Here is a 58945-nt window from a genome sequence, read left to right on the forward strand (position 1 = left end):
ACATTACAGCTGGTTATGGGAACACAGAGAAAAACAAAAAAACTGGGTCCTGGACCTAAACACCTCTGCCAGGACAACAGGCCTTTGCTGAATTCATGCAGGTGGGACCAGAGGACACCAAGGGAAGGTCAAGACATTTTCCTCCTTCTCCCAGATTTCCAGAACACTTCTCTAGATGGGCCCTTACACACGCACCTCACGAACACATGGGAAACACAGTGAGGCAGAGCCTGAACCCCAACATCACAAAGCAAAGTTCAGAAGGGTGGGTTTTGGACCTGACAGATAGCAACACTAACTGGCACCGACAGCTAATTTATTCATAGCTTTTCCAAACCATGCCCTTATTTTAACTTTTGTCTGATTTTTCACCACAGGAGTGAGCAAAGAAAGTATTTCATTTGCTTGTGAAGTAGGTCAAAAAGGCCTGAGTCTCTCTGAGGACACTCATGATGAATTTTCTGCACTACCAGACTACAAATGCCATGGTTCTGCAGACCAATGGCTATTTAAGTGCACTGTATTGAGCAGTACTTCGATAATAATATATTCCTCCTGTTTGATATAAGAATACAGGCAATCATATAAAACTTCCTACGGATTTATGACGTTATGAAATATATTTGACTCCAGGGAAAATGTCAATGGAGAAGTATATTTACAATGAGTTAACCTTAGAAGTATCTATTTATACTAAAATATGATTGAAATCAATCTTTCCTAAATCTGAAATATTTATGTTTTATCAACATTTTACAATTCTTTGGAGAAAAAACTATTTCTAGCAGACATTACTGTAATACCTGGCACAAGTACTTATATTTGTAAAACTTCTTTCAGAGTTGCCATTGGCATAAGGGCCTCAGAACAAATTTGAACGACATAGTTTGGGAAAGAGATGCCAACAAGTTAACAGTAATTCACTCTTTGAAAGCTCATTTGTCACAATACTTTTAAGAGAAAGTGGTCCAAAAGAAAATCTCCATTTAATATTACCCATGGAAAATAAATTAGCTTTAAGGCTAACTACTCGCCACAATAAGCACTGGCCAACATTAGAACGCTAACAAATAGTCTTTTGGATGTGTTGCTTGTATTGTTAAAGTTATCTTCCCATCTAACATTTCCTGCAACCATGGTCTGTCCCTTGTAATAGTTAAAACTATTTTCTGTTTGACCAGTTATAATGTATATAAAGCTCTTGGATAATCTATGTATAATTTTTACAAGTGGCCTAGCACATAAGGAACATTCAGTAGATATTATGTATGTTGTTATTGTTGCATTGGAACGTCCATAGGAATAGACGGTATTCTCAGTGTTTCATGGCACCAGATTCTTCCTAAGAGAAACTGCATCCCAAGAGGGTCTGAGTGCAAACTCTCAGGTTACTGGTTTCTATTTTGCAAATAATTCATGCTAAACAATTCACTTCACAGAATTCATTTCTCCAATAATTTAGATACCAACAATAAATTTATGATAATTCAGGTAACAATTGTAAATATATGAGTTAATATCAATGCAACATCATTATATTTTTTCTTATTATAGAAAGATATATACCTCATTGGTTTCAATTGAACCTAAACATAAACTATAGGCTTCAATGTTTTCTAAACTGCAATATATAAAAGGATGATATTTGTTTAAGAACTATTTATGAGCATTTACTATGGTTGTTTGATTCTGATTGTGTCTGTATATGCATGTGCAATTTTGGTAACTAACTTGTTGCCCCAGACATCTAGTAAGTGATGAAACCTCGGCTTCTTTCTGCCTCTTTCACCCAATTTTGACTTCCACTATTCATAGTCCTGAGGTGACCTCATCTTGATTCTTGCCTTTAAACTACCTCTTCTGTCCCAAGCTTAATCTGATAATTATCTCGTCATTTAAATGTCATTTAAATGATGACATTTAAATATGGTAAAGCAGATATTATTCCCCATTTTCACACTTAATCAAAAGGAAAATGAGTTGTAAGATCTTATTTATAAAATCACTTCAGAAATTAAAAAAACAAATTAATATAATTATTCTTAAAATATACGTCCTATATCAGAGATCTGCAAACTTCTTTTTATTTATTTATTTATTTATTTTTGGCTGTGTTGGGTCTTCGTTTCTGCGCGAGGGCTTTCTCTAGTTGCGGAGAGCGGGGGCCACTCTTCATCGCGGTGCGCGGGCCTCTCATTATCGCGGCCTCTCTTGTTGCGGAGCACAGGCTCCAGACGCGCAGGCTCAGTAATTGTGGCTCACGGGCCTAGTTGCTCCGCGGCACGTGGGATCTTCCCAGACCAGGGCTCGAACCCGTGTCCCCTGCATTGGCAGGCAGATTCTCAACCACTGTGCCACCAGGGAAGCCCCTGCAAACTTTTTTGTAAAGAATTGGTTGTGAATATTTTAGGCTTTAGAGACTGTATATGGTCTCTCTTGCTGCTGCTCCTGCTTCTGCTTTGCTTATTCTTATTACTTTTTTTGCAACCATTTAAAAATATCCTGTAATTCAGCCCTTGATCTGTGTAATTCAAGAATCCTTACCCGTGTATTATTGCTCCTCTTGCTGATTATTACATTTTGGAAGTTAATTTTGAAAAAAAAAAAGAAACTTTAAATGTAATAAATTGTTCTTCTTTATTTAATAATAATAATTCTAAACCTCTATTAACATATATTCTGATAAATTATGTTATGAGAGATAACTTCTTTCTTGCCCTATTTCTGGCCTCCAATCCATCCATTTCTCAACATTAGGGAATGTGTCCTGGGGGACATGGGATCTCTTCACTGACAGTGAAGTTGATTTTCTGTCTTTTATACTCTATTTAATATAAATGACAGCAATACAATATTTTTTAATTCATATAATTCAAGGTATTTTTATAAGCATAATTATTACAAGGGCTTTCTTTCTGAAAACATAGTAAATTTCTTATCTATCAAATTCCTTTTCTTTGTCCTTAGGCAATTTAGTCATTAACTCCTCATTTTTAATCATGAATTGTTCATATTTAAACTTTCCCATCAGGCTAAGGTGAAAGGCAACATTAACATGCTTTCTTCCAGGAGTTCACATCTCATATTGTACACTTTGACTTTTAAGAAAATATCCTCTATGGATCACAAATGTAGAGGAGCAGCTATAAATCTAAAATTTTAAGAGACGTAAAAGGGAAACTAATTTAAAAAGAGGAAGTAAGGTGGACATAAGTTTTACAAAAATCAAGGCATAGTAAGTAAAAAATCAAAAGAGACTGGGATTGGAACAACCATAATAAGCACAAAATGAAGAAAAAGAACTGTCAGGCATGACCTGTCAGATATGAGCGACATCGTCATGATGCTAGATCTTTTAAATGTATTATTCCATATAATCATACATACAATATAAAGAAGGAATTTTTATTCCAGTTTTATAGGTAAAGACAAACTCACAGATCTTATTAAGGACAATAGGAATTAAACCCAAAGTCTACTTGAGTCCAAAGTTCACAGAGTGTCCATATTTCTACATTATCTCTCAATTATACAAAAACCAGGAAAATAAATTTTTTTAATTTACATATTTTAGTTAATATGAATTAATTCAATATGAGTTTATTTTATCAATTGCCTGAAAATAATTCCAAGTTAGTTCTACATTATCAGAAGTATAATGAAGAGAATGAAAATTGGAAATGGTGCAGCCAATCCTCTAATTTTATGGTCAGGAACAAGCGACCAGCATGCTCGGTACAACTGATATTACTGGATGCCACCTCAAACACCCATTCACACAGCATGTCCTTGATAAGTCCTTCTGACAACAATCCTTGTGCTAGGTACATAGTAGGTACTCTGATTGACTCATTTAAATCTTTGGTGCGGACAGAGCAACAGCAACTCTAGTCCCATTTGGTTACTCCCCTCCCTCTTTCTTCCTTCTTCATCTTCAAAGATCCCCTGATATTCAGTGAAAGATCATTTTAGGGGGACGTAAACTGTAATAGATCAATTATAACACTGATAAATTATCATAACTCCAGTAGAGCATGCTGATAGACAATGATTTGATTAAACTTCAGTACCTTCAGATATTCCTCTTTTTTATTTTATAGTTTGGGAAATACATCTGTAATATGTATTTGCACAATTGCATTCAGTATTGTAAAATGATTAATGCCTACTTAAATATGTAATTGACCTAGAATGGACATTGGCAAATATTTTATGGCTAAGATATAGAAATGGGATAATACATAGGTACAGAGACATACCTTGGACATGTTGGGACTTTGGCTCCAGACCACAATGAAGAGAATATCTCAATAAAACAGATCACACAAGTTTTTTGGTTTCCCAGTGCATATAAAAGTTATGTTTACACTATACTGTAGTCTATGAAGTCTGCAATAGCATTGTCTAAAAAAAAATGTACATACTTTAATTAAAAATACTTTAAAAAAAAACTTTATTGCTGAAAAATGCTAACCATCATCTGAGATTTCAGCAAGTCATAATCTTTTTGCTGGTGGAGAGTCTTGTCTTGATGTTGATGGCTGCTGACTGATCAGGTGGTTGCTAAAGGTTGGGGTGTCTGTGGCAATTTCTTAAAATAAGACAACAAACTTTCATGGAAGAAATATCTCTGTAGAATGCAATGCCATTTGATAGCATTTATCCACAGTAGAACTTCTTTCAAAATTGAAGTCAATCCTCTCAAACCCTGCCTCTGCTTTGAGCAACTAAGTTTATGGAATAATCTAAATCCTTTGTTGCCATTTCAACAATCTTCACAGCACCTTCATCAGGAGTAGTTTCCATCTCAAGAAATCACTTTCTTTGCTCATCCATAAGAAGCAACTCCTCATCCATTCAAGTGTTACCATGAGATTGCAGCAATTCAGTCACATCTTCAGGGTCCACTTCTAATTCTAGTTCTCTTGCTATTTCTACCACATCTGCAGTTACTTCTTCCACTGAAGTCTTGAACCCTCAAAGTCACCCATGAGGGTTGGGATCAACTTCTTTCAAACTGTGTTAATGTTGATATTTTGACCTCTTCCCATGAATCATGATGGCAGCTAGAATGGTGAATCCTCTCCAGAAGGTTTTCAATTTACTTTGCTCAGATCCATCATAGGAATCACTGTCTGTGGCAGCTATGGCCTTACAAAATATATTTCTTAAATAATAAGACTTGAAAGTCAAAATTTCTCTTTGATCCATGGGCTGAAGAACAGATGTTGTGTTAGCAGGCATGAAAACAACATTAATCTCATTGTACATCTCCATCAGAGCTCTTGGGTGACCAGATGCCTTGTCACTGAGCAGTAATATTTTGAAAGCAATCTTTTCTTCTGAGCAGTAGGTCTCAACAAGGGACTTAAAATATTCAGTAAACCATGTTGTATAAACAGATGTGCTGTCATTCAGGTTTTGCTGTTCCACTTATACTCTGTCTGTACACAGAGTAGATTTAGCATAATTCTTAAGGGCCCTAGGATTTTCAGAATGGTAAATGAGCACTGGCTTTAACTTAAAGTCACCAGCTGCATTAGCCCCTAACAAGAGAGTCAGCCTGTCCTTTGAAGCTTTGAAGCTAGGCACTGACTTCTCTCTAGCTATGAAAGTTCTTGATGGCATCTTCTTCCAATATAAGGGTATTTTGTCTACATTGAAAATCTGTTGTTTAGTGTAGCCACCTTCATTGATTATCTTAGCCTGATGTTCTGGATAACTTGCAGCAGTTTCTACATCAGCATTTGCTGTTTCACCTTAGTACTTTATGGTATGGAGAGGACTTCTTTCGTTAAACCTCATGAACCAACCTCTGCTAGCCTCAAACTTCTCTTCTGAAACTTCCTTGCCTCTCTCAGTCTTCATAGAATTAAAGAGAGTTAGGGCCTTCTTCTGGATTAGGCTTTGCTTAAGGGAAAGTTGTGGCTGGTCTGATCTTCTATCCAGACCACTGAACCTTTCTTCATATCAGCAATAAGCCTGTTTCACTTCCCTATCATTCCTGTGTTCACTGGAGGAGCACTTTTAATTTCCTTCAAGAACTTTTCCTTTGCATTCACAAATTGGCTAACTGTTTGACACAAGAGGCCTAGCTTTCAGCCTTTCTCTGTTTTAACATGCTTTCCTCACTAAGCTTAATCATTTCTAGCTTTTGATTTAACGTGAGAGTGGTACGACTCTTCATTTCACTTGAACACTTAGAGGCCATTGTAGGGTTATTGATTGGCCTACTTTCAATGTTTTTGTGTCTCAGGAAATAGGGAGGCCTGAAAAGAGGGGGAGAGACCGGCAAAGGACTGGTCAGTGGTGCAGTCAGAACACACACGTTTATTAAGTTCACTGTCTTATATGGGTGTGGTTCATGGTGCCCCAAAACAATTACAATAGTAACATCAGAGATCACTGATCACAGATGACCATAAGAAATATAATAATAATAAAAACTTTAAAATATTGTGAGAATTACCAAACCGTGATGCAGAGACACAAAGTGAGCAAATACTGTTGGATAAATGGTGCCTGTAGACTTATTTGATGCAATATTGCTGCACATGAAGAATTTGAAATTGAACTGAGAAATTGAAGAATTTCTAAAAAATGCAATGTCTGCGAAATGCAATATGACAAAACACACTAAAATGAGGTCTGTCTGTACTTATATGAACAGGTTTCCACAATTTCTTATTAATGAAATTAAAAAATAATAATTATTATTTTTTGAAACACAGATCCACTGAAGATAAAGAGATTTTTTTTTTAAGGAATATTTTACTTGGTTCAAAGTTAGTATTCCTTATCTTCAAGATTGATTGTGAGTGCTGTTAATGCTGATCTGTAATGATAGTTTACACATTTCATCTTTGAAAATGCCTATTGCCCCAGATTGATACTGCCAAGTATTGATATCCATCTATAAGCATATGCTATCAATAAATCATATTCATTGCATGGTAGGCATTGATAGAATTCTATGAGAGTCTTCTCTTGAGAGTCTTGACAAGTGAGTTACAATTTCTTACTATTATTAATTATTCGATTCTCCAGTTGTCTCAGAGTTGCCCAGTGGGAACACCCTTCTCTTGACCCATCACTTTTTGAGCACTTCCTTGTTTCTGGTAAGAGATATATACATACCATGAATTACTTGTTCTTTCCATGCCTCATGCCCTGGAATCAAATCAGCCCTGTCTATAAGAAACTCTAATTTCTTTTGTTGGAGAATGTTATTTAGAAGATAAAAGTGGATATTAGCCAAGCTCATTGCTATTGGTGTGCATCTGCTACCAGGCCCTCTCTGCAAACAGAGCTAGAGAATGTGGATAGACACACACATTTTATATATATATATATATATATATACATATATATATATATATTATATATATATATATATACACACATATGTATATATATATACACACACATAAATATGTGTACATATAGGTATATGTGTATATCTATATATAGATATATATAGGTATATGTGTATATCTGTATATAGATATATATAGTTATACAAAAAATATACACATTTACAGCTGAGGTATTTTCAACCATTTCTTTATATTGAAGACAAGCATTAACAATACTTCCAATTCCCATCCAAATCCACAGTGTTCATTTTAACTTGCTTCTTTAAAAAAAATATTTATATTCCTTTCTCTGACAGTGAGAAGTGTGGCTCTCATGAATTCTTTAAATTGAAGTATAATTGACATACAACATTCTATTAGTTTCATGTGTACATCATAAAGACAACATTTGTATGCATTGCGCAATGATCACCACAATAAGTTACCATCTGTCACCATACGAAGCTACAAGAATTTTTTTTCTCGTGATAATTTTTAAATTTTACTTGTTTAGCAACTTTCTTAGCAAATTTTCAATACAATGGTATTCATTATTCTTGCATTTATTTATTTTATAAATTGAATTATTAGTACATTTAATTATTAATATTTTTTCAAATCACCATCTACGTATGATTAATCCTCCATCAGCACAGCCAGTTCCTCCTCCCCACGGACGTCTCGCCTGGCTCCAGCTGCAGGACGCCAGGCTCTGCTGCCCCATTTAGCTGCCTCCCCAGCCCTCAGGTTCTGACCCTCCTCGCTAGGCAGTCTCTGCTCCCAGACCCCCTTCCCTACAGGCAGGGCGTGAGAAGCAGGGTCAGGCTGCCCTCGTGTGGTCGACCTCCCCACACACCCTTGCCTTCTGACATCCTCTAATGGGTGTGTGTCCCACCTCACTCACATCTTCTCTGAAATGTCACTCCAATACCCTCCCCTCCAGGAATGTTCTCTTCAACCCACCTGAACTCTTGACATCGGTGCTGGGCTGCTTCACGCCATCCCCCAGATCCTAACGAACAAGGGCACCCATCGTGGAGATGCCCTTCTTCATGCTGCTTGGATCTAAACTCCCTAACAGGACATCCCCACCACCGCCCGGACAGCCGCCCTTCTACACACACTCACCACGGCTCTGGCTCTGGGACCCCAGGCCAGGCTAGGTCTCACTCACCTTGCTCAGGCCGCCAGCTCCCCTCCTCCTCCCCACTCCTTCCCTCCTCCCCAAGATGCCTACATGCTTTTCCCTATTTAAAAGATTGAATGTTTCAGGCAGAGGAGAGAAGGGAAAGCTTAGCACAGTTTTAAAAGTATGAGTTCCCTAAAAGTTCTTTTTCAATCTATTGAATTTTTCCCTTTGCCTTTACATGTTTTCTTGGGAGAAGGAGGTGGAACGATTCTTATCTATTTTCAGGATTTCAACGATCTCTTAATGTACTAAATTTTCTCCTAACTAGCTTGTTCTGTAAGACTCCATCCCTTAACCCTCAGATGTTAAATCTGAATGTCAGTTTCATATATATTCTGTGGCTATCCCAGGCAAATTTCAACACTTTAAAACCTGTGATTCTGTGAGTCACCACTGACATGTGTGGCATCATCTACTCCCACCCCTAGAGCATAAAGTGCTTCTTGTTTTACATGCATTCTATCCACATTTTTTCTCTTTTCCTACATGGAGTCTTCAATGGCTGGAAAATTGCCCCAAATGGCAAAATTATGATTTATATCCAGATGTTAATGAGTTCTTAAAAAATACATATATTGTTGCTAATTTGCTTTGAACATAGTAGATTCTCTCCTTATCTCTTGATGCTTCCTCCATCACATTTTAGGATTAGAGGTATTTAATTGCTGATAGCAACATGGACCCACGCACTTGACCCTTTACTCATGGTGTCCTGATATGTTTTCTTTATCTTCCTCTCTCCCATTTATTTCTGCTAATTTTAAAGTCTCAACTCAGCGATCACTTTCTCCAGAAGTTACCCTTGTAATTTGAGAATAATGCCATTTCTATCTTTATATTTATGGCATTGTTTTAAAATGATTGTTCAGGTTTCTTTTTCTAAGACTGTATTGTGAATTCCTTGAAACCGGGACCTTACCTAGTCTGACCAGAGTAAAATCTTGGTTTGCAGTAGGTTCTGGATGAATACCTTGTAAATAAACTGTTTTCTACTGTCCTTGACAAGCAGTATTTCTGTATTTTGTCATACTTGCCACTTGGCCTGACTGACAGTTCAGTACTTAACGATGAATTTAATCTTGGCTCAGGTTGGTCTGTTTTGCTACAGTGTATTTTCAAACTATCTCTTAGTGCTCCAAGTTCTGACTTGCAATTTTGTAAGCTCTGTACGTGACCTCCTCACTTCCTTTTTAAGTGACAGACATACCTCGTGTATAAACAAATGAATGAATGGTCTTATATCCTGTGAATCTGAAATAAATGGGTGTATTTTTAAGAGAGAGAGAAGGTATGTATTCTAGCATTTTGGTGGAATTTTAAACACTTTCATTTAATTTCATTTTTGAAATAAGCATCTTACAAACAAGAACTACCTTTGCCACTTACTTTACATATAATACCATTTAATTTTTGTTAACAAGTTTCTGAAGCTTTTACTATTATTACTGTTGTATTTTAAATGAGAAAAACAAGCCTGGAGAGGTGAAGTGATTCGATCAGAATCGCACAATTAGGATTCAAACTCAGAACTATCTGGATTTAAAGCTCATGTTCTTAATTTACACTATTCCAGAAAACTCAGATGTATGAGGACAAAAAGCATGTGACTGGATTTGTGGATTTTTACTATTATTATTATTTCACATGACATTTAATTTATTTATTAAGTAAATTAGGGTTGCCAGATTAGCAGATAAAAATAAAGAATGCCAAATTATATTACATGAAATATATTTCTACTAAAAATTGATTTGTTTTGTATATAAAATTCAAAATTAACTGTCATGCTGTATTTTATCTAGCAGCCCTAAGATGAATAACAATAAATAAGCATGCTGAGAATTTGAGGAATATCCATTGTTGAATGTTGTCAGTGTATGAGAACTGGGCATTAGTTGGGCAGACACTTTTACACTGGTAAAAATTACTGAATCTTCTCAAATAGGGGCGTACGAAAGAAAGAAGGATAAGAAGAAAAAAAAGAAATGATGGCAGTTATACATGGAAGGAAGAAGGAAGGAAGGAAGGAAGAAGGGAGGAAGGAAGGAAGGAAAGAAGGAAGGAAGGAAGGAGGGAAGGGCGGGAGGGAGGGAGGAAGAAAGGAAGGAAGGAAGGAAGGGAGATAGGGAGGGAAGAAGAGTGAAAATCAAAGAGAATAAAAAGAGACAAAAGAGTGATAAATGAAAGAGTATCATTGAAAATAAACATTAAAAATGCAGCCAGTGTTGACACTTAGAAATAATACTGTTTCTAAGTCCTCTGATCCCTCAAATGTTTAATAAATCATAAACTTGAAAAGATTTGGCCCATCTACAAACTGAAAATGAATCAAAACTCACACTTATGTTCCTTCCATCTCTCTCACCATTGTTGCTTATTTCAATTAATGTCTTTCCTTGTTACACCATGTTACTTCTGCATCATTATTTGGATCACATCAATTCCCATCTTTGGCAGGAACTGGGGGTATGTGTATATGTCTTTTGTGTCCTCGGATCTCATCTTGAGGTCTTAAATGATTACTTGCAGAGTGCTTTTCTGCTTAGAGCACAAGACATGTTGAGCAATTTTCTATATAATCATATCAAGATCATCTCCTTTACATCTTGTGAAAATTGCTAATAGTACTTTTCTTGCCATGTTAAAATCACAAATAACTTATTCTAAAACGCACTAACTGCTTCATACCCTGCTAACACAGACCACAGAACAAATTTTTTAAGTTAATAACTTAATCATTGAAAATATTTTTAAAGTTAATATTTACTTTATTAGAATTCATTGGTACCTTTCCCAATTTTTTGTTTGAAAAAGAGCCTTATAAAGAATGTTTAGGGGCTTCCCTAGTGGCGCAGTGGTTGAGAATCTGCCTGCCAATGCCGGGGACATGGGTTCGAGCCCTGGTCTGGGAAGATCCCACATGCCGCAGAGTGACTGGGCCTGTGAGCCACAACTACTGAGCCTGCGCGTCTGGAGCCTGTGCTCCACAATGGGAGAGGCCGCGGCAGTGAGAGGCCCGTGCACCGCGATGAAGAGTGGCCCCCGCTCGCCAGAACTGGAGAAAGCCCTCGCACAGAAACGAAGACCCAACAGAGCCAAAAATAAATAAATAAAAAAAGAATGTTTAACATTTCTTATTATAATCAAAATATAGGTTATCTTTTTTCTTTCTAAAAAAATAGATTTGTAATGGAATAATAGGTTATTTTTGCTTTATACTTAGATATATAATTATGACAGAGAGGCTACTAGAAAAATTTAGAGATTCAAGACATTGAATTAAAAATTCCTGTTATGCCTAAACTTATGTGAATGTATTAAAATTATAATTCCAGAATTTCCACCAGCTGTGTGATGCCAGATCACTCACTTAATACCTCTGGGGCTCTGTTTTTAGATCTAAGAATTAAGATTTTTAAGTAATTTTTTCTACATTGTCTTCCCATGTCAATTAATTTTGGGATTTTTAAAGATATAATTTTTATATGTTTACACATTTTTTGTTTAATATAGTCAATGTAGATAATTTGGGGGTCTTACCTATATTAATTTTAGTTGTGAATTTATCCAGTGTGTCTTGGAGTAAAGCAAGCCACATTTAACAGAGAGCGAAGAGATCTTGGAGAAACTCTTTAAATTCCCTGGCTTTCAGTTCCTTCTCTTTAAGTAACTTTGGTTGTGGTGGAGTTAGGCATTCAAGATTCCTTCTTGAGCCATAAATGAAATAGACAAAATATGTAGTTGCCAACTCACCACTGTATTTGGTGATGCACGGACTCAGTCATTAAACAGAAGCACAGCATGAAAGAAATGATCCACACTGAGGTGATGCAGGCCACCTTAAATCTGAGGAAACTGCATTCTCAACAGTGAAATCTAATAAGCCTGAGGTTCATAAAATAACTGGAGGAAAGCCACGTAAACAAGCAGACTAGCAATTTAGACATGGAAAACTATGGATGCCGAAGCGTTCGTACACTGGCCAAGCAAAGAAAATCATTAGGTAGTATCATAAAACTTCCCCAACCCATAAAATGCTACTATTTTATTCCTACAGACAGCAATTTCACCCTTTTTTTTCCTGTGTATTTTACGGCATGGGATTCTTATATGGTGCCATCTACATTTAAATCTCATTTCTTTAAAGATTTTTTTCTCATCTTTTATCTTTTGAAAATACTACAGCTCACAATGGAATAATCAGTGTTTCTGAAGCAAAAAATTCTCCGTTATATAAAGTGAAGCATTTCAGAGCAAAAGTAAATGCCTGTTCAATATAAGATATCATTGTGATATTTGGAATATAATAATGAAATCAATGTTTTAATATCTACTTATTTATTCAATAATTGCCATATTTGTCTGGTGTTTTTCAGGTATATTTTCCTCATTTGCTTTTGAGAGGGTTTGCAAAAGGTCCTCTTCACTGACGTTTATACATCAGGTGGAAAATTACATATAAGATAGAAACAAGCATGCTCTTTTTTCTTAAACAAATATTGAAAATATGTAGCATTTGATCAATTAATTTGTGAATCAAAAATAATGGTCCATGCTTTTGGATTATAATTCTGTACATTTTGAACAAGTATGTCAAGTAAATGATAGATTAACAATAAAATAAAAAGAAGATTTGAACTAAGTTTCTAATTATCAGCATATTCATTACCATTGTTAAATAACAAATCACCACAACATTCAGCAGCTTAAAAAATGAACATTTTTGTCTCACAGATTTTTGTGGGTCAGGAATCCAGGAGCAATTTATCTGGGTGGTTCAGGCCCAGGGGCTCTCAGCAGGTTGCTGTTAAGCTTTCAGCTGGGGCTGGCTTTATATGAACCGTCACTGGGACTGAATAATCCACTTCCAAGCTCATGAGTGTGGCTATTGGCAGGCCTTAGTTCTTCATCACTTAGGTGATTCCATAGACTGAGTAAACTGAGTAAACCTACAGTGTGGCATTTGGCTTCTCCCAGTGTCCTCCTGGGATGCCAATGTTAGTTCATTATATTTTTTGGATTAAGGTAGAAGTCTTAGAAACGATGGTGGCAGAAAAAACATCTGAGTGACTTGTGTAGCTTATTTTCAGTGTCTTGGTAGCTATTCCACACATAACTTCATTGAAACTTTAACTCTTTGAGTCAAGATCTCCTATCATGTCAGCTTAAAAAAAACAAACAAGAAAAACTTTACAAATACTCAACATCTACCTTGACACACTTGCTCAAAAGATTGATGATTTCTTTTAGAAATATCCTCTTAGGTGAATATTTTTATTGCTATTAATTTCCTGCATAATTTCTTTGATATTTATTTATTTCATCCTATTCAATTTTTCATCTCTACTAGATTCAAAAGAAGTAGGATTCATATTTTTAAAACTCACTAATTAAAAGATAATTTTCTCCAGATATTTATTCTGAAGATTTTTTATTGTCAACATATAAACAATAGTCTCTACAACAAATGGTGCTGGAATCACTGGATATCTGCATATAGAACAATTAACCCAGACACAGGCCTTACATTTTTTATAAAAATTAACTCAAAATTTCTCTTTTGTCATTTTACATTTATCAAAACCCATAGAATATACAAAACCAAGAGTAAACCCTGATGAAAACTATGGGCTTTGGGTAATAATGAAGTGTCCATGTAGGTTCATTGATAATAACACATACACCACTTGGTGCTGCAGGATGTTGACAGTGGAGAGGCTGCATATGTGGGAGCTGGGGACACACGGGAACTCTCTCTGCTTTCTGCTCAATTTTGCTAAGACCCTAAAACAGCTCTAAAAATTAAGGTCTGTTTTAGAAAAGAAGCCCTCAATACTCAGTAGTGTATAACAATAAGCATTTATTTTCAAGTATTTGAGGATTTTGTGGAGGGGGTGCCCTGCTGATCACAGACATGCTTGCTTGAGCTGAGGCTGGGATGAGGGAGCTTAGCTGAGGCCGTGCTGCTTCTCTCACCTTCCTCCTAAGACCACCTGGCTAGTCTGGGCATGCGCTTCTCTTGGAGGTGACCAAACGATGAGAAGGAAAACAGAAACAATGCCATTTTGGGCCCAGGCACAGGACAGATAAGCTGTCATTTCCATCTTATTCTGTAGGTTAAATCAAATCAAATCACATTACTCAAATATCAAAATGGGGAGACACTGAAAAAGCATAGCAAAGTGCTGAAGAAATGGGGTCATGAATGCCATCTACCACTCAGCATGAGAGACAGATTAAAGAAATTCACTGCACAAAATAAAATGGATTTGATCTAAATCTTCCTAGAATGGGTTATCTTAGTTCTGTTAAGTGAAAAATAGTTATCTTTAATAAAATTGCATATGAATAGCAAAAGATTACAATTTTAAATAACAAAGCCATAATCTAAAATATTAGAAGCAAAACTCACTGAATTGAGGATGTTAAATTATAATTTAAATATAAATCCTTAGAGACATCCCATGGTTATGCTTTTCTACATTTTTAAGAGAAAAATCTGTTAATATGTAGCCAAGAAAGGTAGAAATCTCTCAGGTATGTCTATAGGATATAAAGAATGAATTATATTTTCTAATGACATGTTATGAGACCATGAAATGTAATGCTCAAGAATTCTTTGTAAAGAAATATTTCTGTTAAAGGTCAGAGGGTACATTAAAAGAGCTATAAGCAAAATATATAATATTTACATGAATGTTAATAAAAAAGAAGCAAATCTTCACTATGTAGATTTGCATATTAGACAAGGAATATTCTCAAGTGGTTACTTTTTATGAATACATGCAAAAATGAAAATATTTTTATTAGTCACCAAGTAGTTTAATAAAAATATTTTCAGTGTAATCATGAATTGGTGTGTTATTATAGCAAATGCATGCAGAAAAAAATTGTCTCTTAAATTTATAAAATAATTGACCAATTTCTTTAACAGGTGTTATCATAATTGTCAACGTTTAATAAAAATTGTAAATTTTGCCAAGTAATATAGTTAACATATTTTTTCTACAATAATCATGTAATCACCTATTAATTTATTTAGATTTATTTTATTACTGTTTTACTTTGATTTTTTTAATACAAGAGAGTGATAAAAATAAAAAATATGCAAGAATATTCAGTGAAAAATAAACCTCTCCTTGAAACTTGATGCCCTTGTCTACAAGGCAACTATTGGGTTGGCCAAAAAGTTCATTTGGGTTTTTTTGTAACATCTTACGGAAAAACCCGACCAAACTTTTTGGCCAACCCAAGACTTCCATATTATTTTTAGATTTATACATATAAAAATATTTACATATATAAGTATTTGTATACATGAAATTATAAAATGCTTAAAAAGCTCTGCACCTTAGTTATCTTCTGTGAAAAAATATATATCTGGGAAACCATTTCAAGTCAGTACACAGACATTCACCTACATTCCTACAAACCATGCACTGATATGTCTGTTCTCCTACCTATAACTTTTAAACTATATTCTGTAAATCTTCAAAGATGAAATACATAAAGAAAATAATATCATGACACATTAAATTCAATAATAAAGACATTTAAATGCCAGAGCATTTAGACTGCTTGTCTTAGAGAAAGTGCAAGAGACTAATTCTATAATATTCATGTCTCAGAATTTGGCAAATCTGTGATCTGAGTGGTTAGGAAAGTTCATGTATTAGGATTATGAAGCAGAATTCTGTCACTAGTCTGGTAAATTAACCCATTGTTCTTGATATTACTACACTTTGTCCAACCAACATTTTTAGATTTAGAACATTTCTCACCATTTCTCTTAATCATCAAGATTCTAGATAATGGGGGCTTCCCTGGTGGCGCAGTGGTTGAGAATCTGCCTGCCAATGCAGGGGACGCGGGTTCGAGCCCTGGTCTGGGAAGATCCCACATGCCGCGGAGCAACTCGGCCCGTGAGCCACAACTACTGATCCTGCGTGTCTGGAGCCTGTGCTCCGCAACAAGAGAGGCCGCAATAGTGAGAGGCCCGCGCACCGCGATGAAGAGTGGCCCCCGCTTCCCGCAGCTAGAGAAAAGCCCTCGCAGAAACAAAGACCCAACACAGCCAAAAATAAAATAAATAAATAAATAATTAAAAAAAAAAAGAATAACTCAGCTCTTTAAAAAAAAAAAAAAGATTCTAGATAATAAACAACCTTTTTCTTGAGATGGATGTAAAAATTTGGCAAAAAAAAAAAAAAATCAGCTAATGGCTGAAGACCTAAAACCCAACCTATTTCTCATCAATAATAACAGACACTCTTCACAGGGAAGAGCATGGCACCTGAAGACTTCTTAACTTTACATTACTTAGTTTCTTTACTGTGTGTTAAGCTATTCCTGTTGTTGGCCAGTAGATTTAGGTATAAGGTGTTGATGCTTAAAATTCATCTATGTGTACAATGTTGGTTCACATAATTCTTTAAAAAGTACACATTTGTTGTTGTTGTTGTTATCATGTTGTGATGGACAACCTGTAAAATCGCTCACAATGACCCCGCCTCCTGTTATTCATGAACTTGTGTGATTGTCTCTTCTTGATTGTGGACTGGACCTGGTTACTTGCTTCTAATCAAGAGAATATGGCAAAAGTAATGAAATGTCATTTTAAATTAAATTTTAAAAGACTACTGCTTTCCTTTTGCTTCACTCACCTTCCACCCTTCCTCTTTCCCTTTCTCTTTATCCCTCTCTCCCTCCCCTCACTCTGGAGGAAGCAAACTGCCATGTTGTGGGTAGCATTATACAATTATAGAAAAACAAGGATGGCAAAGAGCTGAATCTCATCAAAAAGCAAGAATTGACCTGAGGTCTGTCAACTGCCTCTTCAGTGAAACTAGATCCTTCCCTGTTCGAGTCTGCAGCCTGGTGTGAGCCCTGAACCAGAGACACTCAGCTAACTGTCACCTGACCCACAGAAACTATGAGATAATAAAGGCACCTTGTTTTAAGCCACTAACTTTTGAGGTAATCTTTACACAGCAATAGACAACTAGTATACATGATAACAGGTGTTCTGACATTCTTTGGAAACAGTATATGAAAACCTGCAAAGTGACCATTTGATCATGAGAAAAAAGTAAAATATAAAACAAATAAAATGATGTGTGACAAATCCAAATTAAAAATGCATGCTAATTTGAAAAAAAAAAAGCAGGCATACATTACAACACTTTTCAGGTAATTTAACTATTAGGGGGTGAAGTGAAGCAATTATTGAAGTCAACAGAGCTAGTAGGTCTTGCTGAAGCTTGTTTAATATCTTCTTAGTTTATTATCTATGAAAACCTAGAGAAATCCAAAACCAACAGCTAAAAATGCACAAATAGTTGTATTAAAAATATGCCAGTTAGGATTCAATTTATAATACAGAAGAGTTCTTAAAAAAAAAAACAAAAAGAAAACTGAGAGAGTACTTCTCATTTACCAACTAAACTTAAAAATGTCCTAAAAAGATAGACTCCAATAACATCAGAATGTTCTGCTCTAAAAAAGTGCAGTTTTTCATTAGTGACACCAAGTAATCTTTTTTTTTTTGCTTATTAAAAACTCCTTTACTCCTTTATAGGTTCTTAGAAGGCAATGAAAAATAAACATAACTATTACACAATATACAACATCCTTAAATTTTTTTTGTAAGTTACACACAGAGAGGGATAAACCTGAGTATTTTCTTCTATGTGGAGCATTCGAAGCCATTTTCATTCATCTTGCATTTACCCATCACACTAGCAACAGTTTGGAAGAAAATTATAAATGACCAAATATATTTGTTGAATATTTGTTGATTGAATTAATAAGCATACATACTCCCATTAAAGTTTATCTTTTCTTTTTCTGGTTCTTTTTTTTTTAAGTGGGACTGGAAAGCTCATATTTCCTAAAAATATTTTTTTAAATACTGATTATACATATTGGTTCATCATTAATTGTTTTTCAGAATTGTTTTTGTCTTTTTATTGTGCTGATTTTTAAATGAGTCTACAGTAGGTAATATATTTAAAAGTTTTCACTTGATTTCCAAATCGGCACAATTTATCTATAATACATTTTGATTCTGGAAGGCAGCACCCTAACTTTTACATTTCCCTTACCTCACACTTCTTAACACAGATCATTTAGCAGTGTGTTTCAACATAGTAAATGTTCCATAAAAGAGAATATATACACTGTTATCAGTAGACAATATAATCCAAAAAATTTCTTTTTGTGGTGTCATTCATAAATATTCTATCAAATAAACTTTTAGGTGACAGTGAAATAAAAGTGGATGTGAGCAAACTAATACTTCTGGCTGGAAACAATCTAATATCTAATCTCTAATTATAATGAAACTGTTACTACATCTATTTTTATTTTTATTTTTTTGCATCTTCCCTTGCTGGAACACCCTCTCCAAGGACCTAATGCATTGCTCTCCACACAATGAACAGTAAGTGCTTGTAAACCAGTCCACTCTAAGATGCTTCATCAAAAACCTAATTGCATTTTTGCCACCATACTGTTGCCATTAAATTGAGTCCCAAGAAAAAAATGAGTGTAGCCTTAAGTGAAAGAAACGTTCTATAATTATCTGATAAACATGAACAAAATAGATTTCCAATTCTATTTTTTCAGTTCTAAATTAGGTTTTGGTTCCTAATCTAATTTAGTATTCTATTTCAGTAGAAATTTTCAGGATAACATTTCAACTCTCTACTTTGCTGAGTCTATCAAGTCCCAATCTTATCTGTATAACGAAGACCAGACCTATTCGAGCACATCAAAATTGGATAGGGCAGAATAATCTTTTCTTTTTGCTACTTGTCTACATGACAGCACCACTCAGTAGGGACCTAGTAATTCTAGTCATGCAGTTCATCCTCTTGTAATATGAAATTCAAATTCAAATTCAGGCAATGCTTTGATATAGCTAATCTGGCTGCAGTTGTAGAGACAGCTCCAGAATTAACCTACCAAGAATATTGTAACTTTACTTCTCTTCCAAATATTGTTATTCATTTTTTCCATTTTATTGATGAAAACTATCCATTTGAGTGATACCTGAACTCAAATTTAATGTTTACACATGGACTGCCTTGAATAATATCTATTGACACCTCTTAAAGATATTTATTCAGTTTTCTAAAAACGCTGAATATTTGCAAATGTGATTGAATTTTATTCAACTATTTGAATTTCTAACTGTGGCATATTTAGGTTGTGTATTATGCATTTGCCAGGTTCCTTTTGGGGGATGTTCTCTGCTCTATTGTGTACAGTATTGGTAGGAAAATAGCTCTGGCTTACAGGATCCATTTTTTCTCTCTCCAGCATCCCCAGTACAGGTGAGCTGTATTGACCCATACTTGCTTGACCAAGCAGACTTTCTTTCTCCCGGGACTTCATAACTTGTGAAAGTAGCAAAAGGACATGAATGAGATATGTAGGCCATTCATCACAGTAGAAGTGAAATGACCAGATTGTATCATTACAAACTTACCTGTACTATTTCCTGTTTCTTACACATTAGGAAAGTCCTGCCTAATTCTAAAACTAAAACTCCAAATCCTCATCTAGTTTTACTTCCTTGATATATTGCTAATAATATCCACTTTCAGAGACACTAACTATTGAACTTAACCAAGAAACATAATTGATCTAGAATATGGTTGTGATTAGTATATTTTAATGCAACAAATTTTCTATTTTTCTTCACTGTGAAGCAAATTTGAAATTGTGTGTCACATCTTGATAAGACAATGACACCAGCAAAAGGACACCTAAAATTTTGAGAATTTTACTGACATAATTTGAAATATATGATTAGGAGAAGATTTATCATGATGGTAAATGAAGGGGAATAATTGTATATGAAAAAGGCCTAAAATGATATAAAATAGAATAAATTTTAAAAATTCAACTTGACATATATATAATAAAATAGGCTTGACATTATAATGTATATTAAAAATAAAGAGAAGTATGCTTGCAATTGGGATAATAAAAACAGGAAGATAGGGAGTTCAAAAATTAGATAAAGGTATTAATATTTAAAAAACAAACTCAGCTTAATGAAGAACTTCCATTACCTTTTTTTTTCATTTATTTAATCAGAGTATAGTTTATTTACCATGTTGTGATAGTTTCAGGTGTATAGCAAAGTGAATCAGTTATATGTATGTCCACTCTTTTTTAGATTCTTTTCCCATATAGGCCATTACGGAGTATTGAGTAGAGTTCCCTGTGCTATACAGTAGGTTCTTATTTTATATATAGGTTCATCTATTTTATATATAGTAGTGTATATATGTCAATTCCAGTCTCCCAATTTACCCCCCCTTACCCCCTGGTAACCATACAGTTGTTTTCTACATCTGTAACTATTTCTGTTTTGTAGATAAGTTTTAGATTCCACAAATAAGCAATATTTTTTTAGATTCCACAAATAAGCAATATCATATGATATTTTTCTTTCTCTGTCCGACTTACTTCACTTAGTATGATCATCTCTAGTTCCATCCATGTTTCTGCAAATGGCATTATTTTGTTCTTTTTTATGGCTGAGTAATATTCCACTGTATATAGGTACCACACTTTCTTTATCCATTCCTCTGTTGATGGACATTTAGGTTGCTTCCATGTCCTGGCTATTGTAAATAGTGTTGCAATGAACACTGGCATGCATGTATCTTTTCGAATTATGGTTTTCTCCAGATATAAGCCCAGAAGTGGGATTGCTAGATCTTATGGTAGCTATATTTTTAGTTTCTAAGGAACCTGCATACTATTTTCCACAGTGACTATACCAATTTACATTCTCACCAACAGTGTAGGAGGGTTCCCTTTTCTCCACACCCTCTCCAGCAATTATTGTTTGTAGATTTTTTGATGATGGACATTCTGACCTGTGTGAGGTGGTACCTCATTGTAGTTTTGATTCGCATTTCTCTAATAATTAGTGATGTTGAGCACCGTTTCATGTGCTTTTTGGCCATCTGTATGTCTTGTTTGGAGAAATGTCTCTTGAGATCTTCTGTCCGTTTTTTGATTGGGTTGTTCGTTTATTGATATACCTTTCTTCTTTTTACTCAGTTTTTGCTCCCTGACCTTAACAGAAATGTGTGTGTGTGTGTATAAATATACATATAGAGTGTATATATCCACAATTCATATAAAATTATTTAAATTAAGGTTTATGTTTTATTTACAATAAATGAATAGAACTATTTACAATATATTTGCATTTGCCCATGTTCGTGACATATGCTTTTTAAAAATCTTTGCAAAGTCTAGTTTCGTTTACATCTACTGTGGTTGTTCATGATTGTCTTCCTATTTCACTGTATAGAGAAAATACTTAAATATGCCCTATTAACAATTCAACATATAAATACTGTTACACACATTATGGATCAATTTTCTATGATACTGATATTTTAAAATTTGCTTAAACCTCAAATATTATTTCCTCATATGATGTTCTATGCAATTGCTCTAAACAATAAGGATAATTAAAAAGATTAATTACCTAAGAATATAATTATGTCAAATCATTTTTTCCAATTCATTGTGCCAAACGCAAAGGATGTTTGACTGAGTTTTTTTTTTTAACAAGATTTTCTGGAATCAGGGAGAAATTTGTTAAGAAACAAGCTTTTAATAGAGTGATTTACAAATTATTTGTATATCACATCACTCCATATGATTAGTCAATGCTGCAGAAAATGTGGTTTCACTTCAATTTATTATTCAACTTAGTAATTATTTAGATTTACATCTAGAATGTTTTAAACATCACAACCCTTTTCTTGCTTAAAAAAATGAATGTAAAAACTAGAATTGCCCTAGCAGTGGGAAATACATGTATTGCAAAGTGGATTGAAATGGAGAACAGTGTTCAAACTGTTCCATTATATCAAAGTTGGCTTACTCAGCTGTAAACGTCTTCCACAAAAATCAACTGTGTGATAGAAGCTGGTTATGAATTAGAAAAAAGGAAAACAAGTGTTTCTTCATACCAATAACTAATGGTTTATTTTTAAAACATTTCTAAGCAGTTTGAAGAATCATAGTGGTGTAAAAACAAACAAATGAGACCAGAGTATTTCTGTCTTTGAAATGCAACAGACTCTGTAGCACCCACCGAAAAATGATTTTCTGTTGTTCACTGTGACAAATAAATAAAAAGAAAATGTCTTTTCCTATTGAAATAACTTTTTAGAGAATTAAGTATATCAAACACCTTATATTCATATTAAAAAAGCATCTTTTTTCATTCTGTGCTCCTCAATATATAGGCATCTATTTAGGCTTATACAGATTTAGGTATATTTGAAAGTCTTTATCCTTGTGACTTATATGTAGTTAACTATTTTCAATTATAATATGATTACTTATAAAAGCTCTTTATATATTTTGAATACAAACTCCTTATCAGAAATATAGTTTGCAAATATTTTCTTCCATTCCGTATGTTGTGTTTTCATTCTGTTGATGGTTTACTTTGTGATACAGAAGTGTTTTAGTTTAATGTAGTTTCATTTGTATATTTTTGCTTTTGTTGTCTGTGCTTTTTGTGTCATATCCAAAAAATCATTGCCAAGATCAGTTTCAAGGAGCTTTTTCCTCACTGCCAAGATCAGTTTCAAGGAGCTTTTTCCCTATGTTTTCCTCTAGGTGTTTTATGGTTTCAGGTCTTACGTTTAAGTCTTTAATACATTTGAGTTGATTTGTGTGCATAAAATAAAGATGTAATGTAAGGGTCCAATTTCATTCTTTTATTGTGGATCCAGTTTTCCCAACACAATCTCTTGAAGAGATTATCCTTTCCCTATTATGTATTCTTGGTGCCTTCATCAAAAAGTAGTTGATTGGAGGTGTGTGTGTTCATTTTTGGTCTATTTTGTTCCATTGATCTATGTGTCTGTTTTTATGCCGGTACCATACATTACTTCACTATAGCTTTGTAAGATAATTTGTAACTAGGAAGTGTGATGCCTCTAGCTTTATTCTTCTTGCCCAAGATTACCTTAGGTATTCAGGATCTTTTGTGATTCCATGCAAATTTTAGGATTTTTTTTTTATTTTGGTGAAAAATGCATTTGGAATTTTGATAGAAATTGCATTTAATATATAGATCACTTTGAGTAGTATGACTATTTCAATAATGTTAATTCTGCACCTCATAGCGTATACAAAACTTAGTGTGGAATTTATCATAGAAGTAAGGATAAAACTAAAACTATAAAACTGTTAGAAGAAAATTTAGGGAAAATGTTTGCAATCTCAGGGTAAGCAAAGATTTTATATGGAGCACAAGAACTAGTAATCACAAAGAAATAATAATTTGGACATCATTTAAAAAACAAACATCAGCCCTTTAAAAGAAAATAACAGACAAGCTGGCTAAAACACTATGTATATATATATCATATAATATATATCACTGATATATCTAGATATATATCTATATATCTCATATATGTGTGTGTGGGACAAAGCATTTGCATGCACAAATTATAAAACAATTCTTGCACCTCAATAAAAAGCAGACAAACAACCCAATGAAGAAAATGGTAAAAGGCTTAAATAAACCATTCATTAAAGAAGTTAACAAGCATGGCTAATAAACATTTGAAAAGATTTTTAACATCATTAGTCATCATGGAAATACAAATAAATTCACAACGAGAAGCCATTTTACACCAAATAGAATAGTTAAGTGTTTTTAAGACAATACAAAATACTGACAGTAGGCAAATTTTGAAGAATCATTTAAGAGGCCATAGGATCTCAGGATGGCAAGCAGACAATAACAAGAGATTTTAACTCATTATGAATGTTTGAAACAGTCTCACTGAAGAGGGTGAGGGAAAAGTTGTTGACCTAAGTAACTTTAGAGTTGAGAGGACTCTATAAAACTAAAGGTAAATTCTTTACATAAGCACTGAACACTCATTGACAGAGTTGTATCCTACAAAGGGTATGGATTAAAAATTCCAATATAGCTATATTTGCATACCGGAATTGAATAATTAAGTAAATGGATGTCAGATGCTAGCAACCAATAGTCCTACTCTTAGTGGGGGATGTTACAGACAAGCAAGGAAGGAAGACTACAATGAGTCATATGACACTTAATTAGAGTTGGAGGCATCAGTGCGAACTCATGTTTATTTTAACATAGACACAAATGTTTATAGATATGTGAATATACAGAGGTTGGTATACACACATATATTCCTCTGCTCTGTTAGCAGAGAAGTTCTAGAAGCACTAACATCCAAGTGAGTACACTTGCACCCAGATTCTGGTTTCCAATACCATCTGCCAATAAAAGGAACCAAATCTCCTTGGGAAAATAGCTGATTCCAGGACTGGAGCAGAAAATACACAAGATTAGCCTGAAGCAACTAGTGGCATCAGAAAGTGATGAAGTACTTAAAAACACCAACAAAAAAAGACCTTGCAATGGTTTTCAGGGTCCAACTGCAAGAGGATCCAATGGCCAAAGTTGGAATGATTTGAACAACAAAATAAATAAAGTGACATTGGTTCATAACTCAATTTTAAAATTAACATCTATGGATCCATACTGATATGCACTTTTTATAAATAAATAAATAAATACATGACAGAGAATAGACAAATCTCACATTCAGTAGAATTCCAAATAATTTGGGTAGATACTCTGCCCTCAAGAAATGGAGTGTAACTCCCACTCTCTACGTGTGGGCTGAACAGAGCAATTTCCTTCCAAAGTTTACAGTATGGGTAGGGGGAAACATGGCAACTTTAAAAACCTGACAAACACCGCCTCAGCTAGGTAATCAAGATGAACGTCAACAATGATAAATCAGGTTGGTAATATGTACCTTGGATAGGATGTGATGAGAATAACATTTTACCTCTGTGAGCTTATTCCCCCAAAACTCAACCCCAGTTTAATGATGAAAAAAATTAGACAAATCCCAAATGAGGGACATTAACAAGTAACTGATGAGTACTACTCAAAACCATCCAGGTTATCAAAAACAATGAAAGCCAGAGAAACTGTCACAGTCAAGAGAGGCCTAAGGAGACATTACAACTTAATGCAATGTCGTGTCCTAGATGGGATCCTAAGAGAAAAAAAATTAGATGAAAACTAATGGGGGCTTCCCTGGTGGCACAGTGGTTGAGAATCTGCCTGCCAATGCAGGGGACACAGGTTCGAGCCCTGGTCTGGGAAGATCCCACATGACGCGGAGCAACTAGGCCCGTGAGCCACAACTACTGAGCCTGCGCGTCTGGAGCCTGTGCTCCGCAACGAGAGAGGCCACGACAGTGAGAGGCCCGCGCAACGCGATGAAGAGTGGCCCCCGCTCGCCGCCACTAGAGAAAGCCCTCGCACAGAAACGAAGACCCAACACAGCCAAAAACAAATAAATAAATAAATAAATTTAAAAAGTGTTTCTTCTAGTCTTTAAAAAAAAAAAAAACTATTGGGAAAATTTTAGTAACAATATATAGTCTTTTCTTCAGTAAATCAGTAAAGAAGAAAAGTACAATCTGGAGGATAAATAACAAAAGTATGAAATAGTGAAAGGGACAATCACTGTTTCCAGGTATCCAGAGAAAAATCATTTTCTGATGTCCTTAAATGAAAGTTACTTACTTTATTAAGCCATTTGCTTTTCCACGGTTGTTGGAACTTTCATGTGATAGCTGCTTCTGGAGGTTTTCTAATCAAGATGCTTAATGATGGTATCTTATTAATTCTTGCTGTTTGAAGATGGCTGATGTCATTTCACTTGCTAAGAGTACATCTAAAAATAAATGTTGTTTAATTTAACTGTTAATTAAGAGATCCCATGAAGTAATTTATATTGAAGATCAAGAACAATCCACCTTTGATCAAGGATACATCATAGTCATGCAGGGGATGATTAGATAGTTGGAGAGTAAAGGTAACCTGTACCTATTAATGATTATAAGAATGATAGGAATGATTATACTTCATATGTTTTCCACAATATTTTAGATAGATAAAAATGTACAAGATTGAAATCAGTTATGAGTACAGATACCGGTTCTGAGAGAGGCAAGTTATGACTTCATCAGAGGTAAGAATGCAGGTCCATGACAGGTAAGGAAAGTACTTTCAAACATGAGATTTCAAAGTTGTTTGGTAGTTCAACTTATTTATGTTTTAATACTTCATTCCCTCCTCTTTTCCATATTCTTGGGCATAATCAATAGATTCCTGTGTAAGGGGAAATGCCTTATGTCACTTACACCTAACTTGCCTGGAAAAATGTATTTCTTCAATACTGAATAAGTAAACTAGAATGGTCCAACCATTTCTATAGTTATTTTTAAAGGCACTGTGAGTGTTGTGGCTTTTTAAATAGACAATTGTTTCTACGTATAAGGAAAATAAATGTATATTCATTGATGCATTTTCATAACCCATAGTGAGAGATAATAGTATTAAATTCATTTAGAGATGCTCAAATCTTCCCTTAGGATGTACTTTCCGTCCATGTGCCACTTTTACAGCTTTTCCAGTATCATGTAGGTTGCAGGTGAGTCATGAATCGCTATTTTAGAAACCCACCAGTGTTCGATTCGATTTTAAAAGCTTGCCTCATGGAGTATGTTAGCCTCACTTGAGGTCATCCGGTCCCAGTACACAGTCACCTAGCTTTCTCAGATTATTTCCTCTTGATCTGACAGCTTGATTTTTCCAACTCTTTTCTTCAGACTCAGGAACCGGAGACCACACATCTGTGGTGAAATTGTAAATATCTCCATGAATGTGTCTTTGGAAAAACTTTAGGCAGAACAATTTATTTAACCTAATGTTTTGCTAAAGCATTTTCTCCAACTCCTATGTTGCCTCTTTTTTAGTGGGCAAGAGCCATTATTTTTGTGTATGCAAAATTTTTGTGAGTATCATCAAGACATGAAGTGATTTATATATTTTGTTGTCTGTTTTTTTAACACAGAACTTGACGAGGTTAACTAACAATTTTGTTTCTAAAGCATTCCAAAATCATGAACTACATCAAAAGCATAATGAATACCACATTTATTTTAGCCTTGCATTTTTAGCGATTTGTCATGACCCAGGGAAGGCCACAAATTTGGTCACTTGGGTCGATTTGGATTTATACTAGATTAGATTCAAAGAAGTCTGGATTGGTTATTGCTAAACCAGACTAAAACTGTCCATCATTTTTAAGATAAGCCCATCAGGAAATGAGACTAAGTCAGGATTTACTTAATGACATACCCAAAAGATCTATTCTTTATATTATTGTGAGTTTTTTCCTCATTAGGTAAGCATAGTAGTGTTCCTGGAATGAGAGTGTTACACTGGTGGATAGAAATATGAGAAAAACATATAATAGTGATCAGTTAACTTATTGTTAGGAAGATATTAGTGACTGTCCATTGACAATAGGGATTGCACTTCATTTGATAACATCAGACTTAAAGGTATTCCCAGTTTGAAACCTGAAGATGCTTTGATTGATTTAGCTGAGACTACAGTTGTTAGGAGGCAAGGATAAGTTCTGGCTATGGGATCAAGGGATAGACAATAGCTCCTTGATATATGAAACACTGCTGAGATGACACCCATAGGACATGGCTTAAATTTTCATGCACATGAAAATAAGTTGTTGAAGGCATATTTTGAGTTCATTTGAGGGCATTCTTGGTTTCCATAATCCATGGGGTTGGTTTCAAGATCTCAGTGGAGTCAAACATTTAGAAGCATTGCTGTTTCTGAAAAATTTCCTGCTAATTGCCTAAAAAAATGTTAATATCAGAAACCCTCTTATGATTCTTTCAGTGGTTGGCCTTGAGTAATTTTGAATTATTTGTAATCTATTCTTAGATGGATTCTTTTTCACATAACAGATCATGACAAAGATAATACAATCATTGCTTTACATAGAAGCTCTGAGTCAATTTTTCAGACTGAGTAGAAAATATACGTACGAAATTTCAGTAGACAGAATAATCTCGCCCAAAGATGTACACATCTTTATCTCCAGAATCTACAAATGTGTTATCTTACATAACAAAAGAGATTTTGCAAATGTAATTAAGTTAAGGACCTTGACAAGGGAAGATCACTGTGGACTATCTTGGTGCTTTTAATAAAATCCACAAAGGTTCTTGTAAGAGGGAAACAAGAGTTTCACAGTCACAGGGAAGAGAAGTGATGATAGAAGCAAAGGTTGGAGTGATGCACTTTAAAGACAGAGGAAGTAATTATAAGCCAAGGAATGCAAGTGGATCTAGTTGCTGAAAAAGGCAAGGAAATGGATCCACCCTAAGAGTCTTTGAAAGGAAACAGCCCTGCTGACACCTTGACTGTAGCCCATTGAGACTGATTTTGGACTCCTAAATCTCCCAAACACTTTGACACTAAATGTGTGTTTTTATAAACCATTAAGATTGCGGTCATTGTTACAGCAGCAACAGGAAACTAATACAAGAATCAGTCTTAAATTTATCCATATTAATACAACATTTAAAAAGGTCTTCTGTTTTTATCTGAGTGTTCCCACAAGGGAGCTGCATATTCTGGTTTTAGGCTTGTGATAAGTATCACTGAGTTTCAGTAAATCTTTGGAGCACGTTTGCATGTATTTATTACTTTTCTTCTGCTCTGAAGGTTATTTTTAAAAATTGGGCATGGCTGGGTTATATTAATCTTCTCCTAGTATCCCCCTCCTTATTTTATTTAAATAGTTTTCCTATCTGAGGTAATAATAATAAATTCAACTATCTGGTACAGATCTTGTAATCAAAGACAAAAAGACCTTATCAAAATTCTGAATTCTGAAGTAAAATTTTCACGTCTTTTTTTTTTTTTTCTTTTTCGCTTTAGGAAAACTTTAAGTATAAGATTCAACTTTGTTCCAGATTGGAGTTTAAATACAACTTCTGTAGATCTGTAGATCTTCTTTCTGGACTAGTATTTCTAAGAGATTATTGTGCCATGATGTGCTTTTTCTTTTTTCTAAGAAAAACCTCAAGGTGTATTTTGCTCATTTGGTTTTTATTTTTTTAGGGGAAAAGATCAAAAGAAATAGAATCTTTGTAAGTAGATGAGTAGATGGTGAACTTAAGATGGAGAAAAATATATATAACTGGAGAATTATATACAGTGGGCCTTGGGTTGCACACTCACAGATTCAACCAATAGCAGATCAAAACAATGAGATTTTAAATTAAAGAGCCTATAGGCTTGCTCAATATGTTAAAAAAAAAAAGCTATAGCAATAACTTCAGTGGGTGCATTAGAAAGAGTGAAAGAAGATGCTCTTGTTCATGTACATTAGTTTTTTTTTCTGACTGTAAGCACAGAAATACTAAGTATGAATGAAGCAGGATGTGTTTCCCTGGCTTTAATGTCAATTTCACTTTGCTTAATATGTGAGACGAATTGAGGCTGGAACCTTAGGGGGAAGATGAAGTAGAATTGAGGTGTTCAAAAGCATAGGAAGTGAAGATCAAAAAGTATTTTAGTGCAGGCTCATATTTAATAAAATATGAAAGAAAAAATGCATTAGAAAGGAACTGTAATAAAAGGGAAGATATTCTTCCAAGCTTATCCTCAATGATATCTACTTTTTAAAGATTCAAGTTAATGCAATTCAACCTGAAAAGAAATCTTTGCAGTATCCCAGGTGCCATTTTAAAGCATTACAGAGAAAAATATATTTTCTAAGGCATCTGACATACTCTACCTCTGAAAGCTCTTCTGTGCTGCCACTTGAGGCTTTATCAGGTAACCCGGGGTCAGTCCAACCCCTAGGCTCTGGAAGGCTGTCTTGACTTAAGGCTGACTTCAGTCAGAAGGAATTAAGAAGCCTTAGGTTGCTACCTCAGGTGAAATACTAAGTCATCCTTGCAGACGTTCAGGATATCTTTGTACCCTGATTCTGGTAATTGTTCTTAGGCTTTGTTTTCTTGTTAGCCATTTAATTGTGTGAGAGAAGACCTCATTTAAGTTATTACTCTTAAAATTTGCTCAGGCACCCATTCTAACTTGAATTGTGTTCCTGACTATCTCTTGGAAAACTCTGAACTCTGAACTAATGACATGTGACTTAAGCCCTCCCACCTAGTGGACAAATGCCCGTGATGTTAAGTCTGAACCTATCTGTCTGGCTGTCCCTGAACTGTCTGTTGTGTTATATCAAATAACATCCTACCTGTCTCCAATGACACCCATGTATTTAACTCTTCTAGAACCGTCCTGATGCTATCTCTGTAGAGTAAAACCTTTCTTCCCTCATCACGTACTCTTGAAACTATGATTTACTCTCAGGCAAGAGGATATCTGTGCCTGCTTCAATTTTCTATTTGCCATGTCTGCTCCTTTCTTGTTCTGAAATTTATAATTATGACCTAACTCCCAAGGGCACTTTTCAGAGTTACTGACCCAAGGGAACTAATTATGTTTCAAGTATGTATGTTAAAGAGGTGGAAATATTATGATGTGCCAAGAATGTGAACGATGAAAGAAATTTAAAAAGTAAAATATCAAGTGTTACAAGAGAGAGAAAATTTTTATGTGTTCAAAGGAAGAAGAAGCTACATGTAATTAGGGGAAGACAGGATGACAAAAGTTCTGAGGTAGAAATTTTATAACCAGGTCACGTAAAACTATGCCTATAATGTTGATTTTTGAGTTTTATTCGGTAACACTAAAGTATGTGAAGCCAGAGTAGCTGATTCTAAATCTGCTCTCCTGTGTGATCTTTGCCAAGTAACTTAATACCACTTAGCTTAATTTACTTTATCTACAAAATGGGTACTTACCCTAGAGTGTTGACAAATCAAATTAGTTACTATATTCATAAAAATTAAAAAGTACCTAGGTATTAGTAATTATTGTCATCATCACCATCATATCACTTTTATCACCATCATTTTATTAAACAAAATGGTGATGTAAGACTCTTAGAGACAAGAGGGGCTTTGTTTATAAAACAAGAGTTAAGCTGCGTTTGGAAAGAGACACAGAAGATAAAATAAATGGTAGAATATAGTGCGTTAAAAATAATTTTCAGTAGAAATTATAAAGTTGATACCAAATTACTTGAGCCTGGTTAATATATTAGTTTTTCTTACCTATTTGTTAGGAATGAAGAGGCACATATATGTTTGAGGACAATGGAGACAGTTCAGTGTCCTGCTGAATTTTGCTGTGGTTAGCTTGGAAATTTCTTCAGAGGAATCATACTTTAAATATTGAGTTTTGTGGATGGAGTCAAATGTCCTCAAGACATTAAGCTTTTACTCTAAATTAAATTGTGATAAACATATTAATACATTTATCCAAGGGTTTTCCTATGAATGAACAAAGAGGTAAGAAGCAAACAATTTTTCAAAATTAAAAATGTAGAGAACCTTGAATATGATGGAGAGAAAAAAGGAATTTATATAAAAAAATATCATTTATATCTTTGATCAAGGATCAAAAATAGTAAGAATTGTCATTTACGAAGTTTACATCAACTTAAGCCATTCTGGCTTTCAACAATTGCCAGCTTCCTTTTGATGTCTCAGATAATTATAGGTAAGTGAAATTTTAGACCTTCTTAGTGATATATTATAGTAAAAGTGTTAAGTATCCAATTTTGCCACAAAAAGTCATACAGCCCATTTCCTATCTCCTGCAAAGATTTTTGTCTCTCTTCTTTTCTCTTTTGTTGCTTCAAAATTTTACTTGAAGGCTTTATTGTGAGACAAATGCAACATATTCTGACAGCAGAATTAACTACCTTTCTAGTCAGATCACTGATAAATCCTCCAGAGGCTGCAAGGAAGATCAAACCTAATGTACAGTCTGACGATTCTACCCTCCACTCACTCAAATGCACAGGTGTGAAAATAATCTTTATCAATTGCAAAACATGAACACTGCTATTCAATCCAACGACAAAGCATTCTTAACGTGCCTTATGAGAAGTAAAAGTCTCTTTAGTCAAGATTTAGGTAACAGTATTTATTGCCTTATCAAACTCTAGAACAAGGGCTTCAGAATATGTAGTTCATAGTTAATTGGCAAACACAAAAATATGCACACATATCACTGTGAATACTGGGGTATTTTAACGTAATTTCCAGACATTGCAACATTGTCTCATGTGGAAAAGGGTAGACAGGAAGAAACTAGACATAGAATGATAAGGAGAATATTATAATTATTTAGGTTAGAGTTAATAAGAGCTCCAAATTTGGGAGTGCTGTGGAGAGTACCGGTACAGGGCTCACTTGTAGGTGAGGGCTTACCTGGTGAGGGAAGTCTTCGTGTCCAAGAGTATCCTGCTATGTGGAGCTGGGCAACTAGAAATAGAAGGAAAAGCAAATGAATAAGCAAAGACAGTTTGGAAAGTTAATGAGCTCAGCAAGAATCTGGAAAATGAGTCTATTTAGCCCATGAGGAATTCAGTGGTGTCACTTTTTTGTATTATAACACACCCCACAATAATATTTTTATCAAAATGTATCGCCAGTTTTTCTCACAGTATGGTAATAGTCCTAAATTATTTGTCCCATATTGTTTGTTGATTTTGATCCAGTTTCATTATTATTTCATTTATTTCTGGCAGCTATACATCACACAGGAGTGGTGTAAAGAAATGTTTTCTTCCTGGATCTGGGCATACCTTTCCCTCAGGTGATTCCATTCTCTACACTGTAGACTGATCCACTGTGGTCCTTGGGTAAACGCTTTAACTTCATCACAAGGGTAGAGCAATATTTTTTTTTTTAACATCTTTATTGGAGTATAATTGCTTTACAGTGTTGTGTCAGTTTCTGCTGTACAACAAAGTGAATCAGCTCTACGTATACATATATCCCCATATCCCCTCCCTCTTGCATCTCCCTCCCATCCTCCCTATCCCATCCCTCTACGTGGTCACAAAGCCCCGAGCTGATCTCCCTGTGCTACTTGGCTGCTTCCCACTAGCTATCTATTTTACATTTGGTAGTGTATATATGTCCATGCCACTCTCTCACTTCGTCCCAGCTTACCTTTCCCCTTCCCGATGTCCTCAAGTCCATTCTCTACATCTACATCTTTATTCCTGTCCTGCCCCTAGAACCTTTTTTTTTTTTTTTTTTTAGATTCCATATATATGTGTTAGCATACAGTATTTGTTTTTCTCTTTCTGACTTACTTCACTTGGTATGACAGACTCTAGGTCCATCCACCTCACTACAAATAACTCAATTTCGTTTCTTTTTATGGCTGAGTAATATTCCATTGTATATATGTGCCACATCTTCTTTATCCATTCATCTGTCAATGGACACCTAGGTTGCTTCCATGTCCTAGCTATTGTAAATAGAGCTGCAATGAACATTATGGTACATGACTCTTTTTGAATTATGGTTTTCTTAGGGTATATGCCCAGTAGTGGGATTGCTGGGTCGTATGGTAGTTCTATTTTTAGTTTTTTAAGGAACCTCCATACTGTTCTCCATAGTGGCTGTATAAATTTACATTCCCATCAACAGTGCAAGAGGGTTCCCTTTTCTCTACATAGAGTCTTTTAATAATATGTCTGAGGTTGGGTATTTTAAAGTAGGTGCACTTTGAATTTGAGGTTGAGTTGAATGCTGTAGAGCAATACTTTTGATAGATTTAACTCAATCTCAAATTCAAAGTGCACCTACTTTAAAATACCCAACCTCAGACATATTATTAAAAGACCATATTCTATAAGAAAGGGTTATTTTTCTAGATATAACTAGAACCTTCAGACAAAAAAGAAAACCAAGCAAAGCTAAGTATTTATTGAACAATTACAATTTTTCTAGGTATTGGGCTAGATATATTAATATCCTATTTAATCATCACAACAGGAATTAATATCCATCTTAAAGATGTGGTAGTAAAGTCTTAGATAAGATATATTGTTCAAGCTTACATTTTCTAAAAGTAACACTTATTTTTTGAAAAATGTTTAGTTAATTCTGAGAAAATAAGTAAACTGGCTGAACAATGTTTATTTTAGAAAGAAAAATATTCAGGTTAGTAACATCATACATAAGTATTGAGAATCAACAAGAATATTCTTCTTATTGGCACCAAGTTGACTCAGAATCTAGTATAAATAGAATTCCCTAGATAAGTGACCTTTTCTAATTTAATAAGAAAACATATATTATTTTTCTATTCTAATAGAATGGATACAAGGTCTCTCACACACACACACAAACAGATGAGATAAATATCAGATAGTAGATTTTATTATACATGAATGAATCCAATTTATAAAGAACGTCTACTAAATTTTAAACTACACTGCAACATATCTCTAAAGTATTCTTTTGCTGACGGATGCATTTACTTTTATTAGCGTTGAATGCCATTTGGGGAATTTTGAAAATAGTGAATGAAGTTAAGGGAAAGTGAACTTTTAAGGACAGGGATTTGAGTTTGCTGTTTTCTTTGAAAATTTTAGTTTATTAAATCTGACACATGGGGATGAAAGAGCAGTGAGAGAGACCATGGAGTGGAATATATCTGTAATGTTAATATTTTCTTTTGGGGATTCAAGCTTTTTTGTATTAAAAGTCTGTAAAGTCCCTTTTGAGGAAATTTTAAAAAGCACAATACCAAACTCCTTTCTTAAAAACTACTTAGAAGATTGTCAGTGGTTATTTTCCTGTTTTGGATAGTTTGCTTCATAAAATCTAGAGCTACTGAGTACTGAAACATTGCAAAATTAGCTTTTTAACAACATTATTGAGACTTAATTGACATAACATAAAATTCACCCATTGTAAATATATAATTCACCAAAATCCAGTATTAGAGTATTCTCATTACTCCTAAATGGTTCCCTCTATTCTGCTGTATTTGAATCAGGACCTGTGCCCATCAATGCTCCTCTCATCTCAGTGAGATGGAAACTCCACTTGAGGCCTTATGCTATCAGAGAGGCATTCCTTTTTTATTAGTAGTAGTAATATTATAATAGTTTAAAGAGGCTTCTGCAATAAATCATGTTATACTGTTACTCAATTAGCAACAGACAGGGTTATAAAATCTGAACCAGAAACTAACAGAAGTGGAATATAGTTGTCCTTCAGTATCCCCAGGGGGGACTTGTCCCAAGCCCCACCTCCACCCCCCAGATACCAAAATCCGGACATGCTCAAGTTCTTATATAAAATGGCATAATATTTGCATATAATCTACACACATTCTCCCATATACTTAACTTTAAATCATCTCTAGATTACTTATAATTCCTAATACAATGTAAATGACGTCAATGCTATGCAAATAGTTGTAAACACAGTGTAAATGCTATGTAAATAACTATTTCCTGCTCACAGCAAATTTAAGTTTTACTTTTTGGAACTCTCTGGAATTTTTTAATAATATTTCCAATCCTCCGTTGGTTGAATTAGCAGATGCAGAACCAATGAATATGGAAAGTCAACTGTAATATGAAATATAAAATAGAAAATTTTTAAACTTGTTGCCACTCTTTATATCATTTGATAGTTTAAATATAAAATTTTTACCTTCTCCTATTTAAAAATGAGTCCCCTGAAGTCACAGATAATTCCTTAAAAGAAAATAACTCCTTCTGTGTCCTTTAGAAAACTTATAATTTCAAAATGTACACAATATCTCTCTTCTTTCTATTGCTAAATTTTTTACACATAAGCACTTCATTCATTTTGCATGGATAAAGTTTGGGCTACTTATTTAGCACCTATAACCAGTATTTACTCTGTATATTTACAATTTCTTACTTTTATTTTCTCAGTTGGCCCTAATCCTGACATCTCAATGATACATGGAACATAATTTTTCACTTGGTTCAAAGTCTCTCCTGTCTTTTGTGAGTAAAATATTCAACATTTCTGACCGTTTATCGCTGGGCCCCCTAAAACAATAAGGAGTTACTGTGTTTCCTTTAAATGCATAGGCTTACTATAAATTGCTTTTGGAGTCAAGAGACAGAGGCAAAAAGATCTTCTTTCCTATAACGTAAGACTTCTACCAAGAAGCCCAAGTACATAAAATTTCCAGTGATTTCTTCAAAGCTTATTGTAACTCTTATGACATAATTGTCTGTATGAAGGTCAGATATGCTGTACCATCCTTGTACAGCATGTTCTGTGTCTACATATTTCATTTGATGTAGACAATGCGCAGTGAAATCTACTATTGCATGTATTTAAAATTGTATCTCCCTTGCTCATTATAGAAATAGCTCTACTATCGATATGGAAAGAAATTCCCTTGCAGTACTACAGATTTCCAGAACAGTTACCAGGGTGAAAATTAGTGAAATTTTGTATTTGATACAATTCCACATTTGCAAAGTTTCCAACTCCTGCTCTTTTCTCTTTAATTCTCAAAATCCAGAAGCATTCAAAAGATTTCCTTGCCAAGGTGCTGCTTCTCAACTCTGTGCCTTCAGTTTCCCACTGCAAAGAAATGTGTCTTATGCTTTCTGTTCCTGCATCAATGTTTTTATATCCTCAGCTTTTGAATTTCCCTGGTCATATTGACCTCATTGTTACCACATACACATGGTACTTTAAAAAACATTCTACAGCAGATTGGACTTCCTCAGTAGTAAAATGACAGTCCCTCAGCTCTGAGGTATGGAATGGAGGATGGGGATGGTTAATAAACTGCATGCCACACCCCTCGTGATCATTACAGACAACGCATAGATATATACAAACCAAAGTTCCATCCATTTAGCTGATTAACTTTGTTATACAGCAGAAACTAACACAACATTGTAAAGCAATTATACTACAATAAAGATGTAAAAAAAATTTTTTTTTAAATAAAAAAATAAAAATAAGAAATGTGAACCTTGTGATTAAATATTCACAGAGATTTTTCTACTGACTGGGGTGAAGCATTTTCCTTCATTACGTGCTTTCCTCTAAAAAGCTCAGCTAGTTTATCTGCAATTTTAAGTTTAGAAAACATCCTTCTCTGAATGAACAAGCTATGATATCTCCTTTATTATTATATCCAAATATCCTTGGTATATAGTCACGTTTTGCTGAAAGTATACTAGGTAAAAGTTGGTTGAGAATTAACAAATTTCATTTAAAATATGAATCTAAATTTTAAAATTCGTTCTGCCGTAGCCACAGTATTTCAACTCCCAGTGTATACATGACACAAGGAAACCCCTGTTTGTATTTCTTATACAAAGAAGAATGCTTCCCTAAACCTAATGGAACCCCTCTGGTGAGTTAGTTTGTACACTAGGTGAACATCTTTCCTTGTCTTCAGGCTGCATCATTTACAGAGGAAACACTGCTTAAAGCCTAAGTTGTTGTTTAAACTAAAGATGAGACAAACTTAAGTACACTGAAAAGGGAAAAGATTTGTTAAATTATATGTTACTAAACCAAAGCAAGGGAAATAGAACAAAATATCTATAATAAATTATTAGAAATTATACCTTTGTGCTTTTATATTAATTTAATGAACATTATAAAAAGAAAGCTATTTTTGAAGTTTCTTCAAGTTTTGTAGATAATATTTCATTAGCCTATTTCTTGTAAAAATGTCTCTAAGAATTTTGAGATTATATATATCATAGGAGAGTTGCATAATCTCATTACTTTAGTTCCGTGATTATGTGTAGAATTTTTTTCTTTATTTTTCCAGTTTCTCATTATACATGGTATAACTAAATCTATAACATATAAAGCTCTTTTCAAGATTTCTCTGAGCAAAAATAACATATTATTCACACAAAATTTTACACATAAATCCAATATATAAAAACTTAAATTGTATTTTTGCCATTCACTTATTTTGTAACATTTACTTCTTTATAACATTATCAGAGAGAATGGTGAAGATCTTCTGTATGATAAATGTAACATTTAAAACTCTACCAAATACTTAAAATCTGAAACTATTAATTTATGGTGTTTAAACACTCATGGATACTTAAAATATAACTATGCTTTTCAAATGTTCAAATAATAAAAATTAAGTGAATCAATTAAATACATCTCCACATTTAGTACATCACGTTTTAAAAATTATATACAAAAATATAAAACAAAACTTAAAATTCATCTTTGACAATTCTCATGTATAATCTGAGCTAAGTTATATACTCCATTTAGCTCTTTCTCATCAAGGCCAAAGAAATACATTGAAAATATCTAGACCACCTAGTAGTCAATTTGCATTGCAAATTGATCCATTGACATGTGGGAAAGAAATATTATGGTTTCTCTTTAATATTTCATTAATAATTTTTATTTGTTTTTAATTGTTTTACGATGTACATGATACCTAAATATTATCTTAAAATAGAGAAATATACAAATGATTTGTAAATAAGACTTTTCCATCTAAAATACTGTGATTCTCAAAAAAATATCGATATTAATATGTAAAAACTGGAGCCACAAACATAGTTTTCTCTTGGCAGTTATATTATAAAAAACAGTGTAATCATATGGGTATTTGGGCAAAGATGACACATAGTGTCCTTTGCAATTCTGAGATTCCATGATTCTTTACTCCATAAATATTCTTATTTAAAGAGTATCATTGAATCTCTTTTAACCTGCAAACTTTAAGGCTCTTGACAAACCAGATTAAATTTCTTTCCATAAAAACAAAATTCAGGGATAGACATAGTGTTTAAACATATATTTTCTTTATATTCCATACTTTCCTAGACGTTATTTTAAATGGGGTTACATTTTATGATTCTCACAAATATCTTAAGAAACAAAAATACTGTCTATAATTTAGAGACCTGGAAATAGCCTTGAAAGAGATTGCTGTAGCAGAAACTAGTTGAGGCGCCCCCATTATGTTAGCCCTTAATCAGCCCTTATTCTTTTCAGCCATTCAACCAGTCTCCTATAGATGTTTTTTCTTTTTTTTCCTTCTCTTTTTTGCTTAATTGAACTCTGATACTGATTGCCCTCTAGCTAAAGTTGTACTACGCACCTGATGTTTACTTTTCCAAGACAGCACTCCTTAACACTCCTTTCCTTTGTGAGCATTGTTCATTCCAGAAAGAAGATCACGGAATTATAACCTCGAGGACCACCAGAACCTGTTCGGGGACCACCTGACGCCAGCCCTAATGATCTCAATCAATGTCTCCAGGAGGAAAGAAGAATGCAAGACTACTTCAGCCCCAATCCTAAGAGACCTAATTTCCACCCTGAAACTATAAGACCCCTTATTTCCAAGGAAGGGGGGCACAGTCTTGAAGGCATTAGCCTGCTGTGGTCCCCTTTGCCTGGCAAAGTAATAAAGCTACTCTTTTCGGCTCCTCCAAAGCTTTGTCTCTGGGTTTCTATTTGGCACCGGTGAACAGAGGCTGGGTTTTCGGCAACAAGATTGAAGAGTTTTCCAAGGTTACCGTGATAGCAAGTATGGGTATCAGGATTTAAAACCATTTCGGGTTAGACAGCCTTATCCACGAGAAGGCAGACAGCAGAAGCAAGAAGAATTACAATCCGGCAGCCTGTGGAACAAAAATCACAGTCACAGAAAGACAGATAAGATGAAAAGGCAGAGGGCTATGTACCAGATGAAGGAACAAGATAAAACCCCAGAAAAACAACTCAATGAAGTGGAGGTAGGCAACCTTCCAGAAAAAGAATTCAAAATAATGATAGTGAAGATGATCCAGGACCTCGGAAAAAGAATGGAGGCAAAGATTGGGAAGATGCAAGAAATGTTTAACAAAGACCTAGAAGAATTAAAGAACAAACAAACAGAGATGAACAATACAATAACTGAAATGAAAACTACACTAGAAGGAATCAATAGCAGAATAACTCAGGCAGAAGAACGGATAAGTGACCTGGAAGAAAGAATGGTGGAATTCACTGCTGCACAACACAAATAAAGAAAAAAGAATGAAAAGAAATGAAGATAGCCTAAGAGACCTCTGGGACAACATTAAATGCAACAACATTCACATTATAGGGGTCCCAGAAGGAGAAGAGAGAGAGAAAGGACCCAAGAAAATATTTGAAGAGATTATAGTCGAAAACTTCCCTAACATGGGAAAGGGAATAGCCACCCAAGTCCAGGAAGCACAGAGAGTCCCATACAGGATAAAACTAGGGAGAAACACGCCGAGGCACATGGTAATCAAATTGGCAAAAATTAAAGACAAAGAAAAATTATTGAAAGCAGCAAGGGAAAAATGACAAATAACATACAAGGGAACTCCCATAAGGTTAACACCTGATTTCTCAGCAGAAACTCTACAAGCCAGAAGGGAGTGGCATGATATACTTAAAGTGATGAAAGAGAAGAACCTACAACCAAGATTACTCTACCAGGCAAGGATCTCATTCAGATTCGCTGGAGAAATCAAAAGCTTTACAGATCAGCAAAAGCTAAGAGAATTCAGCACCACCAAACCAGCTCTACAACAAATGCTAAAGGGACTTCCCTAATTGGGAAACACAAGAGAAGAAAAGGACCTACAAAAACAAACCCAAAACAATTAAGAAAATGGTCATAGGAACATACATATCGATAATCACCTTAAACGTGAAGGGATTAAATGCTCCAACCAAAAGACACAGGCTTGCTGAACGGATACAAAAACAAGACCCATATAAATGCTGTCTACAAGAAACCCACTTCAGACCTAGGGACACATACAGACTAAAAGCGAGGGGATGGAAAAAGATATTCCATGAAAATGGAAATCAAAAGAAAGCTGGAGTAGCAATACTCATATCAGAAAAAATAGAATTTAAAATAAAGAATGCTACAACAGACAAGGAAGGACACTACATAATGATCAAGGGATCAATCCAAGAAGTAGATATAACAATTAAAAATATATATGCACCCAACATAGGAGCACCTCAATACATAAGGCAACTGCTAACAGCTATAAAAGAGGAAAGCGACAGTAATACAATAATAGTGGGGGACTTTAACATCTCACTTGCACCAATGGACGGATCATCCAGAATGAAAATAAATAAGGAAACAGAAGCTTCAAATGACACAACAGACCAGATAGATTTAATTGATATTTATAGGACATTCCATCCAAAAACAGCAGATTACACTTTCTTCTCAAGTGCGCACGGAATATTCTCCAGGATAGATCACATCTTGGGTCACAAATAAAGCCTCAGTGAATTTAAGAAGATTGATATCATATCAAGCATCTTTTCTGACCACAAGGCTATGAGATTAGAAATGAATTGCATGGAAAAAAACGTAAAAAACACAAATACATGGAGGCTAAACAATATGTTACTAAATAACCAAGAGATCACTGAAGAAATCAAAGAGGAAATCAAAAAATACCTAGAGACAAATTACAATGAAAACACGACGATCAAAAACCTATGGGATGCAGCAAAAGCAGTTCTAAGAGGGAAGTTTACAGCAATACAATCCTACCTCAAGAAACAAGAAACACCTCAAATAGACAACCTAACCTTACACATAAAGCAATTAGAGAAAGAAGAACAAGAAAACCCCAAAGTTAGCAGAAGGAAAGAAAACATAAAGATCAGATCAGAAAGAAATGAAAAAGAAATGAAGGAAACGACAGCAAGGATCAATAAAACTCAAAGCTGGTTCTTTGAGAAGATAAACAAAATTGATAAACCATTAGCCAGACTCATCAAGAAAAAGAGGGAGAGGACTCAAATCAATAAAATTAGAAATGAAAAAGGAGAAGTAACAACAGACACCGCAGAAATACAAAGCATCCTAAGAGACTGCTAAAAGCAACTCTATGCCAATAAAATGGACAACCTGGAAGAAATGGACAAATTCTTAGAAAGGTATAACCTTCCAAGACTGAACCAGGAAGAAACAGAAAATATGAACAGACCAATCACAAGTAATGAAATTGAAACTGTGATTAAAAATCTTCCAACAAACAAAAGCCCAGGACCAGATGGCTTCACAGGTGAATTCTACCAAACATTTAGAGAACAGCTAACACCCATCCTTCTCAAACTCTTCCAAAATATTGCAGAGGGAGGAACACTCCCAAACTAAATCTATGAGGCCACCATCACCCTGATACCAAAACCAGACAAAGATACTACAAAAAAAGAAAATTACAGACCAATATCACTGATGAACATAGATGCAAAAATCCTCAACAAAATACTAGCAAACAGAATCCAACAGCACATTAAAAGGATCATACACCATGATCAAGTGGGATCTATCCCAGGGATGCAAGGATTCTTCAATATACACAACTCAATCAATGTGATACACCATATTAACAAATTGAAGAATAAAAACCATATGATCATCTCAATAGATGCAGAAAAAGCTTTTGACAAATTTCAACACCTATTTATGATAAAAACTCTCCAGAAAGAGGGCATAGAGGGAACCTACCTCAACATAATAAAGGTCATATACAACAAACCCACAGCAAACATCAATCTCAATGGTGAAAAACTGAAAGCATTTCCTCTGAGATCAGGAACAAGACAAGGATGTCCACTCTCACCACTGTTATTCAACATAGTTTTGGAAGTCCTAGCAATGGCAATCAGAGAAGAAAAAGAAATAAAAGGAATCCCAATAGGTAAAAAAGAAGTAAAACTGTCACTGTTTGCAGATGACATGATACTATACATAGAGAATACTAAAGATGCCACCAGAAAACTACTAGAGCCAATCAATGAATTCGGTAAAGTTGCAGGATACAAAATTAATGCACAGAAAACTCTTGCATTCCTATACACTAATGATGAAAAATCTGAAGGAGAAATTAAGGAAACACTCTCATTTACCACTGCAACAAAAAGAATAAAATACCTGGGAATAAACCTACCTAGGGAGACAAAAGACCTGTATGCAGAAAACTGTAAGACACTGATGAAAGTAATTAAAGATGATACCAACAGATGGAGAGATATACCATGTTCTTGGATTGGAAGAATCAATATTGTGAAAATGAATATACTACCGAAAGCAATCTACGGATTCAATGCAATCCCTATCCAATTACCAATGGCATTTTTTACAGAACGAGAACAAAAAATCTTAAAATTTGTATGGAGACACAAAAGACCCCAAATAGCCAAAGCAGTCTTGAGGGAAAAAAACAGAGCTGGAGGAATCAGACTCCCTGACTGCAGACTATACTACAAAGCTATAGTAATCAAGACAATGTGGTACTGGCACAAAAACAGAAACAGGTCAATGGAACAAGATAGAAAGCCCAGAGATAAACCCACGCACCTATGGTCAACTAATCTATGACAAAGGAGGCAAGGATATACAATGGAGAAAAGACAGTCTGTTCAGTAAGTGGTGCTGGGAAAACTGGACAGCTACATGTAAAAGAATGAAATTAGAACACTCCCTAACACCATTCACAAAAATAAACTCAAAATGGATTAGAGAACTAAATGTAAGACCAGACACTATAAAACTCTTAGATGAAAACATAGGAAGAACACTCTTTGACATAAATCATAGCAAGATCTTTTTTGATCCACCTCCTAGAGTAATGGAAATAAAAACAAAAATAAACAAATGGGACCTAATGAAACTTCAAAGCTTTTTCACAGCAAAGGAAACCATAAATAAGATGAAAAGACAATCCTCAGAATGGGAAAAAATATTTGCAAATGAATCAATGGACAAAGGATTAATCTCCAAAATATATAAACAGCTCATGCAGCTCAATATTAAAAAAACAAACAACCCAATCCCAAAACGGGCAGAAGATCTAAATAGACATTTCTCCATAGAAGACATACAGATGGCCAAGAAGCACATGAAAAGCTGCTCAACATCACTAATTATTAGAGAAATGCAAATCAAAACTACAATGAGGTATTACCTCACACCAGTTAGAAAGGGCCTCATCAGAAAATCTACAAACAACAAATGCTGGAGAGGGTGTGGAGAAAAGGGAACCCTCTTGCACTGTTGGTGGGAATGTAAATTGACACAGCCACTATGGAGAACAGTACGGAGGTTCCTTAAACAACTAAAAATAGAACTACCATATGACCCAGCAATCCCACTACTGGGCATATACCCAGAGAAAACCATAATTCAAAAAGACACATGCACCCCAATGTTCATTGCAGCACTATTTACAATAGCCAGGTCATGGAAGCAACCTAAATGCCCACTGACAGATGAATGGATAAAGAAATGTGGTACATATATACAATGGAATATTACTCAGCCATAAAAAGGAACGAACTTGGGTCATTTGTAGACACGTGGATGGATCTAGAGACTGTTATACAGAGTGAACTATGTCAGAAAGAGAAAAACAAATATCGTATATTAACGCATATATGTGGAACCTAGAAGAATGGTACAGATGAACCAGTTTGCAGGGCAGAAGTTGAGACACAGATGTAGAGAACAAACGTATGGACACCAAGGTGGGAAAGCCACGGGGGGTGGGGGTGGGGGTCAGATGAATTGGGTGATTGGGACTGACATGTATACACTGATGTGTATAAAATTTATGACTAATAAGATCCTGCTCTATAAAAAAATAAATAAAATAAAATTCAAAAATTAAAAAAAAAACATTTAGGATTTCTTACACGCCCTTGCATTGTGCTACATTACATATAATTTAAAAATAATTCTAGTCACGTTTATTTTTTACTGATGTAGAGGGTTTGTAGATAGAGTACCTGCTTAATAACGTTTGTGACAGAAAATATCACTTTATCAACCACATCAATCGTTGAAAAAAAAAGTGTAAAAGAAAAAAAAAAACAACACTTCCCATCACAGCAAAGTTTACTGTTATCTAATGTTAAACTGCTCCTTCCGCATTTTCATTTAGAAAATTATGGTATTTATAAGACTCTTTGTCTTCGGCTCTTTTACTTCAGGAGATTTGGGGAGATACAAACTATTTATTTTCATCCATTTACAGTAGACTATTTATTTTAAGGATCATTTCTGGGAAGATGATTGTAATTCTAATTAAATAGCTTGTCAGGAAAGCATTTGCCTTGACAGATCTGTTGCCATCATAATATCAGCCAGATGTAAAACTGACATGCTGAAATATTTGTCCTGCGTTTTTCTCACTGCCACATTTTTTCCTCTCTCGGTTTAATCTCCACCAGATTTGTAATTTCAAGAAAGCAACAGTATATCACAGAAATACCTTTATCTAGAAAAATAATTACAATATATTTGTATTATCAAAAACCTAGAAAAAGAATTAATGATATTTAAAGATGTTTACAAGTTAAACTAAGATCTGATTAAAAGGCTAGGCTTTTTATAGTTGATAATCAACAGTTTTGTGGTTAATACTTTTAATTAAAGGAATCTAATTTATTCTACATAGCCTCATCATTATCCAAATAGGTAGCTTACAGAATGTTTGATTCTTCTAGAGACGTTGGATTATTCTCTCAATATTTTCTCCCTTTTACTGTAAAATTTGAAGGAACCAATGAATATTATGGAGGTCCAATATAAAACATTCTTGTTTTGCACCTCAATCCTGAATCATTTATAAGTAATAAAAAACAAACTCATATGTACAATAGAAATATCAATTTTAATATTGTTAAATCTGAACTGGAAATCATGGCTAGTAGTTTTCCTATAGCTAAACCCTCAGAATGCATATTCAATGCCAAAGTGTCTTAAAATACCAAATTACTTCACAAAATGGAGCCAGCCCCTCACATGAAGAAGCAAAGTAGAATGTGTATTTACTTCAAGCAGTTTGATTCCCAAGGAGTAAAAGGAAAGAGCCAAACTGAAAATATCCCAAATTTAGGTCCCCCGCCCAATGTACCTAGCAGAATATTTACTCCTTTATTATGAAATTTCTTTTAAGCCAAAGGAAACATCAAGAATGGGGTTGCAGCACTATTCCCAACAGATATCTAAGTGCACTTTTTGTAAGGCCAAATTGTAAATGGCATCGACTTATTGACTTTCTCTTCCCTGTTCTATCCATCACCAGTGACAATTGTTATCAAGTTTTGTGTCCTTTACTTTGTGTATAAAACTTGTTTGGAAATCATCAATTCAATCATTTATATATGTATTTGCTTTAATCAGTTACCTTTGAAGATGAGATCGTTTTAAAATCATGTGATTAAAAAAAAAACAAGAAGAAGAAAAAGCTATTAACTTTAGGGAAGGATGACTAACCTAAGAAGCCACTTTTAGAACAGTCTAAACTTACCTTAAAAAACAATATGCACACATTTTTTTTTCTTTCTTTTAATCTCTGTTTATCAAACACCTACTAAGTATCATACCAAATGATATATGCTATGAATTTTTGAGAATGCAAAAGGACCGCTTAACTATCTGACAGTTTCTTAAAACCTTCAACATACATCTGACATAAGATCTAGTGATTCATCTCTTAGAGAAATGTAAACATATGTTACTATAAAGACATTTAAACTTCTGTTCCTAGTTGTAGCTTTATTTACAATAAAGCAAAAACTAGAAACAGCACATATGTCCATCAGCCGGTGCGTGGACAAACAAATGGTGGTGTATCGATACAATATAATTCTACCCAGGACTGGAAAAGAATGAACTATTGATCCCAGTATCAGAGATGTATGTCAAAGTTATTTTGTTGAGTGACAGAAGCCAGACATCAAATAATACATGCTATATGGTTTCATTTATAAAAAATTCTGTAAAATGCAAACTAGCTTATACTTACCGAGCACAGATCAGTGGTTTCTTGGGGTGAGGTGGCATGAGGTTACAAAGGGCCATGAGTAAACAAGGCTGATGACCGTGTTCACCATCTTCTTGTGAGAGTGGTTCAAGGATGTACACACATGTCAAGCTTACCAAATGGTGCGCTTGAAAAAGATGCAGCTTATTGTATATCAATTCTACAACAAAGCTGTTTTCTAAAAAAGAAAAACGTTTCTGATAAAATTTCACACACTTTCAAAGTAAAAAAAAAAAAAGCTAAGATGTACATTCTCATTACTTTAATTCTATATTATATTGGAAAACATGGCCAGTGCAATAAGAAAAAAAAAAAGGAAAAAATTAGAAAATGAAATAGCAGACAGAGTAATGGAAAGACAGAACTAAATCTGTCTTTATTTATAATGATAGAATGTACAAAGAAGGTACCTATAATTTTTAAAAAGCTGAAAATTAGTTAGAAATATATCCCAGGAATTAAGAAAATAACAGCAAAAACAAAGCCAAAGAATGTATAAGGATGACTTAATATGAAATAATAAAATTTAAAATAAATAAATAAATATGAAATCAAATAGTAAAACAAAAAATATGTAATAGTGTGGGTCCAGAAAACCAAAAGTTTGTTTTTTGAAAACAACTCTAAATTTTACCAATAATCTACGGCAGTAATCATGAAAATTAAGGGATAACAAAATCACAATTTTAGTCATGACAAATAGTTGAAACTACAGTTATTTAAATGCTTAAGAAATATTAAGGGGAGTTATGTACATTTTGACAATAAACTTGATCTTTTAAACAAAAGCAGACATTTTTGGAAAGAAAATCTCAATAAACATGAAGCCAGAGAACATAAAATTAAACTTTATGTTCTATAACTACTAAAGAAGCAATACTTTTCAAATACATTTCCTCAAGCAAAACATTCTTAGCACAAATGATTTTACCAAGAAGTTCTACCAAATGTGTGAAGAAACAATATTGCAATCTTATATAAATTTTACAGAGATGCAAGATGGCTTGGAAATGTAGGTGACAAATGGAATATTTGATGAGCATTGCTGTGAATGCTATACAATTGAAAAGATTATTCCAGGTTGATTAAAAACATAAATGTGGAAACATCAAAATTATAAAACTTTTCAGAAGATAATATCTTACATGAAATAAAAAAAATGTTAATAGGTTAATAGGTGGCACTTTGTCCCTAACAATCAATGCAGAATTAACAGGCTGAGGTAGCCTCTGAAGGCATTCTTGCCCACTACTTATCGGGAACTCTGAACAAAAGCCTGCTGGAAGCATGGTTAGGCCCAGGATGGCTATACTGTTTCTTCATTGCTCTTTTGGTTTTCAGCAGATTCAGAATTCCCCATATGCCATAGTCAGGCACAGGGGACCCTTCAAAAAACTACGGACTCTTACATATAGAATGGATGGACAAGATCCTACTGTGTAGCACAGGGAACTATAGTTAACATCCTGGGATAAACCATAATGGAAAAGAATGTAAAAAAAAGAATGTCTATATGTGTATAACTCAGTCACTTTGCTGTTCAGCAGAAATTAACACAACATTGTAAATTAACAATACCTCAATTAAAAAAAAAAGACTACAGACTCAAAGAGACATTATATAGGTGACTGGTTTTCAGAGCAAGATAACCTCATAGGTGTGGACAATAGTTAGGGCCAGAGTCATCAGCAGCAGTTGCTTTGTCCCACACCTCACATCAAGGACTGCTCTTTCCTAGTAAACTGCGTGCCATCCTGGGTTGGAGAAGGAGCTGTGGGGAAAACAGTACTAGAGGCAGTTCACGTCTAAACTGAGCAAATATTTATTTAAAAGTAACTGCCTTAAAGCAGAGTAGATGGTTATCATCATTTGTAAATGTAAAGTTATTCCAAACCCCATCATGAGACAGAATTAAATGACATGTTACAGGAAAAATTGTATGCACAGAAGTATTTCTATATACATATTTGTATTTCTATATACATGTACATTTATATGTAAATATAGTTACATACATATGTGTGTATCATATATATGGATATCATATGCCCTTCTAGTGGATACATTTGTGTATGTGTATATTAATTATGTTTCCCCAAATCTCTAAAATCTTAACACTTACTACCTATGAATAGTGCCTTATCAAAGGGTTATCTTTATCTATACTGTTTATATTTTTTAATATTTCCATAGATAGGTCATTTAATATTCCCATAGTTTATGATGAATAAAAATTAAGTTCATTCAAATGCACTTAAACAACATAAAATACCTTACTATTTTTTTTTTTTTTGCTTCATTGTACATTTAAGTGTGATTTAATCATGTTGAGTATCAGTTATCTCTTAGAACTACTGAGGAATGAACAAAGTATGTTAATAGTTGGTAGAACTGTTTGTCTGTTTCTGAGTATATATGCATTAAATTTTATGGAGATTATTTACAACGGGGATCTACTTACCTTGATTCCTTCTTTTGACAGTCACTGTCAATATAGCTTGATAATAAATGTGTTTAATCCCAAATTGCACAGAGGATTTTGAGTAATAGTATATATATGACTTCCAGCTCCCAAACACAAACATATATTCACAATATACATTCATACACATACACACACAGTACAGTCATATTTCACATGGTAAGAAAGAAAGCAACAAATAAATATTTGGAATTCTCAAAATATTTCAGAACATATACCTAAATAATGAACATAATAAACATATTAGAATATTCTGGGCTAGAAGGAAGAGACATACAGATTTTATTTATTTAATGAATATAAGTATGCATGTTTAAATAATGAAGCAGCTTAATAATCACTCTAGTCTCAGAAACTCAATGCTAGAATATATAATGTGTCTCTTAGGGAAAAAAACTGGAAAAAGTGGGTCACAAACTTTTGAAATATAATAAAGTGTTCTTGAAATCTAAGACCTCTAGTAATCTGAGACATTCATTGCTTTTATGCACTTGAATATTCTGTAATCTTGTTTAATCATTTTTCCTCTCTTCCTCTCTCTCTATAGTTTTTAAAAAATTTTATTTCTTCCCTGATATTTCTATTTCTGCTTCTATGTTCCTCTCTTGGCACCTCTTATTCATAATCCACCAAGAGGAGGGAAATTAATGGTTCATTTAGTGTTAGCCAAAATAGTTTGCCAAAGGGGGGCAACTTCCAAATTTTAGCTCTGTGTTTAGATCATCTGCATCACTACTCACAGTATCAAATTTTATTTTTTACCAGTAAGTGCCTCTTGGTCAGCACCTGAAGTGGGCTGAATACTAAAAGGTAACATATATTGGAATATGACCTTTGCATTCACTAAATCAACAATTATTTGTGAGAGTTTACAATGTGCCTGACACTCTTTTAGGCAACCGGCATACATCAGTAAACAAACAAAATCTTCTAATTGTTTAGTTTAAATCTTTGCTGTCCGATGTGGTAGGCACTAGCCACATGTGATTTTATAAATTTAAATTGAATTAAATTAAATTAGAAATTCATTCCTCAGTCAAACTAGCATCATTCCAAGTGCTCAACAGCCACATGTGGCCAGTAGCTACCATATTGGACAGTACAGATTACAGCGTATTTTCATCATCATAGAAACTTCTGTTGTATTGGATGGGAGTTGTCTAAGTGATAGGTTGCCAGCCTTTTGCATACTTGCCTATATGCAGTTGCCTTTAACTAGGATCAATGTCTATTTTACTGCTTAGTAAAAGTATCACGGTTTTCACAACCATACAAATTTAGACCAAAAAACACACTGAAAAAATTTCCTCAGAAGGAAGATGACTGTGACTCTTATAAATTAAAAAGATTACATATTGCAAGTGTTTTTCAACATGTTATTATTAAACTCCTTTTTAAAACTCAATCTCTTGAAAACTATCATTTCCTCTCATTAACTCTGGAATGTGGATGACTAAAATTCAGGATAAAATCACCTACTATCTGGGGACTAACGTACATAATGATTTGAGCGTCAGAGAGGCTGTTTTCAGAATCTATTTCAATTAAGAAGGAAAATGTCGGACTAAATAACATACTCTACAGCATGGAGACCAAGGCCATCTAACTAAGGCCACCACAACAGACCACTCCAGAGAGCTTCATTCCAATCTTTCTTTTTATTAGTACTTGAAAACTTCCAATAAATGTTCTATTTTGTAATTGTATAATAAGATGGTGATAATATTTTCAATAATCTTTCAAAATAAAAATTTAAATACCTCTGCAAATGCATGAAATATTCTACCAGGCACTTTTATTAAAATAAAATATCTGTTTTTTCTCAAGAAAAATTGTTTAAATCATTATAAGGATGATTAAATTACAAGTATTTGTAGAAACTGTATGTTAGAATGACTATTCTGTTTTCTTTGTTTTTCTTCTATAAAGATATATTTAGTTTGGATTATAATTCTTAGCAATATAGTGAATTTCCATGCCTCCAAAAGAGGGTGAGCTAATACTGACAGCTGGCTTCCTTCATGAATACTTTGAGAAATCCATGGGAAGACTGAAAATGGGTCGTTCTTGTAGGTGAGGGAGAATTTTTCAGAACAAGATGTGGAAACTCACTGGTTAACTAGTGCGCATTCTAATCTACTGAGCTACAGAGCACAAGGACGAAGTGATTGCAATGGAAGCACCATGCTTTTTAAAAACTTATCGTTACTTTGTGGAGGTATACATCTTCGCTCTTTGCCTTGAGGAGACCCCTCACCTCCCACACCACTGCCCCTTCAGCTCTTCTAGAAGGCACAAACTGGGTCTGAGGACCAATTTCTCCTCTTTGTACATTTTGAGAAACAATTTATGATTGTAACTGCAACAGATGGAGAAAAAAATCTGAAAAATCAGACGAAGCAGATGAAATAAACAAAAATAATTATTTTCAATGTATCATGTAATATCAGAAAAAGTGACCATGAATTACTTACAAACTAAAATTCAAAAAAGGTTAACAAAGCTCAGACCATGATTTCTGATCACATGACAATTTGAAAATAAAAATCAGAGGATAATTATAAATATTCATGTCTGAAAATGAGAAAATTCAAAATTAGTACAAAGTGAAATTAAAAAAATAAAACTTGGATAGAAAGAAATGTAAATGTGTATCAAAACCTTCGTACATCCTCAAACCCCAGGCACTGATGGCTTTACAGTGAACTTTAATGTATTCTCCTGGGAAAACAGCCCTGACCATATACAAGTTTTCTAAAAATAGAAAGATATAAAAGGCTAATACACTCACTTTATTAGGATACTGTAACTAACTAAAATATAATATAATTAGAGCAGGAATGCCAGGATAATTTAGCCAAAAAAGAAAAGAAACAAAAAGAGAAAAAATACACTCACTTTCCATGTGATTTAACACATCAATGACCTTAAAGAGAAAACTGATATGGTAAGCTTAAAAAAAGAGAATGAGAAAATCATTTGGAAAAGTTCAACATCTATGTTTTATAAAAATTCTTGGAAGCCAACACTAAAAATAAACTTTCTTAACTTCATAAAATTGCACAGCAAAAAAATCTACAATTATTTTCTACTTACTGAGAAAATTTGGGGTATGCTTGCCTCATTACATGACCATATGACCATATTAAGATTTCCCTGTCACCACCATCACCACACTTGTCATTATGTTCCAGCACAGTTCTAATACCCTGATCAATACAATATGACAAGGAAATAAATTAAATGGATACATAAGCAGGACATAGTTCTTTTTTAATGATTTGTCTGTGCTCCGTTATTTGAAAAGTGGATTGCTTCATATTGAATCCAATGACACACACTGTTAATGGTCTGCATTTTTGTCTTTTATTTAGTAACACAACCTACGTCTTTGTGGGCAGCAATAAACTAAGTTAAAATGAAATAAAACAAAATAACGGGGAAAGTGAGTAACTTATTTTATTCTTCCTTTCAAGTGTTTTATTCTTCCTTTCAAGTGTTAAATTGTAAAAAACACAAATGTATGGAGGCTAAACAGTGTGCTACTAAATAACCAAGAGATCACTGCAAGAAATCAAAGAAGAAATAAAAAAATACATTGATACAAATGACAACAAAAACACAATGACCCAAAACCTGTGGGACACAGCAAAAGCAGTTCTAAGAGGGAAGTTTATAAGCAATTCAACCTCACTTCAAGTAACAAGAAAAATCTCAAATAAACAATCTAACCCTACACCTAAATCAACTAGAGAAAGAAGAACAAAGAAAATCCAAAGTCAGTAGAAGGAAAAAAATCATAAAGATCAGAGCAGAAATAAATGAAATAGAAACGAAGAAAACAATAGCAAAGATCAAGAAAACTAAAAGCTGGTTCTTGAGAAGATAAACAAAATTGATAAACCCTTAGCCAGACTCATCAAGAAAAAATGGGAGAGGACCCAAATCAATAAAATTAGAAATGAAAAAGAGGAAATCACAACTGACACCACAGAAATACAAAGGATTATAAGAGACTACTACAAACAACTATATGTCAGTAAAATGGACAACCATGAAGAAATGGACAAATCTTGGAAAGTTAGAATTTTCCAAGACTGAACCAAGAAGAATTAGAAAATATAAACAGACAAATCACAAGTAATCAAATTGAAACTGTGATTAAAAATCTTCCAACAAACAAAAGTCCAGGACCAGATGGCTTCACAGGTGAATTCTATCAAACATTTAGAGAAGAGCTAACACCCATCCTTCTCAAACTCCTCCAAAAAATTGCAGAGGGGGGAACACTCCCAAATTCACAGAGCCACTCTCACCCTGATACCAAAACCAGAAAAAGATATCACAAAAAAAGAAAATTATAGACCAATATCACAATGAACACAGATGCAAAAGTCCTAAACAAAATACTAGCAAACAGAATCCAACAATACATTAAAAGGATCATACACCATGGTCAAGTGGGATTTAGCCCAGGGATGAAAGGATTCTTCAATATACACAAATCAATGTGGTACACAATATTAACAAATTAAGGAATAAAAACAATATGATCATCTCAATAGATGCAGAAAAAGCTTTTGACAAAATTCAACACCCATTTATGATAAAAACTCTCCCAGACAATGGGCATACAGGGAAACTACCTCAACATAATTACCTACCATAAATGACAAACCCACAGCGAACATCATACTCAATGGTGAAAAACTGAAAGCATTTCCACTAAGATCAGGAAAAAGACAAGGATGCCCACTCTTGCCACTATTATTCAACATAGTTTTGGAAGTCCTAGCCACAGCAATCAGAGAAGAAAAAGAAATAAAAGGAATACAAAGTGGAAAAAAGAAGAAAAATTGTCACTGTTTGCAGATGACATGATACTATACATAGAAAATCCTAAAGATGCCACCAGAAAACTACTAGAACTAATCAATGAATTTGGTAAGGTTGCAGGATACAAAATTAATGCACAGAAACTTCTTGCATTCCTATACACTAAGAATGAAAAATCAGAAAGAGAAATTAAGGAAACACTCCCATTTACCACTGCAACAAAAAGAAGAAAATACCTAGGAATAAACCTACCTAAGGATGTGAAAGACTTGTACTCAGAAAACTATAAAACACTAGTGAAAGAAATCAAAGATGACATAAAGAGATGGAGAAATATATCATGTTCTTCCCTGGAAGAATCAATATTGTGAAAATGACTATACTACCTAAAGCAATCTATAGATTCAACGCAATCCCTATCAAACTACCAAAGGCATTCTTTACAGATTAGAACAAAAAATTTTACAATTCATATGGAAACACAAAAACCCGAATAGCCAAAGAAATCTTGAGAAAGAAAAACGGAGCTGGAGGAATCAGGCTCCCCGAGTTCAAACTATGCTACAAATTTACAATAATCATGACAGTATGGTACTGGCACAAAACAGAAATATAGATCAATGGCACAGGATAGGAAGCCCAGAGATAAACTCACGCACATATGATCACCTAATTTATGACAATGAAGGCAAGAACGTACAATGGAGAAAAGACAGCCTCTTCAATAAGTGGTGCTAGGAAAACTGGACAGCTACATGTAAAAGAGTGAAATTAGAACACTCTCAAATATCATACACAAAAATAAACTCAAAATGCATTAGAGACTTAAATGTAAGGCCAGACACTATAAAACTCTTAGAGGAAAACATAGGCAGAACACTCTATGACATAAATCACAGCAAGATCCTTTTTGACCCACCTCCTAGAGAAAGGGAAATAAAAACAAAAATAAACAAATGGGACCTAATGAGACTTAAAAGCTTTTGCACAGCAAAAGAAACCATCAACAAGATGAAAAGACAACCCTCAGAATAGGAGAAAATATTTGCAAATGAAACAATGGACAAAGGATTTATCTCCAAAATATACAAGCAGCTCATGCAGCTCAATATCAAAAAAACAAACAATTCAATTAAAAAATGGGCAGAAGACCTAAATAGACATTTCACCAAAGAAGACATATAGATGGCCAAGAGGCACATAAAAAGATGCTCAACATCACTAATTATTAGAGCAATACAAATCCAAACTACAATGAGGTATCACCTCACACTGGTCAGAATGGCCATTATGAAAAAAATCTAGAAACAATAAATGCTGGAAAGGGTGTGGTAAAAAAGGAACCCTCCTGCACTTTTGGTGGGAATGTAAATTGATACAACCACTACGGAGAACGGTATGGAGGTTCCTTAAAAAGCTAAAAATAGAACTACCATATGACCCAGCAACCCCACTCCTGGGCACATACCCTGAGAAAACCATAATTCAGAAAGAGACATGTACCACAATGTTCTTCGCAGCACTATTTACAATAGCCAGGACATGGAAGCAACCTAAATGTCTATCGACAGATGAATGGATTAAGAAGATGTGGCATATATGTACAATTGAATATTACTCAGCCATAAAAAGAAATGAAATTGAGTTTTTTGTAGTTAGGTGGATGGACCTAGAGTCTATCAAACAGAGTGAAGTAAGTCAGAAAGATAAAAACAAATACCATATGCTAACACATATATATGGAATCAAAAAAAAAATGGTACTGATGAACATAGTGGCAGGGCAGAAATAAAGATGTAGACATAGAGAATGGACTTGAGGACACAGGTGGTGGGAGGAGGAAGCTGGGGCAAAGTGAGAGAGTAGCATTGACATATATACACTACCATATGTAAAATAGATAGCTAGTGGGAAGCAGCCACAGGGCACAGGGAGATCAGCTCGGTGATTTGCGATGACCTAGAGAGCTGGGATACGGAGGGTGGGATGGAGTCTCAAGAGGGAGGGGATATGGGGATATAGGTATGCATATGGCTGATTCACTTTGTTGTACAAGAGAAACTAACACAGTATTGTGAAACAGTTATACTCCAATAATGAGTATAACTTTAAAAAAAAAAAACTTTAAAAAAAAAACAAACAGCTAACTTCATAGGCTACACTTTGGTTTTCCAAGTTTGCACTCTTTTGTTAGATCTAGGTCACATGACTGGGTCTTGCTTTTTGTTTGCCAATAGATTTGCTCTGATTTATCCTTAGTTATTATGACGTTCCTGAAACATAAGAATTTAAATGGATCCTCATTATAACAATGGAATCCAACAGTGTTTATTAATTACTGAGTGATATGCCAGTGTATTATTTGGAAATTTGTATGTGTTTGATCAATAACAAAAAACGTTTTTGTATTACAGCATTTCAGACTAGGGTCTTCAGAACAATTTATTGGCATTTTGCCAATTATAAAATTTAATAAATTAAACTTTGACTTTGAAGTATGCTACAATGCTCATAGTTTTTCTCTCTTTGTCCTTGGCCTCTCAAAGATGAACGCACAGCTATGATGCCAGTGCTCAGAAGTTCACAGGATGAGAGAGTGATAGCATAGGCGTGAAATCGTGCAACAGAGCATCCATTATTTTGACTGCCTTTTATAATTACTAAGAAGTTAATTCTGGGATGGACTCTGCCAGAATGACAAATAATAAAATAATACTAGAAAATGTTAATATTATGTTAATGGACTTGTCGCTGATGTTGGCAATTGAACATCTTTAATTATGTAAAACACTGCCATTAACACGTTTAAGATTTTTCATCTCTAAAAATATTACTTAATATATTAATTGTTTTAATTTCCTTAACTACTGTCTTGAAGGGAACTTTTTCTTTTCTTAATTGAAATTTAAATTGATTTCAAGAGAGAATGGTTACACTGAGTATAGAACTGATTTACTTACGTCGCAGTTTTGTGTACGGATTATAGTCCTTCTGCCTTAGACCATATCTCATTATAGCATCACATCCTTCTGTCTTAAAAGAGTCAATCACCAACAAACTTGTACACAATCTAAATTCAGTGTAGCATTTGTAATAATTTACAGTTTTTGAATCATGTTATATACATTTTAAATAAGAAAGGAGGAATTAATAGAAATGCGAAAAATAATTTTTGACATGAGAGAATAATTTTTCCAACCATCCACGCAGCTACTGGAAATAACTTTAAACAATTTTTTGCTTCAAAGATAAATATGTTGAATGAGTGAAGTATGTAAATAAATCTGGTGAAACAATTTGGAAGTGATTGCTTTTGTCTGGATGGATATGAAAATATACTATGAAGAGGCAAGATGGGAGGAGAAAAACAAAACAGTATAGAAAATAGGATTGTGAGAAGAATTTTTGCTTGTTTGTTTTTTGTTTGTTGGTTTTTTTGTTTGTTTTTGTGAGGGGAGAAATGGATAGAGTGGGACTGGCTCAAAATCTGAGGGACATTTATCACAGGTAAAATTTAGCAGAACATATTTCAGCAAAAGGTATGAATACCAATAATGAGAAATTAATTTCATGTAAGTGGAATGGCAGATCGTATAGAGGGAGTACAAGAATAAATTTTATAATATTTCTAACGAATTTGCCTTCATATTGACAGAAGGAATCTCTAAAATAGAAGATATTAAACAATGAAAAGTTTAATTGTCTGTAAGGGTTATACAATATGAGAAAATATACAGTTGGAATTTGTGAAATCTTCCCATCTGAAGTAAAGCTGATCTAAGCTGGGAAGTAAAACTTTTTATACCTTTTCACTATCATTATCAATATTTGTAAGTTTTTGGAATGACATTATATAAGGGTAAATCTATTTTGTACAAATAGAATTAATAATAGGAAAACTACTTTTTTGCATTGACTGTGAGGATTTAACATAAAAAATATATTTATTTACTCTGAGCTTATGAAATTATGACAACTGTGCTGTATGTGATTAATTATTTTATGAAAATAAGATGATGTCCCATACTATATGTTTAACTTGCTAGGATATATATTACTCAATCACATTTAAGGATGAAACAGTCTAGAAACAGAGTTTAAATTATGGAATTTTAAGGTTATGCTAAGCATTGCAATGTGGTACTAACCTTTTACACAGATGGAATTAAGTCTCAGTCTGCCATTTCAGCACCTGCCCTTCAGGGTGTTTATAGCTGATATTTAAAGCAGAAGTAAGTGCAGAAAGGAAGTTTCATATAGAATAACCAATAAATATGTGTAAAAATTCAACTCTATAACTAAAATCCCATTACATATCTATTTAATCTTATTTTGAAGGAAATGCTATTTTTTTTTCTAGAGCAATAAA

At 34.1% G+C, this 58945-nt stretch overlaps 1 long non-coding RNA gene across 1 annotated transcript; it reads right to left on the bottom strand.

Moving 5' to 3' along the window:
- Positions 1-18079: 18079 nt before the first annotated feature.
- Positions 18080-49873, bottom strand: LOC309644696. The gene is made up of 2 exons (XR_014254561.1): positions 47241-49873; positions 18080-32892 (listed from the first exon to the last, which is right to left on the bottom strand). It is a non-coding gene; the product is annotated as an uncharacterized lncRNA (long non-coding RNA).
- Positions 49874-58945: the final 9072 nt, after the last annotated feature.

This window comes from Balaenoptera physalus, assembly GCF_965194825.1.
Source record: "Balaenoptera physalus genome assembly, chromosome: 1".
Lineage (NCBI taxonomy): Eukaryota > Metazoa > Chordata > Mammalia > Artiodactyla > Balaenopteridae > Balaenoptera > Balaenoptera physalus.